Source organism: Neofelis nebulosa, chromosome 12, assembly GCF_028018385.1.
Source record: "Neofelis nebulosa isolate mNeoNeb1 chromosome 12, mNeoNeb1.pri, whole genome shotgun sequence".
NCBI classification, from domain to species: domain Eukaryota; kingdom Metazoa; phylum Chordata; class Mammalia; order Carnivora; family Felidae; genus Neofelis; species Neofelis nebulosa.
Window position 1 is genome coordinate 33295040 of NC_080793.1, and position 71159 is coordinate 33366198.

At 46.0% G+C, this 71159-nt stretch overlaps 2 protein-coding genes and 2 long non-coding RNA genes across 5 annotated transcripts; 1 reads left to right on the plus strand and 3 right to left on the minus strand.

Annotated features, from left to right (window-relative positions):
• Positions 1-18544: 18544 nt before the first annotated feature.
• SEC61B (SEC61 translocon subunit beta) lies at positions 18545-25801 on the minus strand. The gene is made up of 4 exons (XM_058694780.1): positions 25515-25801; positions 25224-25321; positions 22498-22599; positions 18545-18828 (listed from the first exon to the last, which is right to left on the minus strand). Exons 1-4 carry the CDS (start codon positions 25515-25517, stop codon positions 18741-18743), a joined length of 291 nt encoding a protein of 96 aa, XP_058550763.1. The 5' UTR covers positions 25518-25801; the 3' UTR covers positions 18545-18740.
• Positions 25802-25913: 112 nt separating this feature from the next.
• Positions 25914-32810, plus strand: ALG2 (ALG2 alpha-1,3/1,6-mannosyltransferase). The gene is made up of 2 exons (XM_058694779.1): positions 25914-26329; positions 30007-32810. The coding sequence occupies exons 1-2, from the start codon at positions 25982-25984 to the stop codon at positions 30907-30909; spliced, it is 1251 nt and encodes a 416-aa protein (XP_058550762.1). The 5' UTR covers positions 25914-25981; the 3' UTR covers positions 30910-32810.
• Positions 32811-39471: 6661 nt separating this feature from the next.
• On the minus strand, positions 39472-49070 carry LOC131491615 (uncharacterized). 2 transcript variants are annotated; one of them, XR_009251548.1, is made up of 3 exons: positions 47648-49070; positions 41105-41291; positions 39472-40455 (listed from the first exon to the last, which is right to left on the minus strand). It is a non-coding gene; the product is annotated as an uncharacterized LOC131491615 (long non-coding RNA). The 2 variants fall into 2 exon arrangements; XR_009251549.1 differs by lacking the exon at positions 41105-41291.
• Positions 49071-55911: 6841 nt separating this feature from the next.
• LOC131491616 (uncharacterized) lies at positions 55912-57717 on the minus strand. The gene is made up of 2 exons (XR_009251550.1): positions 57065-57717; positions 55912-56076 (listed from the first exon to the last, which is right to left on the minus strand). It is a non-coding gene; the product is annotated as an uncharacterized LOC131491616 (long non-coding RNA).
• Between the last annotated feature and the right edge of the window lie 13442 nt (positions 57718-71159).

Here is a 71159-nt window from a genome sequence, read left to right on the forward strand (position 1 = left end):
GACGGGATCTGGGACATGTATGAGGAGCAACCTCTAGATAGACGTTCAAAGGGAAACTTCTTTCTAGACAGTCCCAGCTCCTCAGCCCTGTGGTCACCCTCTGTGGTCACCTTCCCAGTGTTGCGGCGACAGTGACTCAAGGCATTTGCCCCATGAGGCCACCAGCTGATGGCAGGAAGGATTCCCCCGAAAGATGAAAGCAGGAGCAGACTAGGAGGCGGGGGGTGGGGGGGGGGGAATGCGAGAAGCTGCCTTCTGCCCTGTCACCACCCCTGCACTGTGCAATCCATCTGGGTGATGGCTGAAGGGTGATGGGGGGCTTGTCTCCCCACAGGCCCACTCTGTGGTTTCCACCAACTCACAGAGGCAGGTGAAGACACTCGAATGTGCATATTGGTGTGAGGAGTGGGAGGGGGCCTCTGTGAAGTCTTTGAGTCAAGAAATGTGGGAAAACCCAACTCTGCAACTTATAAATAGTGACCTTGGGCTGCCCCATGTCTCTGTGTGGGTCTCAGTTTGCCCACCTATGAAATGAAGTCAGACTCCATTGTTAGGCCCCCAACATGAGGAGGGGCAGGGCATTACCCGGCACGTGACAGTGATTAGGTCATCCAGTATGCACACACACGGTCCAAGGGATGGGGCAAAATTGATTAGCCCATGAGGGAGATACATGTCACCACCTCTCACCTTCCGGGGCCTGGGCCTAAGTCACATGTCTACCACGTCCCTGAGCAGGCATGCTCTCCCTGGTGACAACTCTCTGGGAGGCCTGCAGAGGAAGCTCTTAATCTTCAGCGGGGAGCCAAGCCATCTCTGTCACATAGGTGTTTCAGACACAAAGCTCTTCTCAAATGCTCAACATCCTACCCAGCTGTGTGTGGGCCTTTTCTTATATGTGGCTATTCCTCTGTTTGGCAAACTTGTATTCTGCCCTTGCCTTAGACGTGGGACGTGTAAATGAGTGGACTTTCCCTTAAACATGGCCCTCATGTAGTGTGTATTTGGCGCCAGCTTTGGTTTCTTCACCTGTATGGCCTCGGCCTCTGCCTCCAGCTCCTCTCTGCATCTGCCCTGGCATCTCCTTCAGCCCTGCCATTTCACAAATGGCTCCCTCTTCAACTCAGACTACGTCTTCACTCCTTAGTAAGACTTGTGCTGTCCACCTTGGAAGGTAAGGCTGGTAGAGCTCTAAGAACACCAACTGGGGGCGGAAAGCTTAGCTCTGGAGAGTGAGTAGTTCCACATTTTGAGTTCTCTGTGGTAACAAAAGAAGAGGGAGCCCTTGCACTTTGAAGCCAGGAGAGCTGTCCTGGTCCCTCTTTCCCCTCACCGCAGAAACCTCTATAAACAGACCAACAAAGTACATCTCATTTAAAGACAGGGCACAAAAAAGAATATGGAGATTTCTGCTCCCAGCCGAGAGAAGCAACAGGGACCCATTTACCTCCTACCTAAAACAAGAAAAGAAGGAAAAAAAGAAAGAAAGGAAGGAAGGAAGAAAGAGAAAGAAAAAATACATAAAATAATGGTTTTCAGAGCACGGGTGGTCACACAGCAGAAGACAAACATACCTGAGACCCAAAGCACAGGGGATGAGCCCTGTGGTTGCCCCAACTTAGTATCTTATGATTGTCCTCCGGCCATAGCACAGGAAGGGAACTGGGGCAGAATTGGCCGACTCTCTGGGTTGAGCGGATGGAGCTGAGTCCAGGGGGGAACCAAAGCAGCAAGAGCTTATAATACAGAGGTCACTCAGAGATAGAACCTCAGAAATCTGCACAGGGCCCTTGGTGCACCCGCCAATTACACATGCATGAGGAGAAACTCCCTAAGATGGAAGAAGGAACCACCCGAAAGGATTAGAGGCGATAAAACCTAAAGCCCCACACAAGGCTGGAAGCAGGGCCCACAGCCAGCCATCAGACTGAAAAACTCATAATTCACAGGGCATGGGGCAAAGCACTCAGGAGGGTCTTGCCTCAGCAGTGGGCAAGCAGTCCTGGACTGCACAGCTCCAGACCTGACTAGCCAATCATAACAACAAGAATAGAAGGAACCCCCAGTTTCCCAAGTACTTAACTGCATCCAGAACAATACTTGTAATTTGCAAGAATACAAAATATCTAACATCAACAGTAAAATGTACAATGCCGATATCCCATCAAAGCTTACCAGACATGCAAAAACTCAGGAAAACATGACCAATAAGGAAGCCAATCAATCAACCAAAACCAACTCAGAACTGACACGTATGTGAGAATCGCCAGAAAAGGACCTTAAACAGGTGTTCAAAGAGTCAAGTAAACAGGGAGAATATACAAGAGACCCAAATCTGTCTTCTAGAGATCAAAACTACAATGTCTAAGGTGAAAAACATGTGGATTGCGTGAAGTGATGGGTGAAGAAAAAAATCAGTGAACTTGAAAGTATAGAAATAGAACCTATTCCAAATGAAACACACAGAGAAAAAAGAACTTTTAAAAAATAAGAAGGATGTCAGTGAACTGTGGGGACAAGCCCAAGTGAGGATGTACCAGCTTCCAACCCTCCCCTTTCAGCCCCTCAAAGGCTGCTGGATTACAACTAAGGGTGGCTTTGTCCTCTCCGTGTTGCTCTTACTTGAAGTTTTTAGGGGGTCTGTATGTTTTTTATTAAAAGCATCTTGCAAAGAGAGTACAGAGGTTTATTGGATGCCTTCACCCAGGTTCCCCAGATGTTAACGTCTTACAGAACCGCAGTGCGTTTGTCAAAATTAACACTGGAACATTACTATTAATGAAACTACCAACTTTATTCAGATTTCACCTGTTTTTCCCATTAATGCCCTTATTCTGCATTGTATTTAGCACTTACAGTTTTCAAGTTGAAACAGCAAGTACGTATATCATCGGTGTGCAGCTCACTTATTTTGTTTAAATATATTTTAAAGCTTTTGGTCTTGGAGTAATTTTAGATTTGCAGAAAAATTGCAATGCACATATCCATCAAGATCAGCTGCCTACGTATCTTCATTCAAGCTAATGAAACAGCTGGTATCTGGACCACAGCTCGTCTTATGGGGAAGAGGAAAAAGAAAGAACATGGCGTATCATGTGCTGGCTCTTAAAGATTCTGCCTGGAGGTGATTGATGTCACTTTCATTAATTACCTAAAGCACGACCAATGCTAAAGTTGGTGGTGAGGGGAAGGACAACCTTTCCCCAGAGAGGGGCAGCTAATACTTGAGAATAATAGTCAAGCTTAGGAATTGACAAACTTTTTCTATAAAGGGTTAGACGAGCTATTTTAAGCTTTGCAGACCATAGTCTCTGTCACCAGTATTCACCTCTATTCCTGAGGCTAGGAAGCAGCCATAAAAATATGTAAATGAATGAACACGGCTGTGTTCTGATAAACCTTTATTTGCACAAACAGGCAGTGGCTGCATTAGGCTGACAGGTCACCCCCTGATCTAAGCTACCACAGTAGCCAATACTCACTTGAGAAAAAATGGAAAACTCAGCTCTTTTTGTAAGAAAGTAAGAACCTGAATGAAGAGTTTTTAAATTCCCCCCCCCCCAAAGAAAGGATCCTCTAAACTTTCATGACAAACTGTTAGATGTACATAGTGTGAAAAAACAAAATCCATGAGTTTGGATTATGACAAAGAAAGGAAGCCTTGAAACCATGGAAGCGTGAGTGGGACCCGGTGTGCCTTCTGGGTCATTCTGAAAAGCAAAATGTGTGCCTTGCTACCAGAGGAACGTAAATGCTTCCCCAACTCTGCCTGCTCTTCCCGCCTCCTCATAAACTCATTTTCCTCTTGACCACTCTGGGTCATCATGCTGTTTTCACTTGCTCCCCCTCCAACGACTATCACCACGGTACCCCAATTTGAACAGAAAACTGATGATGGACTTCCCCTTGGAAGAAGGCAATCATGGAATTCATATTAGACTGAGAAACAGAAACTGGCTTTTGTGACTTTCCTACTGTGTGACCTTGAAAATCTCACATTCTTCATTCTCCAGATAACTCCTTGGTACAACAGGGATTAAGATTACTTCGCTGGGTGGTGATTAGGACGTAATCATTCACCAGTGAGAACGTGCTTGTAAAGGTTCACTCCAGCAGATGCTCTGGCCATCACAGGATAAACAGAACCTTGACAGAAGGCTCAGGAGGGGCGATGGGGTCCATCTGCTACAGGCAGGATGAGGTCTAAATCATTATTTTTTAACTTGAATAATGCACTGAAGCCTTAAAAAAAAGTCTCAAACTGCAAGGACCAACTTCAGTGACTCTTATTATACTATTCCTGATACGTGAAGAAACGTGAAACTAGGTTTGGACTTCTGGTGCTTCCTTTATAACTCATAGTGAGAGCGTCTTTTGAAGAAGCCTGAGAACAATGGTGTTGAGGTGCTGTGAACCAGGTGGAGTAAAGGCCTGAGGAAGAGAGTGGAAATAGGGTCAGCGGCCCTTCGAAAGAGATCCTCCAACTTTGGCCTGCTTTCTCTTTCTGGCGTGGAGAACAGAACCAGCTGTCTTAAGATGAACACAACTGTCGTGGGCTGAAGTTGCTCCCCCCAATTCATATATCAAAGTCCTAGCCCCCAGTCCCATGAGGGAGAAGGTGACTGGATCTGGAAACGGGGCCTTTAAAGCAGTGTTTAAGGTAAAATGAGGCCACAGGCTCACAGTGTGGGCTCTAACTCACTCTGAACGGGGTCTTTATGAAGAAATCAGGACACAAAGTGGCACAGAGGGGAACAGTGAGGAAAAGGAGGGACAACCTTGTGAGGACAGAAGTCAGCCATCGGCAAGCCGAGGAGAGAAGCTGCTGGAGATCCCAAACTTGCCAACACTTTCATCTTAGACTTCCAGTCTCCAAAACTGAGAAAATACATTTCTGTTGTCTAACCGCCCCCCCCCCGCCCTGGTCTGTGGTATTTCGTTATAGTAGCCGGAGCTGACTGACACAATGACATGAAGTTCGTGGTTTCTTTTAAAAGACTTTCTGACTCCTGGATGGCTGTCAGTTAAGCACTGGACGTTTTACTTTTATTCAAAAAAAATTTTTTTTAATATTTATGTATTTTTAAGAGAGAGAGAGAGAGCAAGCATGGGAGGGGTAGAGAGAGAGGAAGACACAGAATCTGAATGAAGCAGTCTCCAGGCTCTGAGCTGTGAGCTCAGAGCCCATCGCGGGGCTCAAACTCATGGGAGTCAAACTCACGAACCTCGAGATCATGACCTGAGCTGAAGTCGGACTCTTGACTGACTGAGCCACCCAGGTGCCCCAAGTGTTGGGCTCTTGATTTTGGCTTGGGTCATAATCTCAGAATTGTGAAATCGAGCCCCACATGAGTGTGCTGGGTGTGGAGCCTGCTTAAGATTCTCTCCCTCTCTCTCTCTCTCTCTCTCTCTCTCTCTCCCTTTCTTTCTGCCTCTCTCCACTTCCTCACACTTTCTCTCCCTCTCGATGTCTCTTAAAAAAAAAAAAACAAAAAAAAGACTTTGTGCTTGCTTCTTTGGAAGAATACTCTGTCAGGCAGAAGCTATTGTTGTAAATAGTTACAATTTGCATATGTGAATATTTATGGTTAAGCTTCTCTGGACACAGGGTGGGGGTTGGGAGACTGGCAGCAGGATGGGGGACGTTTTGCTTGCTGCTGGATGACTGTCTGCTGACTGCCAGGCTTTGGTGCCAACATAAGGCCAAACTGATTACATTTAAAAGTTTTCTCGTTGGTGTGGGCCGGGCCCACAGTGCTGTATTCATACAACCGAATATTCCACAGCAACTCAAATGAGCAAACCACCTTGCACAACGGGGCTAATCTCACAAACAGAACGGGAGAAAATGCAAGTCACAGGAGATGTGCGGGATGATCTCATTCATACAAAATTCACAAACAGGTGACTCAACCCTGCCCTACTGGGACAGAGACTTAGGTCATAAAACCAAAATGAAAAGCAAGAAATTGACTTTCCCGAAAGTGAGGTTAGTGATGACCTGCAATGGGGAGGGAGGCGTAGCTGTCCGGAGGAGACACGGGGTGCAGGCCATGCTCCACTTCTTGACAGGGGTGGTGGTTACACAGCGGTTTGCTTTATAATTGTGCGTTAAAATGTACAAGTTTTAAAAACTTATCTCTTTGTATAAATGACATGACAAAAAAAAAAAAAAAGAAGGAAAGTTGAAGCAAATATGACTAAACATTAATTGTTCTCAATCCTGGAAGTTCTACGTCATATTATCAATTCTACTTCTCTGTAAGTTGGGTTTGTGGCTTTTTCTTTCTTATTATTATGCTGAGTGAAAGAAGCCAGGCAAAAAAGAGCACATGTGTGGCATGCATTTGCATGAAAGTTAAGAAAATGCAAAGTAATCTCTAGCGACAGAAAGCAGACCAGGGATTCCTGGTGGGGTGGCTGGTGGCCAGGCAGGGGCATGAGGGAAGGAGATGAGGGAAGTTTTGGGGGTGATGGATTTGTTATGCTGATCATAGTGATGGTTTCATGGGGGTATACCTATGTCAAAATGTATCAGATTATACACTTTAAATATGTACAGTTTCTGGAACGCCTGGGTGGCTCCGTCAGTTAAGGGTCTGGCTTCGGCTCAGGTCATGATCTCACAGTTCGTGAGTTCAAGCCCCACATCAGGATGCTGTCAGCGCAGAGCTTGCTTTGGATCCTCTGTCCCCTGCCCTCTCTCTGCCTCTCCCCTGCTCACTCATTCTCTCTAAAATAAAATAAATAGGGTAGATCTATTTTTAATTTTTTTAAGGAACCTGCACACTGTTTTCCAGAGCGGCTGCACCAGTTTGCATTCCCACCAACAGTGCAAGAGGGTTCCCGTTTCTCCACATCCTCTCCAGCATCTATAGTCTCCTGATTTGTTCATTTTGGCCACTCTGACTGGCGTGAGGTGATATCTGAGTGTGGTTTTGATTTGTATTTCCCTGATGAGGAGCGACGTAGAGCATCTTTTCATGTGCCTGTTGGCCATCCGGATGTCTTCTTTAGAGAAGTGTTTATTCATGTTTTCTGCCCATTTCTTCACTGGGTTATTTGTTTTTCGGGTGTGGAGTTTGGTGAGCTCTTTATAGATTTTGGGTACTAGCCCTTTGTCCGATATGTCATTTGCAAATATCCTTTCCCATTCCAGTTGCCTTTTAGAGGGGGAAGGAGGCAAGCCATAAGAGACTCTTAAAAACTGAGAATAAACCGAGGGTTGATGGAGGGTGGGAGGGAGGGGAAAGTGGGTGATGGGCATTGAGAAGGGCACCTGTTGGGATGAGCATTGGGTGTTGTATGGAAACCAATTTGACAATAAATTTCATATTAAAAAAATAAAAAATAAAAAAAATATAAGATTTTTCTCCCTCCTGAAAAAATAAATAAATATAAATTAGTTTTTAAAAATATGGACAGTTTCTGGTATGTTGATTATACATCAGTAAAACAGTTTTTAAAAACACTTGTGCCTTTTCATATTGTTTCACATGGTCTTCAATATACTTATATTGCTTTGAAATGAGGGAGATATTTTTATTTTTATTTTTTTAATATGAAATTTATTGTCAGCTTGGTTTCCATACAACACCCAGTGCTCATCCCAAAAGGTGCCCCCCTCAATACCCATCACCCACCCCCCATCAACCCTCAGTTTGTTCTCAGTTTTTAAGAGTCTCTTATGCTTTGGCTGGAGGGAGATATTTTTAAATAGTGAGAGACACTGGAATAAAGGCTGATGCCGGCTCCCAGGCCATCGTATGTACCTTTGGGTCACTCATGGACATCAATCTTATCAATACATATTTGTTCTGCCTTGGATGTTAAAAGAGCCTCTACTCTTCCCCCTTCCCTCTTCTCTCCCCTCTTCTCTCTCTCCCCACTGCCTCCGTCCTACCCCTTGGACTCCTTTGCACTTCGGCTCTGGCTCTTGCTCTCTCAGAAAACCCTTTTCTTCAGCTGAGCGGGCAGCTTTAGCAGACGTGGTGACACTCAGAATAACGATCAACCATCATTTCTGTCACTGAATTGAATCTACAGGAGGTAACATGCTTTCTCATAGCTGACTTCCGGTTGTCAGGAGAATCCCTGGGTGACGCAGCAGGAAAATAAAGGCAACTGTAACTTCCGTTCCAAGCAGGGTGGTCAGTTTCATAAGGGGGTAGGGAGCTGAATAAAGAAATAAATTAATCTCTTCACTGCTCCTATCACTTTCAGAGATGGTTAGTGAAGACAGCAGATGAAAGATCCAACCAGTTCTTTCACTCCAGCTCCCTCCCTTCGGCAGCGTGATGGTCTCTTAGCTTTGATGCAATGAGTCATTGGCTATGCAAAGGGAGGTCCAGAACTGAGTTGGGCCGACATTGCTGGTTTGCCTACCCAAAATTTATTCCTCTCTTCTTACTTACACAGGGCCCTGATTTTGTTGGAGGTAGCAATGCTCCTGGCTGAAAAATTAGATTTCCCAACCTCCCTTCCAGGTAAGAGTGGCCATATGACCAACTCTGGTCCATGGAATAAAGGAATAAACTACAGATAAGACTGCTGGAAAAGCTTCCTGAAAATGGGGCTAAGTTGACAGGTTACTTGCTGATCTTTCGTCTTCTTCTACCTGAAACATGGATGTAATGACTGGTGCTGCAGCAGCCATTCTGCGGTCCTAAGGTGATCTCGATTGAAGATGGTTGGCTTGTGCTAAGGATAGCACAATAGAAAGACAAGAAGTTAGGACATTGATGAGATTATTACACTACCACACCAGCCCTAGGATGCCTATCCCCAAAGTTCTTTTACACAGGAGAAAATTTTAAACCATATTTAAGACATTGTTTCACAAGTCTGTGTTGAAGCAAAACATAATTCCTAAATAATAGAGAATTGATGAGCTAAGTTATTCTGTGTTTTGAGGTGAGAGGGAATTTCTGGGATGAACCCTACAGAAAGAAGAGTGCTGGAAAAAGAGGGGGGAATAAGCAATACGATGATGCAAACCTCTCTGTTTCTTCAAGCCTTCTGTAGAGTCTGCGACTCATGTGTAGATGCCTTGTGCGCACAGGAGGGGAAAGGGGGTTGTGGTCCCTCATCAATGGGTGTGAGGAAGGGGCAGCACCTGTGAGATGGCAAGCTGATCCACCTGCCAGATTAATTCAACATAAACAGGATCTCAGAGCCAGAGGACAAGGAGGCAGTAGTATCGCCCTTTTATACCAGAGACTGCTAAAGAGGCTCATCTCACTACACATGGGGTGAGTTTTAGACCAATACTGCTTGCATCCCGTGTGACAGATACTGCAGTTAGCATGGGGGCATGGGGGTCACAGGAGGAAGTAGCTCCATTTTCCACATGAAGGCCAGAGAGGTGAAGTGACAGCTGGCTCGAAGGCCAGCTGTTCTAATTCAGGGTTTGTCCACTTTTTTTATTCCACCGCAGCTATGCCTGGGATTCAAGAGGCGCAGGGAGCGGGGCAAGAGGACAGCCACGGAAACACTGGGTGGCCATGTGTATCCTGGCAGTCAGTGCTGACACACAGTGCAGCCAGATGCCCTGGTCGTAAACATCCTGATGGGTACACGTCACCTCCCTCCCGTGTGGGTATGTACGTGAGAGTCAGATAATATCCATACAGTAAGGGGTTCGTGTCAATGTAGAAAGAACACTCCATTTGAATGTTTGAAATCTAGGCTTCCTACCAGTGTGATTGCAGGCAAATCCTTTAACCTCTCTGGGCCTCAGTTTTTTCATCTGTAACAGCAAGGATCGGCCAAATTAAATTCTAAGGCCCAATCCAAACCTTCTAGGAGCCTATACAAACTATATCATTAAAATAAGATTAAATCTATTAAGTGTTCAAGGAGAAGAAATTCAGCTTTATAGAAACATATGCTACAGGGGCACCTGAGTGGTTCAGTCAGTTAAGCGTCTGGCTTCGGCTCAGGTCACGATCTCCGGGTGCGTGAGTTCAAGCCCCGCATCGGGCTCTGCGATGAGAGTGCGGAGCCTGCTTGGGATTCTCTTTCTCCCTCTCTCTCTCTCTCAAAATAAATAAATAAACTTGAAAAAATATATATGCTACATAACAATGCAAATCCACTGTTGCAGAAATCCTAAGTCTTAGGAGAACAGTATGGATCTACAATTAAACGAGCCGTGAATGCGTTGTGGCTCCTTCCTTCCTATATTGTGCTCCTCTTAAATCATCTCCTGGGTGTCTTGATGCATAGGTATACAGGTATATTTACATGAGAAAACCCGCCTTACACTGCGAAAATCATTTCCTTTAAATAAAAATTAAATAGACACAATGGGAATTTAAAATACATTCTGGTCTGTCCCAATAGCACAAGAGTGTGTGACATGAAGCTGGTAACATCAGACGTGGGAGGATTTTATTAGACAAATCGGGTAGCTTATATTAAACACCCCTGAGCCTTCTCGTCATAAATGCAGCCAAGCGGTCCGGAGTAATAGGTATGGGGCCCCTTGTGGGCTCTATGCTCTTTATTCTGACATTTAATGAGCATGAATAACCAGGAATAGATCGTATCATTTATGAGCGCTTGTGAACCCAAGGAAAGGGTGATTTCTAAGATTCCTTGGGGATCTTTAAGACCTTGTCTATAAAATGTGTCTGGACAAGCTGTGCTCCTCCTTCAGTCCCAAACCTCTTCTTCAGCTGGACAAGAGTCCCAGGAACCAGCTAAGGGGAGAGCCTGGAGTCTGGAACCATCACCTGTGAGGATATGATTGAGTTATTTGCTAAATTATCCTCCAAGCAATCATTTGGTCCTGTCCTCTGGCCGCCTGCGTTATTGTTGGATAGGGAAGAGCATCTCGTTCCCTACAAGTGGAAAGCAGTTGAAACACATCAGACCTGTAAATACAGCTCCTACTTGGCATCTGCAGAATGGCCCGAAGAAGGCAGGGATTCTCAAAGAGCAGCGAGCTCCCCATCGCAGGAGGTATCCAAGCAGAGTCAGAGACTGAAGACAGGACTTTAGATTCAGATTGGAGATTTGAACTGGAATTCAAACTTTCTTTCCAGTTCTAAAAGTTGGGAATCCTACAACATATGACCAAATGCTCCTCACTGTGAACGTTACTACTTGTTATTGGAGGCTTATTACGTGCCAGGTGCCGTACTGAATGCTTTGCTTGAATTCTTTCATTTAACCCTGCCCTAAAAGATAAGGCAGGCCTAGGCCCCTTTTACATGGTGTGATGTCCAAATATCTGTAGACAAGGGACCCAAGGCTCGGGGTAGCTAAGCACCGAGATCACACAGTGGCTAGGTGCCAGGCTGGGTGAGGCTCAGACGCTGGTCTGACCCCCCAGAGCCAGCACTTTCTACCTCTCAGGGGGCTCTACCCACAGGGGCAGGAGTTGTAGCGACTGGATCCACTGGAAGTCACCCCACCTGGAATAGTCCAGTCTCCTCTGGCAACTGTTTTTCAAGATTTGCACACAAAGACAGAGGAGATTCAGGGGTAACAGAGCGGGCAAAAATAGAGTTTGAGGGCTGGGGGTGTCTCTGCAAGGTCAATGGGCTGCTGTACTGAGAACCTAAGGAAACAGTGAGAGACACAGGGCACCAGGGCCTTGGTGTCCTGAGAGGGACAGTCCAGAGAAGGGAAATTCTAGCCCATGGTGTTTCTGTTCCTTTGAGCTACATGACATTCCTCTGAGAGACTCTAGCTGGGCAGGCTGTTCGAGGCCAGAGTCGGCCCCCATTCCCCTTCCTCACCCTCCCAAACCCCTCCTGGCAGAGGGCCATCATTTCTTAAGTCTGGGCTGCCTCCCCCCGGAACCCCCGAACTGTTCATGGCCAGAGCCATGGGGCCTGGGGTTCTCTGCTTTCCGATCCTGAGATTAGAGTCAGTAGAAGGTGGAAGAAAAATGTAAGAGACTTCACTTTCTCTCTCTCTCTCAAAAGGCAGCCCCCAGCAGTGTTTGTTCTCAGAGAAGCCCTGAGAAGAAGAGTGACCACTTTCCTTTCTCCAGGAGATAATTGAAGAGAAATAAGAAAGTGCCTGTGTTTGAGGGTGAAATGATGACAATTAATCTCTGAGCGGAGGCCCTCGCCTTTAAATTCTTTGGAGAAACAACGCCAGGAGTTTCATGACAATCAAGAGAATGAAATTGAATTAAGAGAAATAGTAATTAAATCAGGAAAGAAGTTTTTGCAAAGGGGATTGTAAAGGAAATTAAAACCAGTAATGCTGAAAAATGTGGTGAGCAGAGCAGGGGCGAGGGGTGGAGGGAGGCTTGGTGGGGAAGAGGAAGGAGCAGACACAGCAAAGCAGGTTGTGAGGGCCCGTGTTTGGCACTAGGGAAAGGAATTTGGAAATTGTTCTCGAGAGGCCACGTGTCTGCTCTTCCAATTCAGGGCTAAGTATGCCCACCTCCTTTAGGAAAATAGAAGTCTCCAGTCAGATAAAGATAAAACAGCGGTAGACTTGAAGCAGGGTGACCACCTGTCCTGGTTTGCCCTGGACCACCCCAACTTTAGTTCTCAAAGTGCCATGTCCCAGGAAACCCCTCGGTGGTAGGGATACTAGGACAGTTCATCACCCTAACGCAGAGGCAGCCGCCTGGCTTCCCAGCTCTGCTACATGGTCGGTCACTCCGTGATTTTGGGTGAGGCACGCCATCTCTGTGGGCCTCGGTTTCCTCACCTGTAAGATGAATCATCGTGGGTACCTCCAAAGATCAAAGAAGTTGCTGTCTGCCAGTGTGTCTAGAATAGTGTGTGTGAAGGAAAAGCTTGACAAATGAGAGCTGAACTGAAGACTATTGATATTAGCAAACATAGTCCAACAGCGCATTAAAAAATAATACATCAGACTGTTTCAGGGGTCCCCAAGACCACCCACATGTTTGCAGAGTTTCTAGAATGACTTGCAGGATTCAGCATATAGTTGTACTCATGGCTAAGGTTTATTACGGTGAAAGGATACACTATAGGGTCATCAGAGGAAAAAGACACAGGTGTAGTCTAGAGAAATCCATGCACAGGCTTCCTATACTCTGTCCCTCCTGCAAAGGTCACGTCTAGCACGTTCCTTTCTCTAGCAGTGAAGGATGCAGGAATGTGTGCAATGCTTCTGTTCGGGAGACCCATTAAAAACTCAGTGCCAAGGACTTTATTGGCAGGGGTTTCATAGGCATCTTCTGCCTGGCAACTACCAAAAATTCTAGACTCTGGGAAGGAAAGCTGGTGTCCAGGCTAAACCACATTGTCAGCCTTACGAGTTAGGGAACGGCTCAAATGCCAAGTTTCCAGACCCCCGGTCAAGGGCCAACTTTGCAAACAGACCTTTCTGAAAATAGCAGGGTCTGGCCTGCTGTGCTAAGTCTTCTCATCCCAATGACCAAGTGGAACTCATTGCAGGAATGCAAGGAGACTATGCATAAGTGAAAACTTGAATCTAGATCCCGAGCTGGCTTGCATATCACCAAATCCCAGCTGGCAGTGCTAAGGCCTCCACTGGTCCAGGCTTTATGGCTGGTTGTAGGAATGTCATCCACTCACCTAAACAAGATCTGCTCACTACCGAATTCCCTCCCAAGAACTTGTCACCAACCAAGTTTTCCTACTTGGTCTCTTGAGTCAGAACACTAGGTTTTTCTCAGTTCATCATGAGATGAGCAAGTCTCCAGACTGAACAAGCTGGATGGAAATAGTGCTCGCCTTGTGCATAAACAGAGGCCAGGTTTTTGTTGACAGGGGACATCATCACTGCTGGTGACCCAAAACGGTTGTGCTCCAGGTTTGGGGCACCACCTTCCTCCCTCATGGGTGGGGAGGGGGGCTCCCTAGCTGCTGCAGGTGTCACAGGACTAGGAAGACAAGAAGGGGGGTGTTTAAAAGCATGGCTGAGCTATGGATTGGCTGCCCCTTCAGTGTCCTTGTGTATTAGTTTGCTAGCACTGCCATGCAAAATAGCACAAGGTAGGGAGGCTTAAACAACAGAAACGGAGCGTCTCGAAGTCCTAGAGGCTGGAAGTGCAAAATCCAGGTGCTGACAGGTTTGCTTCTTCTAAAGGCTTCGACGGAAAGAGCTGGTCCAGGCCTGCCTTTGGCTTGTTCCTGTTGATGGATGTCTTCAAGTTCGCACAGCATTCCTCCTGCATGGCTGTGAGTGTCCAAATCTCCCTGTCTTAAAAGAACTAAGTCATATGGGATTAGGGCCTATGCTGATGGCCTCAGTTGAACTTGACTACCTCTGTAAAGACCTTGTTTCCATATAAGGTCACATTCTGAGGTGCTAAGGGCAAGGACTTCAACATATACATTGAGGGGACACAATTCAACTCACAACTTGCAAAAGGATAGGTGAAAATCAGAATTATTTTTTAATAACTTCCACTGGAGGATTGTTGTTTCTTTGCATGCGATAGCCCAGGAATCTGAGTTGTGTAGAACAGAAGAGAGCAAGGGGAGGAGGATCGGGGAGGAAAAGGAGAAAGAAGAAAAGGAAAAGAAGGAGGAGGGGGAGGGGGAGGAGGAAGAGGAGGAGGAGGAGCAGTGAGCTGGGTCAGACTACCAAGCCTGAGGCAGGGTCAGAGGTTGGTGAGAATTAACTCCCCACTTACCAAAATTTGTGGTTTCCTACAAAGCCCACCAACAAGCAGTGCCAAATGCACCAACAAGCAGTACAAATGTAAGGCTGACAATGTGGTCATGGCATGAACACAAATGTTTCACGGCTCCCTGGCGTGTGCCACACAGGTGTACCCCAGGGGGAGATTCGGCAGCTCTCCCACAGCCAGGCAGGTGCGGGCCGAGGAGCACAGCGCCGAGGCTCCCTGCCGATCACACCTCGGGGCTGGGAGAGCGGGATGCCACGCTGGTATCCGATGGCCCACCCAGCAGGAAATCCTCGCCCAGTGAGATCATCACGTTTCAGTGGTACTGCCTCCTGGAGCCGGCTGCAGGTTCCAGTGCAGTGAGCCTCCTGCAAAAGGAAGTCTGACAAGGGCCTGTTCTGTGCATTCGTGCAGCACGTCTGTAAAAAGAGGTGCTGCTATGAGAGAGAGTGAGGGAACTGAAGAAGGGGCAATCGGGACTCTGGGCCTTGCAGGGGCTCGCGGCAGCCAGCTGACCACGCACACCGCCCCGCGGCAAACATACAAAATGCAAAATCCCACAAGGCAGGGTGAATTTCCCAGCACAGTGCAGACCGCAAAGCAAGTGGTACCGTGGCTGAAGCTTCAAAGACAAGAAAGGGGAACAAAAATAGCACTCCTGTGTCGGTGACAGGCCTGGGCCCACCCTGAGCCCACACCGGGACTCCCAGGCTGCTGCCAGCCAGGTCTGCCACGCGGCAGGAGCAGACTCCTGCCAGGCGATTCTGACACATGCCAACATTTGAGAACCACTTCAGTTCTACCACCCACACCAGTTTAGAGGGGTTCTAGAACAAGCTGCCCTACAGGATCTATTGTCCACTCTGCCTCCGGCCAGAGTCAATGCGAAGAAAGACAAGCCTGTTTGCAGGACCAATTTAACCCACTCGTGTGTAATCAAGTTCTTCCCCTCATGTCCTTTGTTTTGAGATACAGAATTCTAGACCTTGCCCCAAAACGGAGCCATATAGACTGTGTATAACTAGTCTCAGACTATTCAGTTAATTTGCACATTTTACTTTATTGTAATGTGTCTGGCACGAGAAAGAGGGCTAGTTGCTAGGAATCGGATTTGGGCAGCGCAGCCTTTACCTGAGCCCTCTTCGGTCAGTCTCGCTGTGTGCTTGGCTCACCTACCACCTGTGGTCCCGAGAATGCAAACATGCCCTTCGGCTGGCCGCTTCTCCCGATTGTCTCCCCATGAAGTCTTATGAACCTGCTGACTTTCTCCCAAATTTAGTGACTTATTCATTTTATTTCTACTGGCTAACCTTGCTGGCTTCACTCCTCCCCCTTTGACCAACACTGCCCAGTAACTCCAAAGCCCACCGCTGTTTATCTAGTCCCAGAGCCTAGCCTCTAGAAAGAGGTCGCTGACTTATGCACAGGCCCAAAATAGGGTCACAATGCGGTTCTGAGGAGGAGCCCTGGTCTGGAATCGGGAAGCCTGGTCTCTGGCCTCTGCTCTATGAACTCGCGGTACAATCTTGCCTCCAGGCCCCAGGCTCTTCTATTAAACACTGGGAGGACGCAGTGAATTCTTAGTCTCTCCAGCTAGGGGATCCCGGCTCTCTGGTTTTCTTCTGTTGGACAAGTGACCATACAGTATGGATTTCCTGAAAGGCAGTGACAATTTTTCAATCCCTGGCACCACTGCCCATACACCACGAGCGTACTAATTCCGTGCTGGCTTCTGTCCACTTGGAAGTGGCTAGAATTATAGCCAATAGTGAAGGGGGTTTGAGAATTCCTGGGGTCAAGGTAAGCGTAACGCAGAAAAAGATCTGATTTGTTACTTTCAGAACTATGAATAGCTTACAGTCCCCTAGGGCTCAAGAAACAGCCTAGAAATCTCTATTTTGAAAGAAAGGAACACAAAAGGTGGTACATACATTCAAATGGGAGTATCATCCAGCCTTAAAAAGGCTGACAAAGGCAATTCTGAGTACGCAATTCTGCTACAACACTGATGAATCTTGAAGACCTTATGCTGAGTTGAATAGGCCATCACAAAAGGACAAAATGCTATATGATCCCACTCCTGTGAGGTACTTAGAGAATGAAATTCAGAGACAGAAAGTAGAATGGTGGTTGCCAAGGGCTGACGGGAGAAGAGGAGAGGGGAGTTTTTATTTGTAGGTTTAGAGTTTCAGTTTTGCAAGATGAAAAAGAATCCTATAGACGGACGGTGGCAATGGCTGCGTGTGAATGTGCCTAACACCACTGACCTACACTCTGAAAAATGGTGAAGATAGTACATTTTACAGTATGTGTACTTTACCCTAGTTTTTAAAAATGAAAAAGAAAAGAGAAAGGAACAGCTTGAACACTGAAATTCTCAGCTATGGTATTAGCATTGTATCATCAGAGCCAAAAGTAGCTACATAACATAATAGATGTCGTACATTTTTATGCCCAACCACCAATTTTCCTTCTGCTGAAAGAAACATCTCCCTGCTCTGCCACTGACAACTAGTATTTTCTTACAAATCACTAGCTCAGAAAATTCCGTGACTTTCAGCCACCAGTCCACTGGAGATCACTGAGGCAGGCAGGGCTAGCGGGCAGCATCTTGCAGGAAGAGAACGTGCCCCCCACAGCCAAACAGCTCCTCCAAGTGACTTCAGCTTCTCCCCCAGAGAAAAAGAGACCCTCTGGAGAGAGGAACAGATTTCTTTTGCAAATGAAATGCATAACTTTTAGCTGTTACTGGAACCATCAACCTGAATATCAGGGAAAAAAATCCATTACGGATAACATAATCTTTCGTTTCTTCCAAATGAAAATTGACTTTGTCTCCTGAATTTCAACATGAAGATAGCTATGCATTTTCATGCAATAAGCAGCGGCCAGGATGCAAAGGAACCAGTTTTTCCTCCTTTTCCCCCAATAATTGGCCATTTGTTTGCATTTACAAGAGCTCGCTCACCCATCTATTGCCTTAGGAAATCTTTTTACAAGATACATACTTTTTCCTTCCTTTAAACTTGATACTCTGGACCTAAATTACTTTATAGCCAGGACTTAAGAAAGGAACTCGGGAAACTGCTTAAATGTTCTAAGAAGTTTTTCTTAAACAGACTAAGAGGTTTTTAAAATCAGCTATTTTTTAAACTAATACACCACCTCTCCATTTTCTGATTGTACAGAACAACTAGGGCATTTCATATGGATCTCTCACTCTTTAGAAATTCTGGCTTAGAGTCCTAGACTCCTGGAATATGCACTGTGAGCTATTCTTGATATTTCCTAGGGTCTACGAGAGACTGAATGCTTTTCCTAGAAAGACAACATAAGCTAAGTGAAACTTCAAACTTTTTTATTTTGAGTTGGAATTGTACCAGCTCAGTTTAGAAATGCTGGTATCTCACTGATTATTAAGGTCTTTAATTTTCAAAATGAAACAAATTTTGTTTTGATAAATCTAATGTACCAAATAAATTCTTTCAAAACAGATTTAGCAACCAGTGATAAATAAATGGACATCTCGGGTCTACACTCACAGAATTAAGAACTGAGAGAGAGAAGAGGCAAAAATATTATCTACAGTTTTAGAGACAAAGAACAGAATGAGGAACCATTTTATCCAAGATATCTGGTTTATGATCCCTATGGCTGTTCCCTTGGGTACCAGCTGCCTCTGAACACAGATCTGCCTGATGGGAGTCACAGACACACTCGTTAACAATCACAGCACACACAAAATGACAATCACCAGGACAGAAATACTTGGAAGAAAACAAGCCAAGGCCAGTTACAGTATCTTGGATTTGAGTGACTACATGGTCATATAAGGAACTGTGAATCCAACAAAGAAAACAATCTCCCCAAGATATGTTTTCTGCATATTCACCTGTAAATCTGGAGAGACTAAGGGCCCTAGTAGTCAGGGATCAGCAACGAGACTTGGTATAAATTAATTAAAAAGTTTATTAGCCATAGAAAAAAATTGATTCCTTAAAACCAATTCTTGTTAAGTTCCCTGTAAAACAATAAGCTTACAGTATATTTCTTTCTCACAAACAGAAAATCACTATGCTTTTGGTCCAAGATATGTTGGGTTTCTTTCCTTCTTCTTCAGATGACAGACAGATGGATGTAGCCGAATCTATGAACGAGTGTACTTGCCCCAAATGTGCAACATAAATACAGAAGCGATGAACAGAAGACTCATAACCAATACTGGAACAGGGCCACTGGAAATAAGAAGAGAAGGCAGGCTTACTTTTAGTACTAATACATTATTTTATCTGTAACACTAAAGATTGCCTAGGGGAAAAGCAGGGGGCGTACCTGAGATTCATGCAAGAATATCATTACAACATTTAGTAATATTCCCCCAAATTATTATTATGGATATTTTGAGGGTGTGGAAATGGCATGATGCTTACTTAGAAAAGGAAAAATCCTTATCTTTTAGTAGACATACTAAAATATACATAAATAAAATGATTTGATGTCTTGGAGACACAAGTCTCTGTAATTTCACGTACTTGATATTTTCCATAATAAAAAGTAGGAAGAAAAATTTCCCAAACTCTCTATGTGCAAATAACCCAATTACCAAACTGTTATTTCAAGTTAATATTTATTTAAAGACAACCTTCATTGTCTAACTAGAATGTATCAGGCATAAAAAGACACATATCACATTCTAAGTTACAAGGTGTTTTCAAATGTGTAATTCCACTTGATCAACAAAACTCATGACCCAGAACAAATATTAATCTCATTTTATAAATAAGGAAAGCTGATGTTCAGAGACTAATTATTACTTGCATAACAGCACACAGCCAGAACAGGAAGGAAGAGATTTGAGCTCAGGTTTCCTAATTCCATACATAGTGCTCATCTTACTCTTTAAGGTTCCCATCTAGTTCAGTTTAGGAGTTTGTTATAAGAAGGAAACAGACTGGGGCACCTGGGTGGCTCAGTCGGTTAAGTATCCGACTTCAGCTCAGGTCACGATCTCGCGGTCCGTGAGTTCGAGCCCCGCATCGGGCTCTGGGCTGATGGCTCAGAGCCTGGAGCCTGCTTTGGATTCTGTGTCTCCCTCTCTCTCTGCCCCTCCCCCATTCATGCTCTGTCTCTCTCTGTCTCAAAAATAAATAAATGTTAAAAAAAAAATTTTTTTTTTTTTAAATAAGAGGGAAACAGATTCTACCCATCAACGCTTCCCTAATCAAATGAGTTTTTCAAGTTGAGAATTAGTACATGGGTTTCTTAAAGAGAGAACCCTTTGATCTCACACAACCTGTGAATGCTGGCTGGTGAAATGAGCCCCCTCCCCACCCCGTTAAGATGCTGCTTCACCTCCCAGATACAACTGGGGAGTGGATATTGGAAAAGACCCCAGAAATCTTTATCGTGAAGGCAGTGAGTGGAGTAACCCAGTGGAGCAGCGGAGTAAGAGTCCATCAGTGGCCGATAAACAACACAGATCAAAGTCCTTGCTACACTATTCCGTTCTTCCAAAATCTGTACAATTACTGAAATAAACAAATTTAAAAATACATGGGAAGCAATCTTCATCGAGTTACACTTGCTCATACCCTCTACTTTGGTGCAATGTTAGAGCGACACCAGACACAGAGCATAAAGCTGAGAGCGCAGCTCCCAGAGAGCTGGAGTCTGGGACCCAACTCTGTCACTCATGAGCTGTGACCATGGCCCTGTTACTTACCTTCTCCGAGCCTCGTTTTCCTCATCTGTAAAATGGGGATAATCCCGGCGCCTCTCCCATAGGGTTGTTGAGGTGTTAAATAAATAATACAAACACAATGCAGGCTTACACTAAGCTCCAGGAAATGCAATTATTATCAGCCTGAAAACAATTCTGAACTCCTAAGAAGAACCAGCAACAAGACCCAAGATGTGAATCTGTGGATATAAATTCCCAACTGCATCCTTTCATCAAAAATATCGCTCTCCTCCTGAGGATGAAACTGTGGTTTACGACACTTCAAGGAACAGCTTCTATCCTGGGAGGACTCAAGCACTAAGCAGCAGCAAGCAAGCCTGGCGGTTCAACACAAAGCCCAGAGCAAGCACAAGCCAGACGCCTACGAAGAGGTTTTACCACCTTCTTGACGAGAGTATACAATTAAGTCCTCTGGATACCATGAAGAGCAAGAGGCTTCAAAATTTCTCTCTGAAATACTCATGAAGATTACCTCGAACAAAGACCAAAAGGTTTTTAATACCAACTCACACATCCCAACCCCAAGAATTATTTCCTAAATATGTTCTCACCTTATAAATCTTCACAACAGTAAAAAATCAAGTAAAACCAAATCTCAAGAATTCCAAGGAACTCTTAGGAAGTCTTCCTCAACTACATTTGCAATCCGAGTCAAGCTACTGGTCAAGTTAATTAAGCTAATCCAAGTAAATGTAATTTTGTCTTTTTCTAGCAGACAAGCCATGTGGAAAGAGCATGGGACTGCACAGTCAGAAGGTGTATTCCAGCTCCTGCCCGGCTGCTGGGAGTGCAAACTGGTGCAGACGCTCCGGAACACAGTGTGGAGGCTCCTCAAAACATTAAAAATAGAACTACCCTATGACCAGCAATAGCACTACTGGGAATTTATCCAAAGGATGCAGGAATGCTGATGCATAGGGGCACATGTACCCCAATGTTTATAGCAGCGCTTTCAACAGTAGCCAAATTATGGAAAAAGCCTACATGTCCATCAGCAGATGAATGGATAAAGAAAATGTGGTTTATATATCCAATGGAATACTACTTGGCAATGAGAAAGAATGAAATCTGGCCATTTGCAGCAACGTGGATGGAACTGGGGGGTATTATGCTAAGTGAAATAAGTTAAGGACAGACACCGTATGTTCTCACTCATATGTAGATCTTGAGAAACTTACCAGAAGACGATGGGGAGGGGAAGGGGGAAAAAAAAAGTTACAAACAGGGAGGGAGGGAGGCAAAGCATAAGAGACTCTTAAATAGTGAGAACAAACTGAGAGTTTATGGGGGTGGGGGAGAGCGAAAAGCAGGTGATGAGCACTGGGCGTTGTATGGAAGCCAATGTAACAATAAATTGTAATAAAAATAAATAAATAAGTAAGTGAGGGGGAAAAAAAAAAGATGTAGTTCCAGCTCCTGCTGTCTTTGCCTTGTAAGTGCCTCTGTGAGCAAACGAGCGCATCAGTATTCCAGTTCCTCAGCTGCCGGGTGTAAGCAGGAAACAGCTGTAAGCAGTGGTGTTCTGGAGCCTCACACGCAGAGACCTGCGGATCAGGTCTGGCACACAGTACCAGAAACTGCAAGGTGAGCGAGGCCTAGGGACCCTGGACGCCCACTTCCCATCACCTAATGAGCACTGCCAGACCTACGAACTCAGAAAGTGACATGTTCACCTTCCAGGGTCTACTCACCACCCAGCAAACGCAAGGAGGCCAAAGAACGTCTGGTAACACAGCCTGACGGAGAAACTCCCATTAGGCTGTAACAGTATCAGCCTGTTCCTCCAGGAGAGCTTTGCAAACTCACCCGACGCCAATTCAAGCGGTCACTCCTATTACTCAGGGTGGGACAAAAACACCAAATGAAGAGCAATTTCACCTCATTAAGCAGCTTTCCCTCCAGCTCTCTCTGTTCCCATTCATTTCTTCTGACACAGCCACGTGAAGATTCTCCCTTGCTGCCACTCAATCCAAGGAGAGATGTTATTCCAGGCCCTAAGCTGACTGACTGATACACAGACAAACCAAACCCAGCCCGCCTAGCACGAATGCAGCCGTTGTGCACTGTAAATCTCATCAAAGCAAACCCCGCTGGTGGCAGAGACAGCGCTGCCGACGGCCATGCGACATTGGACAGAAATGCAAGGTCGGCTCCCAAAACTTACACCTTGAGCCCAGGGGAGTCTTCGGTGTAGAATCGCCACATGCCCCCTGTGCCTGCTGAGGTTGTGCGACCCGCACTCCTTGTTCCACAGCTAGCATTTTTTCTGGAAAGAAAAGAAATATTACAAACGGCTACTTCTCTGATACCCTTACACCAGCATTATAGCATTTGCGACCACTACGTTGTTAAAGACCAAACAAACAACAAAAAAAAAAACCCCACAAAAAAACCAAAAAACTTCTCTTCCCTTGAACCCCCCAAATTCTTGCTTTTACTCCATTATCAGGATAACCACTAAGGACTGCCATATCCCAAGGAATACAACAACCCCAGTAAGTAGTCACCATTTCCATTTTATAAATGAGGGAAACAGGCTCATAAAAGGTTAAGTAAAGGGCCTAGGACCACACAGCCAGCAAGCAGCCAACCTAGGCAGTGGACCCAGTTCTGACTCGAGCCCATCCACTTGCCCACATACCATGGGTGCCTCATTTGGACAATGCACTTCAGTTTCTCTTCAAACGTGTTTTTGTGAAGTCAAGTAATAAACCCCTGCTTAAAAGCCCTGCATCCATTTAATCAGATTTTAAAATGACTACTTTAAAATGTTTTTAAGTTACTGTACTTGCTACCAAAAAAAACCAAAACAATTAAGCTCTTACTGTAATCCAGGTCCTAAAATGGAGTATAGAGTTTAGAAAAAATTATTTTGTAATCCGTTTTCTCTATTTGGATATACTATCTATAGATCTTGGGCAGAGAGGCAAGATATGAAAACCGCAGACAACATCCAGCCAGAACGTCCCTCACAAGGGGATCAAGGGTTGGCAAACGAGCTGTGTGGTACAGGCAGCCCTAGAACACAGAAGTAGCCAAATAGCACTTTGCCACCGACCAGGGTACACAGGGAAAAGCCAGAAGTGAAAACCCTGCTGCCCCTATCTCTTCTCACTGCCCTTCCAGCTCTGCTCCTAATCCCCTTGCCATGGGGCCTTTACCCCAGACTCTCACCTTGCCATGGCCTTTACCCCAGACTCTAGTGCAGACACATTGATTATAGGCTATACGGTAGCCTGGGGACTTAGAAGTCCATGTATATGGCTGTTTTTATGAGAAAGCTGATTGTAAATAGCAAACATAATCATACAGGGATTGGAACAGCCTTTACACACAAGGATATACATCGTTTAAGCTGTGGGGTAGGTACCTGAAATTTTCCTCCTTGTTCATAAAAAGGAACTTGAACTAGATAGTAAATCCAGTATGGACAGGATAAGTCACCAGTTGAGCCAGGACTAGGACCCACGCACTTCCCACTATTCCCACAACCTCCCAACTGCAGTGCTTATTCTCAAAGTCTCCCGGAATTACAGGAGATCCAAAGAAATCAGTCTAGGCTCTTTACAGATTTTTTATATCTACTGGCACATGGGACAATGCAGAGGACTTGATAATCAGGGTACCTGGAAATACCAAATGTACTCAAAACACTACCCATCTCTCCACTGGAAAGCCAGGTAGAAGTTGACAGAGCCCATTTTAATCCCTTAAATTTCTATTAGGGGTCTATTTTACCCTTCCTTTCTGGTCACAGAGTAACTGCCTCCCACTTCCTATGCCCTATGGTTCCTTCAAAAATCCCAAGACTACAGCATGGCTATATTCCTTCATTCATTCATCATTTATTATGCCAGGTCTTATAGTAGGACAGAGATGATGGGCCATTTCTGAAAAAGCGTAACAAAACAGATGAATACAAAAATATAAATGCTACTATAACCACATGAACAAAATGCTTTGGGAGCAAAAGAGAAGACTCATAGCTACTGCTGCTTTCCAAGTCAGGAAAGGCCTCAAGAGGAAATAACCCCTGAACTTGGTCTTGCAGAATAAATATAAATGGGTGAAGGGGCTGCCTAGTGAGTCCTGTTGGACTAAGCTCACTGCTGCTAGATCACAAAAGAGGAGAAGAGGCAAGTAGGCTGAAAAAAAACACCAAAAGCATTGGTATCCACCCCCACCCATTTTCCTTTAAAAGTTCAGCAAAAAGAAGTGAGACAGAAACTAAGAAGATGTGTGACAGAATCAGAGGGCAGTACAGATTGGAGTGGAAGTGATCTGGAGACAAGACTTTGGTAGAAAACGCAAACGTCTAGAGGAGAGAAGTTGGGCTAAACTAGAACAGTGAAAAGAAAAAAGAAAAGGACGGATGAGAAGCTTTCTGTGTCCCATTCGGTCTCACAAATGACTAAATAGAGACAGAGCATAAGAAAAATCCAACACCACCCTGAAGTTTTGGCTTTGGGAAACAAGTGTTTAGTAACAGTGCCATATGGAAGTAAAGGGAAATATAACTGGGGCAGAAGCTAGGATGAAAGGAGACTGAGTTTTGTTATCAGACAAGTCCTGTTAGACTGAGTGTGATGGGACCTCCAAATAAAAATGAGACGGGAAAGCTCAGGACCAAAGACCAGTTTAATAACATCAGTTTTCTCAAAGTTGTCTCTGATCCAACTCGTGTGTTAACTTTACTCTTTTAACAGCGGTGTCCCAAACTGAACAATTGGAAGAAAACATTGCCTCCCTCTCGAGACACAAAAGACGTACAGCCACGTCGCCTGAGGCTCATTTTGCCCTGGTGATTCATTCCGGGGTCTCCTCCGGACCAGCGAATTCTTGGGCCCCATCTCTCTGACACCACAGCCAGAGGGTCGCGGGAATCCTTACCTCTGCCGGACCGTGGATCCGGCCGCCCGGGCAGCCACCGCTTTGCTGGGAGAGCGCCCTGACGAGCCCACATTAGTACCACTGGGAGTCGGACCAGGCTACAGAGAGACGAAACGAGAGTGTGAGCGCCGCCGGCACGCCCCCAGACCCCAGGCCCTGGCGGCCAAGACCAGCACCCGCACGGCAGGCTGGGGACAGCGAGGCTGCCACAAGAGGAGGGCAAGGCAGAAAGCAAGAGACGGGGCGCCAGGGAGAGGAGGAGTCAAACGGGGAAGACCGGGGCCGCCATACCATGCTGGAGACTGGAAGGAGTTGGAGGCAGAAACTGACGGCCAAGGATCCGTGAAGACCTCAAAGGCCCAGCGGCAGGAGAGGCTGGCTCAGACCCCGCCCCCAGGCCCCTGGCAGGGTCCTCGGTGGCTCCAGGGACGCCTGGGTTGTCCCACCATATGCCTGCATAAATTTTGTTACAGGAGACTTGATCAGTCGCTGCGTGGGAAGTGCAGACCTTCCGCCTGTTTCCTTTGGATCGCAGCGTCCTCCACAGAGTCCATTCCCTACCAAAGGGAGGATACAGACACGGTCAGACGAGAAATTCCCTCTGGCAGACACGGGGCGCCCGCAGATTTGCGCTGATGTGGCCTAACCGACGCAGGCGCCGCGAGGCGTGGTCGGCCCCGCAGAGGCCCGCTGGGAGCCGGAGAGGAGCATGCGCGGAACCCCGCAGGGGCGCGGGGCGCTGGCGCGACATCCCGGCCATGGCAGAGGAGCGGGGCCGAGACGAAGACCCTGGTCCCAACCCGTCGGTGCTGTTCCTGCACCCGGACCTGGGCGTGGGCGGCGCCGAGCGGCTGGTACTGGACGCGGCGCTGGCGCTGCAGGCGCGCGGATGTAGCGTGAAGGTCTGGACCGCGCACTACGATCCGGGCCACAGCTTCGCGGATAGTCGCGAGCTGCAGGTGCGCTGCGCGGGCGACTGGCTCCCGCGCAGCCTGGGCTGGGGCGGCCGCGGTGCGGCCGTCTGCGCCTACGTGCGCATGATCTTCCTGGCGCTGTACGTGCTGTTTCTCGGCGACGAGGAGTTCGACGTGGTCGTGTGCGACCAGGTGAGGCGGCCGTGAGTTCGGCCACGCCTGACCCCGCCTCGCCTCCTTTTCCCAGTAGGGAGGGCGCACTGCATGGCATCTGCTGAGCTCTCCCGGTCTGCGGTTCGGAAAGATCCGAACTGATCTGGAGAGATGAGAATTGGGAGTGAGACTAGTTCTCGAACTTTAGTGTGGACACATTAAAGTTGCACGTTGTCACAGGGCCCCATTCTCAGAAGCTTTCATCCTGGAGCCCTGAGGTGGGGCCCAGAAAGCTGCATTTTCGCAGGATCATCGGCGATTCTGAAATAGATGGGCCTTGGGGCTTGCTTTAAGAAGCAGAAGCGTTAGTGGCGCCTGGGTGGCGCAGTCGGTTAAGCGTCCGACTTCAGCCAGGTCACGATCTCGCGGTCCGTGAGTTCGAGCCCCGCGTCGGGCTCTGGGCTGATGGCCCAGAGCCTGGAGCCTGCTTCCGATTCTGTGTCTCCCTCTCTCTCTGCTCCTCCCCCGTTCATGCTCTGTCTCTCTCTCTGTCTCAAAAATAAATAAACGTTAAAAAAAAAAAAAAGAAGCAGAAGCGTTAGAAGTCAGCCTTCAGCCACCTTTCACTTCTGAGTAACTTGCACGTCTTCTCTCTTTGCATTATTTTTGTTGACACTTCCAGGCCACATGCATCCCACTGCCTGTAGCTTTTGAGGCCAAGCCACCCCATTCGTCCTCAGTGTAGTGTTAAAAACACCAAGCTAAGCATGTCATGCCCCTGTTAAAACTTTAACATGGCTCCCTATTAGGCTTGGGAGAAGTCAGAGTTCTTTATAAATAATGTCTACTTGGATCTGGGCTCTAGCTGTTTTGGACTCTACGCCTTCTTCTTTTCTTCTTCTTTTTTTTCCCCCCTCAATTTATTTTAGAAAGTAACGTTTATTCAGAACAAAAATTCAAATAGTATAAACGTCCCATCCCAGTTCCACTCCATAAAAGTAGCCACTGTTAGCAGTTTCTCCTGGATTCTTCTCGAAATTGCCTGTGGCTGCTCTAACATATGTGTCTGTTCTCAGATGCATCTTAATTGTAATAATGAGGATTGTGGCACACCTACTATATGATAACTTAACCTTTTTTTCACCCCAAATTTCTGTTTGAGACATCCGTATATATCAATATTAGAGATTCACTTCATGCTTCATAATGGTTGCTGGAAAATCTGCTTTTGTTTGAAAGTACTATAATTTATACATTATTCTGTTAAAGGATGCTCATTGTGACCAGTTTTTTGCAAATAGATCAGTGTTGTAGTGGGCATCCTTGTATCCTTTTTCTTTGTACTTCTGTCCGCATGTCCTTTGAGTAAATTCCTAGAAACAAAGTTGGTGTCCAAGAGGGGTTTTTTTAAATTATTTTTTAAATATTTATTTATTTTTGAGAGACAGAACACGAGCAGGGGATGGGAAGAGAGAGAGGGAGACCCAGAACCTGAAGCGGGCTCCAGGCTCTGAGCTGTCCACACAGAGCCCAACGTGGGGCTTGAACCCACAGACTGTGAGGTCATGACCTGAACCGAAGTTCCAAAGTCGGGTGATTAGACTCAGCCACCCAAGGGCCCCTCCAAGAGTTTATTTTATTTTATTTAAAAAAAAAAAAATTTAATGTTTATTTATTTTCAAGAGAGAGAATGGGGGAGGGACAGAGAGAGAGAGACAGAATCCCAAGCAGGCTCCAGGGTCTGAGTTGTCAGCACAGAGCCTGACATGGGGCTTGAACCCATGAACCTCGAGATCATGACCTGAGATGAAGTCAGACACTTAACCGATTGAGCCACCCAGGTACCCCCAAAGAGTTTATTTTAAATATCAATAGCTATTGCCAAATTAAGCTTTCAAAGAGGTCGTGTCACTTTGCTCTCCCACAGTGTTATTCCTTTTATTCCATGTTCTTCCTGTTCATGTTATTCCTGTTATTCCATGCTCTTGTGCACATTGGGTGTTATCAACCATTTTAATCTTTGCCAAACTGATAAGTGGAAAAGGTTTCACATTTGTAATTGTGTGTTCCTTTAATTATTATTCCTGAATTACTTTGGTCATCCTTGCTTGTATAGAAGCTGTTTCTTTTTAAGAAATGTGGACATTTCCAAATATCCTGCATGTGTAACTAGTCATTAAGCATGAGGCAGCTGAGGGGCGCCTGGGTGGCTCAGTCGGTTGAGCATCCGACTTCGGCTCAAGGCATGATCTTGCAGTCTGTGAGCTCGAGCCCTGCGTCGGGCTCTGTGCTGACAGCTCAGAGCCTGGAGCTGTTTCGGATTCTGTGTCTGCCTCTCTCTCTGCCCCTCCCTCGCTCATGCTCTCTCTCTCTCTCTCTCTCTCTCTGTCTCTCTCTCTGTCAAAAATAAATAAACATTAAAAAAAAATTTTTAAGTAACTGAAGAGTCATCCCAAGATCATCTGTTTCGTCCTAAAATTTAATAAAAAAAAAAAAAAAAAAAAAAAAAAAAAAACAGGAGGCAGCTGAGACTAGTGAATAGGGGAAAAAAACAGCTTGGAAGTAGGAGACCTGGATTTGGTTCCATATCTGCTACTTTCTAACTAAGAAGCTTTGGATAAATCTCGCAGTATTCTTCAGGTGATAAGTGAGCTAGAGATCAAGTAACTTATACAGATTACCCAACAGGAAGGTCTCTAGGAATGCCAGCATATAGTTCATGCTTAGTAATGATTATGGTTAACATTTATTGAGCACATACTGTGTGCTAAATTCTTAAGCATTTTACACACACCTGTGTGTTTAATCACAAAAACCATACAAGGGTTTTTGGAACTGCAGCTGTTGCCTTGTTACAGAAGAGAAAACTGAGGCACAAAGAGAGGTAGATTACTTGCTCGTGATCACACAGCTGGCAATCTTGATTCCAGAGCCTCTACTATAAACTACTATAGTTCATCTAGTTCCTTAGGAGGAGAAACACTAGATAGAGCTGCTGTGTCCATTGTGGTAGCCACTAGACACATGTGGCTCTTAAGCACTTGAAGTGTGGCTAGTCTGAACTGAGATGTGGTGTAAGTGTAAAATATACATCTGATTTTAAAGGTTTAATAAAAATCAAATGTAAAGTGTCTTTTATGATAATTGATTACATTTTGGAATAATAAGAATTTGATATTCTTTAAATTTCACCCTTAAGGGGCGCCTGGGTGGCGCAGTCGGTTAAGCGTCCGACTTCAGCCAGGTCACGATCTCGCGGTCCGTGAGTTCGAGCCCCGCGTCAGGCTCTGGGCTGATGGCTCGGAGCCTGGAGCCTGTTTCCGGTTCTGTGTCTCCCTCTCTCTCTGCCCCTCCCCCGTTCATGCTATGTCTCTCTCTGTCCCAAAAATAAATAAAAAAACGTTGAAAAAAAAAAAAATTTCACCCTTAAAAAATTTGTAGTATGGTTGCTAGATTTTTACTTCTGTTGAACAGCGCTGTTCTAGAGGAAACATTTGGATCTGCAGCTTAAGTACTTAGCACACAGCCAGCAGGTGTCTGTGAGCCTTCTATACGCCAGCCATTGTACTGGATGAGAGTCTAGGGGAACACAAGCAGAGTCAGACATTGCCCACAATGAGCCCACAGACTAGCAGGCAGGGTGGATGGGTATGCTTTTGACTGGTTGAAGTTGAGTTGACCAGTCTATATCTGCTGTTGATTTTTGCTTTGCCTAGGTGTCTGCCTGTATCCCAGTGCTCAAGCTGGCCAGACGGCGTAAGAAGATCCTGTTTTATTGTCATTTCCCAGATCTGCTGCTCACCAGGAGAGATTCGTTGCTTAAACGCTTATACAGGGCTCCGATCGACTGGATAGAGGAATATACCACAGGCATGGCAGACTGCATCTTGGTCAACAGCCGGTTTACAGCTGCCATTTTCAAGGAAACATTCAAGTCCCTATCTCACGTAGACCCTGATATCCTCTACCCATCTCTGAATGTCACCAGCTTTGACTCAGCTGTTTCTGAAAAGCTTGATGACCTCATCCCCAAGGGGAAGAAATTCCTGTTCCTCTCCATCAACAGATACGAAAGGAAGAAAAATCTGACTTTGGCGCTGGAAGCCCTCATAAAACTGCGTGGAAGATTGACATCCCAAGATTGGGACAAGGTTCACCTAATCATGGCAGGTGGGTATGACGAAAGAGTCCTGGAGAATGTGGAACACTATCAGGAATTGAAGAAAATGGTCCAGCAGTCCGACCTTGCACAGTATGTGACCTTCCTGCGGTCTTTCTCAGACAAACAGAAAATCTCACTCCTCTGCGGCTGTACCTGCGTGCTTTACACACCAAGCAATGAACACTTTGGCATCGTCCCTTTGGAGGCCATGTACATGCAGTGCCCAGTCATTGCTGTTAATTCAGGTGGGCCCTTGGAGTCCATCGTCCACGGTGTCACAGGGTTTCTGTGTGAGCCTGACCCTGTGCACTTCTCAGAAGCAATGGAAAAGTTCATCCATGAACCTTCCTTAAAAGCCACAATGGGACTGGCCGGGAGAGCCAGGGTGAAGGAAAAGTTTTCCTCTGAAGCTTTTACGGAACAGCTCTACCAGTATGTCGCCAAACTGCTGGTATAATCAGAATTTTTTAAAGGCCTTTATGCTGTATTCATAATTTCATTTTCTGTAGCTTGTAGACTCACTTTTGAAACCAAGAAAGAAACCTAGAATCTATTGCAGACAAGATTAAAAGAAAAATATACTTGAATCTTGAATCTGAGCCACTTTCCTATACACCACACCTTCCCATCTACTTTTTCAGAAAAAGAAGGTATGTTTTATGCTATGATTATGCCACGTCTTACCAGTATTGATTAAGATATAAAAATGATACAATTCTACATTCAGCAGAGTATTTTAATTATATTTTCTCTGGATTTTTGTTGCTCTGCCTATGAATTTTGAGTCATAGTGTGCCTTACTTGGTTTTGATAGTCTAAGTACGTCATCATTAAAGTCGATTAATTTGGGTTCATAGCATAATGAAAACAGGGTCACCGTAGTTCCCAAAATCAATGCACCTAAGCCTTCACTGTCCTCCGTTAGGAAATTTTTGTTAGTCATACCTTTTGCCTGGATCCATAGCAAGAATGTTCTGTACTTTTTTACAAAGATGATTTATTATGTTTTTGCACACTGAGACATTACATTAATAGATGTTTATCATAGGAAAAGAAAATAACATTAGATTTGGACCTCTTGATCTGTGTGGTATTGTTAGGAACGTAGACAACCAGGTCTGAAGTCCAAAACTAGAGTAAACTAGATGTTGAAGTGAGGGGACAGTGTCACTCATGAGTGTGCCTCTTCCGTATGGTTGGCATCTTCATGTCCTCAGAGTCCTCAGCTTTGTTAATGTTGGTGTTTTGTTAAGTGAGCTCCTACCAAGTGTAAGGCACAATTGCTTTGTATCCTTCAAGGCCTGCCTTAGGTGCCATGGCTGTGAGGCTTAACCCTCCTCCCTCCTCCCTCCTCCCAGCCTGCACGTGGTGTTTGCCTTCCATGTACCCTAGCCCTTTCGGGGCACTGACCAGTCTTACAGTTCCTTACTTAGCTGTTGGTCTAAGGACAAATAAACATTAAAGCACTTTTCAACGTATCTTTACAGATAAACTTATTTATTTTTTTATTCCCTCCCAGCGTGGGGCCTGAACTCACAACCCTAAGATCAAGAGTCCCATGTTCTACCAACTGATCCAGTCAAGCACCCCAAAGGCTAAATTCAATTTTTTTTTAGTTTATTTATTTTGAGAGAGAGCGCACGTGCGCATGTGAGCCATGGAGGGGCAGAGAGAGAGGGAGAGAGAGAATCCCAAGCAGGCTCCGCATCGTCAGCACAGAGCCCAACACAGGGCTCAATCCCACAAACCGTGAGATCATGACCTGAGCCGAAATCTAGAGTCAGACAGACACTCAACTGACTGAGACACCCAGATACCCCAAATTCATTTTTAAAAAAGAGCAGTGATCGCTAGCCAAAGGCCCCACGTTCATCAATTCTCAGAGCACAGACCTGAGAGCCTAACAGCCTGTGTCAGTGACTTTGGGCAAATTACTTAATTTTTGTGCCTCAACTTCTTCATCAGCTGTAATATTCTATGTTCTTCACAGAATAGTTATGATAGATTACCATACTATATGTAAAGTACTTAAAACAGTACTTGGCACGTGGGATGGGCTACATAAATGTTAGCTATTTTGTAATGTGGGGATATTGAAAACTGCAGAAGTTCCATGTGGGTTCATGCTGTGCTTTGGGGGTTCTTTACAGAATGAACTTTCAGGTTGTGATTTATCACCTTAGTCTGTATCACAGGAATATTTTAATATTTAATATGCAATAAAATGACTGTACCAAAAAAGGAGTTCTCTAAAATGAGAGTCAAATATATGAAGTCTTTTGTGGAATGAAAAGTTGAGTTTGCTTTTCTTTGTCATTGTGAAAGCTTACAGTCCAATAAAGTTGGTCATCCCCATTTTGTGGGTTTTGTGTTTTGTGGCCTGGTGCACGTGTTCCTCCAAGGAACCACAGGCTTTGCAGAAAGGCCTGGTGGCTCAGACCACTGAGTTTAGGACAGAGTCATGCATGCTCTGATCCATAACTGGTGTTTACCCCTTCAGAGCACTACAACTTTTGCCTATTTGGCCATTTTTACGCAGATCCTAACAAAATGGACTACAGGACTTCACGGGCCTTAAGTTTAATTTCCCTTCCTTGTCTACCCCGGCAGGTGACAATAAGACCAAAGATGGGGGGTGAAGGATGCAGAACTCTGCGTGCCGTGAGCGTCTAGCCCCTGATGGATTCGCTCCTGGCTCCTAGACCTAGGATGGAGCTTTGCCCATAAGACGTACTCACAGCTTCCAAAACTAAGCTGGAGCTAGGGAAAATAGAAGCATGGCACACTGAAGTGAGTTGTCCAGGACCCTATCAATAGTAATTCTTCTAGCAATCACTGTGTGCTGGGCATGACAATTCATAGCAGACAACTGATCTATCCTAACGGTTCTATGAGGCGTGTGGGTTCTTGCCTTTATAGATGAGTGTGGTTAAGCAGCTTGCCTGTGTCACACAGCCCGGAGGGATGAACAGTCTCTAGGCTCTCCGGTTCCACAGTCCAACCACTCTACCATTCCGTTTGCCTTCCCCCTAACCAAACTCATTGTGTGGCCCTTCTTCCGTGAAACCCTCTACAGCACTGCAGGCGGGCCTGTTGAGGTCCTCAGGGTTAGAAAGGTTTTGCCAGTCATTTTCCCTTTTCAGCCTCAGCCATCTCGTGAGATGCCTCTGGTTATCCCCCATTTTATCCCCCAGGGAGCTCAGGGAGATGAAAGGCTTGCTCAAGGGCACACAGCTAAAAAGGGAATGAGCCAGGATTCACCACAGCTACCCAATCCATCCAGGACTGCACATACCAGGAAATCTTAGCCCGTCCCCCCTCGGTAAATACCGCAAACTTCAGTTGCAAAGGTCTTTCCAGGTTGGCTCATTTGCTCTTCACAGAATCGCTCCAGATAGTTCTTGTAGCTGTGTTGACAGTGGAAAAGCTGCAGCTTGCAGCTAGGAAGCCCTGGGGCTGTAACGAACCCAGCTGTCTGATGCCAGATCAGCAAGGTCCAACAGATGCCTCTCCAGTAAATGCTTTGCCACCTCTACCCTGCCCAGTCCCCAGCCCCACGTGTGCTACCTGGTTCCACCTTTCCTAACGTAAGGAGAATGAGGCACCTACGTGCACGCTTCACCGACCTGCTGTCTGTTCGCCTCTGTCAGTGGCGCCAACTGCCCTGTGACCGCCTTTCTTTGCGTTTCCAACTCCCACTATCAAATCCACTCAGCTGAATAGGACCCCAGAGGTCACCCAGCCTAATTTGTTCTTGCACAGGTGGGAAAACTGAGGCCTCAAAAGAAAAAAGGACCTGCCTGAGGTCACACAGTGTCATCGTAACTCTCCTCTAACTTCTTAATGAAGCCCCTCACATCCCCTCCACTTTTATCAAAAACCTCATCTCCTGCCACTTCCTTTGAACCCCTCAGTTTTTTATCCCTAACCTGAGCCTCTGCAACTCCATCCCCAGCAGCCTATGAGAATGCCACGATCCAGACACCAGTGCCATGCCTACTAGCTGGGGGATGGGAGCTTTCCAAATGCCAGACTCCGTTTCCGACCTGTCCTCTGATCAAACAGTAACCCTTGGGAGGGAGGAAAGAGAGGGATTTTACCATACTGATTCCTGAGCCAAGGGGCTGCTGGAGCCAGCACTCTGGCCTTGTCAGAAGGATCGGAGGATTGCGTGGGGCTCACAATAAGGGTGAATTGTTGTGACCCAGAGATGTGAACATGAGCAAAACTATCACTAGGCCAGCTACTGATGTCATTTCAGACAAATATAGAAGACTGAGTGTGTGTGTGTGTGTGTGTGTGTGTGTTGGGGGCGGAGGGGTACAGGCGTAGATGGGGCTTACCTTTGTGACCTGCCACTCACCCAAGATGTTGGCAGGCACAATTAGAACAGACTGCTAAAACGATTAAATCAGATTGGCCTTTGTTTTTCTGGATTACTTCTAGAATTCCAGGGTTCCACAACTATTGAGAAGGTGTCTTGATGCCAATAATCCTGAAGTCTACGTTTCCTTATCCATAAAGTGGTATGATCAGAACTAAGTAGCCTGCCCCACGGGGCGGTTGTGGAGAAGGACAGATAAGAGCGAGTTGGAGGGGCTGAATCAGTATGTAAATGAGTGAGCCAGAGGATGTGAAGCTGATTTGTAAACAGCGTGTCATGAGCTTGTTAGGGATGAAGGCAGTGTTTCACAGGCTGGATGAATTGCCCTTAAGAGTAGCATTGGGAGTCTGCCTGTGCCAGGGCAAGTCACACCATGGGGCAATGGACAGGTGGTTTAAACCACCCCAAAAGGAGTAGTTCCCTGTCAATTTGTGCACTGCTTAACTCAACATTGGGAGGTTTCCCAACAGTCAAGACAGTGTGGTACCAAAGTGAGGACAGACGACGAATAGATCAATCCAACAGAACTGAGTCCTAAAATACATCTGCACATATGCAGTCAATTGATTTTTGCCAAAGGTGCTGAGAAACTCAACGGGGAAAAGATTTGTCTATTCAAGAAATGGCGTGGAACAATTGGATACCTGTATGGGGGAGAAAAAAACCTCAACCTTTACCACACACGATACACAAAAATGAACTTGAAGGGGATTCTAGGCCTAAATATAAAAGCTAAGACTGCAGAACTTAGAAAAGAAAACAGAAGAAAATCTCCATAACCTTGGGGTAGGGAAAGATGTCCTAGATAGGACACAAAAAGCACAAAGCCTAAAGGGAAAGATTGATAAGTCAAGTCTCATCAAAATTAAAAACTGCTGCTCTTCAAAGGACACTGTGTTTTAAAAAAATGAAAAGGCAAGACACAGACTGAGAGAAAATATTCATAGTTAATTTATCTGATAAAGACCTGCAGCCAGGATATGTAAAGAATTCTTAACAACTCAAAAGGACAAATAACCCACATTTTTTAAAGAGCAGAAGATTCGAAAGGCCACTTTGCAGAAAGTATGCACATAGACCATAAGCACATGAGAAGATGCTCAACATCATTAGGTCATCAAGAAAATGCAAATTTAAACCACAACGAGACACCAGTACATGCCCATAGAATGAAAGACTCTCGGTAAGAATGTTGACAAACATATGGAACACCTAGACTCTCACCCATTGCTGGTGGAAATATTAAAAAGTACGCTTTGGAAAGCATTTTGACAGTTTCTTACAAAGTTAAACATGACACCAGCCGTCCAAACCAACAATTCCCCTTCTAGGTATTTTGCTTAAAATAAGTGAACACATATATCTGAACAAAGACTTATTCACATATTCATAGCAGTTTAATGTATTAATAGTCAAAAGCGGAAAACAATCCAAGTGCCCATCAATAGGTGAATGATAATAGATCAACAAAATGTGGTTGTATTATACAATGGAACACTTCTGGCAATAAAAAGGAGTGAACTAGCAGTAAACACAATGACACGGATGAATCTCAAAAGCCTGCTGCTGAGTGAAAGAGGCCAGGCACAAAAGAATTCATACTGTTAGTAGGAAACTTCAGAGAAAAAAATCCTATCTACAGTGACAGAAAGCGGGTCACTATTTTCTTGCAGCCCAGGGTGAGGCCGAGACCAGCTGGGTAAGGGCATAAAGAAACTTTGTGAGGATGAAAGTGTTTTATGTATTTATTATGATGCTGGTTATAAAGATGTATGAATTTATCAGAACTAATAAAATATGGGCTTAAAATAAAGGTATGTTATTGTATGGAAATTAAGCCTCAAAGTTGTTTTAAAGCACATGTGCTGCAGTTTCATTTTTATGGGAAATGAAAGATGTTGTAAGTGAATAAATGTGAAAGGACAGGAGCATAGGTAATTATAAAAGTTTCTACTAGAATATACACCAATGTGATGACTTTGGTTGCCCCCAGGTAAGTGTGACTACCAAAATGCATTAAATTCTTCTTCTGTGTGTATTTTCTGATGTGGCATAAGTTGCCTTTCTCATAAGAAAATAAAAGAAAATTGAACATAAAAGTATAAAAGAATCTTAATGGTCAGTTATGTTTTTACAACATATTTTTAGATATTTGTGTTTCTGACGATGGCCCTACTGGGGATGTACAGTTTGTTCTATATTAATCTGTATTATTATGTATCAAAATTAGTCCAACTTTTTACAGTTATGAGCAGCCTCAAGGAGAAATAACTTGAATTTCTAAAAGCAAATATTTAAACTTTTAAGAAGGAAATTTCAAAAGGAGAAGCATAAAAAAATAGACACATGAGAAGGTTGCCAAACTGCCTACCAATACACACACACAAAAATAGCAATTGTCAAAAACAAAAATCACTAACTGGTAATGTTTCTTTTCAACCCAAATCACCATGTTGACCAGCTTGCTTTCAGCCAAATGTGAGGCCTCTGTTGTGTTGTGGGACCAGGAAACCTAACTCAACACTCCAGTTCACTAGAGCAGTACAATATCCTGTGTCAGGACGTATGTACCACTCTTTAACATTCTTCACAATTAGGACTCTCGGTTGCAAGTGACAGAAACCCAATACTAGCTTAGGCAGGCAAGGGAATTTTGGGGAATCTGCAGGGATGGATCATGTTATCACAAGGAAAAGTTGCACACCGGAACCAGGAGAAGTGCAGGGGTGTGTCTGGCTTGAGGATCAAATAAAACTAGAAATTCAGATGCCACCAGAATACCATTTCTGTGTAGCAGACTTCGTTGTCATTCATTGTAGACCAGTTTCTTCCTCGTGGCAGGAAACACAGTCACCAATAGCAGCAGAGACCTCCCTCTTACTCCCTCTTGCATCGTCCAGGTGGATCAGGTCCTCTTTTTCAGAGTTTGGAGAAATATCAGTGAAGGATGGAGACAGACCCTTCTCTTAATGCAAGTCAGGGGCAAGTTTCTACGGTTTGCTAGGCGCAGGTTGACTCCCACAGACTGTGGCCAGGATCCAGAATCCAGGATCCCACAGCAGCAGGACTCATACAGCTAGGAGAAGGAAGCCCAGGGCAGAGGAAGGAGGCAGAGGTCAGTAAGTCAGGCAGACAAAGCAGGTGTCCTCTCCAGTACTTAAAATGGAGATCCTTTAAAATAGTCCACTCAATGGCCCTGGCAAACAAACCATCCCTTCCCACATACATTTTGCCAATTGCTTCCACTTTTACAATAAACCTACTATCTGTTTAGGACCCACCTTGTGCAAGGGACTGGAATAAAGAAATGAAATTGCTAACATGTAATACTCTCTAACTAGAATTCTGCCTTGTTTGATATTAATATTCCCAAACCTGATTTTCTTGATCACATTTGAGTAATCATATTTTACCCATATTTTAACTTAGAATATTTTATTTTTTGGTTTGTTTAATAAGAGGAGCAACCTTGGATTTAGGGGTTTTTTCCCCCCTTCATATCTAAGAGTATTGGCCTTTGATTTTTTTTAAATTGTTTTAATGTTTACTTATTTTTGAAAGAGTGTGAATGGCGGAGGGTCAGAGAGAGGGAGACAAAATCTGAAGCAGGCTCCACGCTCTGTCAGCACAGAGCCTGACATGGGGCTTGAAATCATGGACTGTGAGATCATGAGCTGAGCCGAAGTCAGACACTTAAGTGACTGAGCCATCCAGGTGCCCCAGCCTTTGATGTTTAATGAACAATTACCAGAATTGCTTTTATTACACCTTTAGATAGGTAGGAAGGTAGGTAGGTAGATAGATGATAGATGATAATCTGTTCTACCTTCTTTTTTTTTTTTCTTAAAAAAAATTACCTGCTTTCTGGGGCGTCTGGGTAGCTCAGTCGGTTAAGAGTCCGACTCTTAGTTTCAGCTTGCGTCATGATCTCACAGTGTGTGAGTTCAAACCTCTCGTCAGGCTCTGTGCTGACGGCACAGGGCCTGCTTGGGATTCTCTCTCTCTCCCTCTCTCTGGCCCTCCCCCACTCCCTCTCTCTCCCTCTCTCTCTCTCTCTCTCTCTCTCTCTCTCAAAAATAAATAAATAAAACTTAAAAAATTTTTTTAAAATCACCTGCTTTCTCTTTCCCATTCTTCATTCTTTTGATCTGCATTGTTATATGCTGTTATCCCATTATTTTAATATACATAATTTCTTTCAAGGTATTTTAATCTTTTGATGTCTATTTAACAAGATATTCGCTATGATTGCTTAGACTTATTTCAGTGCAATCCACTGGTCTCACTGCGTTCCTACAAGCTCTTAGCTGCCATCCTTGTGTTCCCTCCGTGTGGAATACTACCTTTGAATGACATATTTTTCAGAGAGAATATATGCATTTGCATAATTAATTCCTACTGCTTTCACATATAAGTAGCTTGATTATATATACACTCTTGAATCCCATGTTTTTCTTTGAAAGCTTTGCAAATGTGTTATATTCTAGGCAGCTTTTCCTATAGTATGTTCTGGGGGAATAAGCTGTAAGAGATGCTTCAGGTAAAAGGACTCTGTGATCATATAAATACGGGAAATGTCCCATACACCTGGAGTTGTGCCAGATAAAGCAGCATAGTGAAGGCCAGGAGACATCCTGACGTAATGAACATGGTTTAACTTTATTTTCGGTGTATCCAATCTACTTGACCACAGTAACATTGAGAAAAAGCAAATGACCAATAATGGGGTAATTGTTAACATTTGTTGAGCACATGCTTAAGCCAGGCGCTGTTCTAGGACTTATTCTATGTACATCAACTCATTGGATTCTCATAGCAGCTCTATATGGCTGATAGAATTTTTCAGCCATATTTTAACAGGCAAAATGAGCTTAAACAAATAAGCTAGAAAACGGTGAATTCAAACCCAACCAGTCAGCTCTGCATTACTCACAGCCTCAAGTGTTGGTAGGTGAGGGCACGATAAAGGCAACTTCTATACATTTTCCAAGTCTGAAACACATAACAAAACATCTCATTGCACCAAAAAGGAAAGGGAACTTTCCACCAACCAGTCTCTAACAGAATTTGCTGCTAAAGTACCGCAAAGGTACTTTGCAGGGTAATCTGATTATCGTCAGCACAAGTTCTCAAACTCTGCTGTTGGCCAACGTCCAGGACCCATCACTGAATACTCATCACCTCATCCATTCAGCCTCTTCGACTGACGGGCAAAACAACATCCAAATATTCATTGCACATCTGTGCCGGGCAGATTATACATTAGCAATTCAAATCTGGCCAGCACACCGGCCATCCCTGCACATGCGTCTGTTTGGGTGAGATGCCTTGTTGTCTGGGACGGATAATAAGGCAACTCGGTCTAATCTTGAAGAACAATCAACCCATCTTGCGAAGGTGACTGGCTGTGTGTGTTCTTGCCCCGGCAGCGTTGGAACAATGGCCCCATAATGCACTCGACTCAGCTGGCGATGAAGTCCCATCCTGATTAGTAGCCGTGGCTGGTGTCAATCACCACGGGATGCACCATTGTCCTCTGGTCCCAACACCGTTTATTTACAGGAAAACAAAGGCTTTGGGGGCTATGGCTGCTTCCCAGAGATTGCAAAATAGATTGAGCTGTCAAACGCACAAAGTAGATGAAGATTAATGAGTCGTGTGGACAATAAATGTGAAGAGATGACCATGAATATGCTAATGGGCATTATCCAGATACACCGTAATTGCTACCAAAATTAAAAGGTGGCATGAAGAAGATGGGTCACAAGGTGACAGGGAGATAATCTTGGATGCTTGAGACACTCACCCCAGATAAGACCCTCTACAGGTTTCCTTTCCCCGATTAAACCATCCCGAAGCATCATTGTTCTCAAGCTGTCTGAATAGCCTCCTTTTAAACAGGGACAGAAGGGGTGGGGTGAGGGGTAAAGCTGGAAAAGTTACTTCAGGGGAAGGTGCAATTCGTATTAGGAAGGTGCTTATCAAAGGCAAGAAACGACGGGCTGTCAGGCTCCCTCTGCACCCCCGGGGACAGAATGAGGGACGCCACTTCAAACTTGGGGACCCCCAGGCCAGAGCCGCAGAGATTATGACAGGCACCAGACTGTTATTAGATCACCTTTCAGCCAGGAGTGGGTGAGTTTCAAAGTATTCCAATACACTGGTGATTTTTTTAAAATAGACATAACAGAGAAATTTGAAGAACATAATGTTTAAAAGCAAATGAAATTTTGTTTCCATGAACGATTTGATTGGGGAGAATCCTTACCCTGTGGAACTGTGGCCTGACTGACTCTCACCCAACCCTGCAGCCAGTCCACACAGTCTTCCACGTGGCGGGACACTGTTCCCTGTTCCCATTCACCCCTGTCTTCCTTTCCATCCTCATGTCTGTGGATGGTGGCTAAGTTCGAAAAACAATATACTGGAAGTAACTCTCCGAGAGACCATGAACCCTAAGAAGAGAAAATGGTTCTTGTTTTATAGTTTCTATCCTCTGGGGGATCTGGGACCTTGGACCTCATCCCCCGGAGGTCTATGGAGCATCATCACTCCTTGATGGGAAGAACTCTCCTCTGCTCCTTCAGGTTCGAGACCGAGCTCATATTCCCTGGCCCACCCCAGGGAAAGGGCTAGCAGGTTTCAGGAAGACGACAGAGGATAGAAAAGAGGAAGGATGGTCAGGAGAAAGATGGGGTCCTAGGGACTGTCTGAGGCTGACTCCGTCTGGGCTGAGATCTGCATAACAGGAGAAAAAAGGGATTTTGCACAAAAGTCAAACAGCCTTACTGAAAGGGGTGGAGCAGAAGGTGCTGCCTGAGGTAACTTTGCGAGTTAGTGGTGTCTGCAAAACTAAAGGCAAAAGCGGGGCCCCTGGGTGGCTCAGTCGGTTACGCGCTGGACTTCGGCTCAGGTCGTGATCTCACAGTTCGTGGGTTTGAGCCCACGTCGGGCTCTGTGCTGACAGCTCGGAGCCTGGAGCCTGCTTTGGATTCTGTCTCCTTCTCTCTCTCCCCTCCCCACTTGTGCTCTGTCTCTCTGTCTCTCAAAAATAAATAAATGTAAAAAAAAAAAAAAATTAAAAAAAAAACAACTAAAGGCAAAAGGAATGACACATAAACCTCTTCTACTGTAGTTGACAAAGTTGTTTCCCATTGGGGTGAGGGTTAATTCTGAGCCTACTTTGTGAGTACACTGGAATTGGACACTGATGTAAATGGATGGCAGATGGGGAAGAGGTTTCTCATTGTGGGCGTGGGAGGTTCGCAGGTGCCGAGTGCGCAATGGATGGGAGCTGGGGATAAGACTATGAGTTCCTACGCAACTTAATATAAACACAGACGGTCGCACATAGAGTACGTATAGGCGTGCGTATACACACAGGTTAGTGTACCCATGTACATCTTGTCTTCTCAGCTGAGAGGCTTAGGAAATGGCCAGAACCGTTCAGTAGCTACAAGCATACCTAGCACCCAAACCGTGGTTTCAAATACCATTCTCCAGTGAAAGGAATTGACACTCCTTAGAGAAACGGCCAACCCCAGCATGGTGCGGGAAATAGGCAAGATGAGCCTTGAACACCTTACAATGCCAAAGGAAGAAAGTGCTAACAAAACAGATTTTAAAGCCCACATTGATGGAGGGTATGCTAATGGGATATGGAAGCAACAAAATAAATAAAATAGTGCTGGATTATAATCCAAAATATAAAATAAATACCCATGAGCCCATACTGATCTGAATAAGTACTAAATACCTACATACAGAAGGAAGGGAGGGAGGAAGGAAGGAAGGAAAAGAAATTTTTGTGCAGAAGCTATCCCACCCACAAGGAAGTGAATCATAACTTCCTCTGTTAGTTGGGGAGCTATGCATGGCTCCTTCCTTCCAAAGACTACACAATGGAAAGAAAGAACAAAAGTAACTTGATAGAGGGGCCTGTGTGGCTCGGTCGGTTGAGTGTCCAGCTCTTGATTTTGGCTCAGATCATGATGTCATGCGTTCATGGGATCAAGCCCCACATTGGGTTCTGCACTGAGTGTGAAACCTGCTTGAGATTCTCTCTCTCTCTCTCTCTCTCTCTCTCTCTCTCTCCCTGTGCCCCTCTTTCCCCACTCATGCTGTCTCTCTCTAAAAAAAAAAAAAAAAAAAAGAGTCACTTGATAGTCGGGAAATATAACAAATACAACCTGGGCCAGCTGACCAAAGTCAACATCAACAGTGATCAGTCATGTTGATGGGATGTATCCTTGATATGAGATGATGAGAAGGGCAACTTACCTCTGTGGTCTTCCTACCCCCAAACCCATAACCCCAGTCTAATCATGAGAAAAATATCGGAAAAGTCCCAATAGAAAGACATTCTATGAAACGTCCAATGAGTACTCCTCAGAACTAATCATCAAACACGAGGGAAGTCTGAGAAACTGTCATGGCCAAGAGGAGACTAAGGAGACATGACAACTAAATCCGGGATGGGGTCCTGGTACAGAAAATGGACATTGAGTATAATAGGTAAAAACAAAGAAATCTAAATAATGTTTGGACTTTAGTTAACAATAATGTATCAGTAACAGTTTATTAACTGTGACAACTGTAACATACTAAAGTAAGATATTAATAATAGAGGAAACTAGGGCACCTGGGTGGCTCAGTTGGTTGAGCGTCCGACTCTTGATTTTGGCTCAGGTCACGATCTCACAGTCATGAGATCAAGCCCCATGTGGGGTTCTTCATTGAGTATGGAGCCTGTTTAAGATTCTCTCTCCCTCCCCTTCTGCCCCTCCCCCATCCTCTCTCTCTCCAAAAAAAAAAAAAAATAATAGAGGAAACTGGTTGTAAAGTATATGAGAATACTCTGTACCACCTTTGCAATTTTTCTGTATGTTTAAAATTATTCCAAGAGAAAGAGTATATTTGGAAAGAAAAGGAAGTTTGCAGCATCCCTTGTGCTTAGCTAATAGATAAGACGATTCCTTTTAGTAATGGATCATGCCTGCACGGCTTTCAGAGTTGGTGAGGTAGCAGCCAGAGTTCTTCATTGCAAGTGGCAGAAATCTACTCAGTAATTCACACCAACAAGGACTTTGCCGTAGGACGCTGAGTAGCACACAGAGCATACGAGAGGGCCTCAGAAGCCATGCAGCTGGGACAGTGTTGGAAACCATGTTCATCACTGGCCCAGTGGAGACCCCACTGCTGCTGCCCCACTGAGGCAGCCACCAGATCTGCCACCTCGGGAAACTGGCTGCCGTTGCTCCCGACGCCTTGCTGGAGGGGCTTCTGCAGGATCCCTCCTCCGCTTCAGCAGGCCACACTTCAAATCACGGGCACGAGTCTGATTTGGCCAAGCCCTGGTCATGGTCCTGCTTGGTGCAAAGGAGACAGGGCAGTGAATATTTGGGATTTTCAGTTTCTACAGTGGGAGTGTGCGAGGAGAAGACTATAGGAAGAAACTGAGGGCTGAGCTGGGTTTTTCTCCAGAATGTGATCAGTTGGCATTTCCTTTTGCTGGGTCAATGGGTAAAGCCAGGGGAACCTCGCTTAAGCAGGGGGAATGGTCAGGATTGAAAAGAAGCATCTAGGCTAGGCAGACCACCATCTACACTGTGCTAAACCCAACTTAGATGCAACCAAAATATTTGCTTTTCAGTAAAAACACTGAACGGGCGTGATGGATTGCATTGTGTTTCCCAAAATCCACATGCCAAAGCCCTAAGCTATAACTATATTTGGAGACAGGGCCTTGAAGGAAGAAACTGAGGTTAAATGAGATCATAACAGTCGGGCCCTAATCCAATAAGGACTGTGTCCTTATAAGAGACACAAGAAAGCTCCGTCTGTCTCTTTGAGTGCGCACAGAGGAAAGGGCACGTGAGGACACGGCAAGAGGCAGGTGTCTATAAGCCAGAAAGAAAGGCCTCACAGAAACCAACATTGATGACACCTTGACCTTGGACTTGTAGCCACCAGAACTGTGAGAAGGTAGAGAGCTGCTGTCTGAGCCTCCCTGGTCTTCAGCATCTTGTTATGGCAGCCTGAGCTAAGTCAGCAGGTTGTCAGGGGAGTCATTCTGGAGAAGGCAATGCTCTTGTTTCCTTGAAGCTCTTGCCATGGTTTCTGTGGCATACTGTGAGGGGAATCACCATTGGACAGTAATTGCCTCCACTGAGCTGGGTCCGTTTCCTACTTAGGTGTCAGAGTTATCCACTCCAGTGGTTCCTGCACGTGGGAGAAGGGGAGGCAGGGGGGATGGGGGGGACGAGCAGAGCTCCATCTTTGTTTTCTTTTTTAAAAATTTTTTAATATTCATTTATTTTTGAGGCAGGGTAGGGGCAGAGAGAGAGGGAGACACAGAATCCAAAGCAGGCTCCAGGCTCTGAGCTGCCAGCACAGGGCCCCATGCGGGGCTCCAACCCATGAACTGTGAGATCATGACCTGAGCCGGTGGGACGCTCAACCGACCGAACCAGCTGGGAGCGCCTAGAGCTCTAGCTTTGTAATTACATAACTCAGTTCAGAGTCTCTCTGCTCTGCCACTTTCTAGGTGGTGACATCAGGCAAGGTGTGTATCTGAGCCTTTGCTCTGGGATGAGAGCGTAAGCTCTTCCTGGGTAGCGTTGGAAAGGGGAGTCAAAAGGGACCAGTTTCTCTTATGAGACATGATATTTGTTGTCACACAAGGGGAAGGTGCAAGGCAGCCCTGCTGAGCCCATGACTTTCTTTCCAACAGGACTCTGCTGTGCAAGCGGGTGCTAGGGGATGAACACAGTGCCATTGGCTACACGGAGCAAAGGTCATTTTTACCCCAGCCAATTCAAAACACAGCATCGGTGTCGATGACAACAAAACAGCTGAAAAGAGAGAGTGCGAGAGAGTCGTTTGAATATAGACTTAGATATTACAGAATTTGTAATGATTTTTCTTAGTAATAATAGCATATGGTGATACAGGACTATGTTCTTATCTTTAAGAGGTTTATGCTGAAATCCATGGGGGGTAAAGAGTCACGTTGTCTGGAAATTACTTTCAAATGGCTTTGCAAAATAATTTTAAAAGAAATAGCAAAATAAAGCAAATATGGGGAAATGTTAAAGTAGGTAATAAAGCTCATGGAAATTGGAGCCCTTGATTTATCCATTTTTCCTCATCCACTCGCCCAAATCCACTCTCCAGTCTACCCGGCATATGGTGGACACTCGATATGTTTGGTGAATTAAAATTAGAAATAAAATTCGTTTTACCTGCTAACATTTGCATAGCTAAGCAAAGATGCGGTTTCAAGCCATTTGCAAAGAAATACCCACAACTAATGACTTTCTTAAGTAAACATAATCTCCTTACAACCACAATTGAACATTGATTTTTTTTTTTTCCTCCCGGAGTCCAGTATCAAGCAACAGCCCGCTTGCCCCCTGTCCCAAGATGCTCCCACCCAACCCTGCATCCTCAGAAGACCCGGCTTCCTGCACCCCACGCACTTCTCCCAGGGCCGCGTGCCCCGCTAGGGTCCCTTCCCCCGCAAGGTCTTGGGAACAAACCACGTGAGCAAAAGCAGTCTGTTGTGCTTTTTTAAAAAATGGTTTAAAAGAACTGGCATTGGAAAGCATTTATTTGCAACTAGCTTGTAAAAATTAAAGTAAATGGGAACATTACCCAAGAGGCAACAAACTCCATCTAGCTCATTGTTTGAGAACAAATCAGACATATAAAAAGCTCTAAACATTTTCAGATTCTTTCGTTGTTTCAATTCACCCGGTATTGTTTTTTCTCGTATTCCCAAGGAAATTTTGTCCAGATAGAAAAATCAGAAAACGAGGACAAAAATAAAGTCATCCTCACCCCAAGATGACTGTCACATTGCTGTAGGTCCTTTTGTATAATATAATAATAATAATAATAATAGATATTTCTGTTTAGTGGGTGCTCACTGTATAGCAGGCACATTTCAGTTCCCACAACAACAATATGAGATTTACCGATGCAGGAATTGAGGCTGGGAGAGGGTAAGTCACTTGCCCAGGATCACACAGCTGGGAAGCGTGGAACCAGAGGAAGACCTCCAGATCTGTTTACCTCCAAAGGCCGAACTTGTAACCACAGCTCTATACTCTCTCCCATAAATCTCTGTCATTTTTTTCTTTACAAAAACAAGATCATATCAGACAATCCCCTGCTGCTGGAGAGTAGCAACAGGCTTCCAGCTTGCAGTCATTCTCTGTTGCTGCCGTGGCTTAAAACAACATGTATCTATTCTCTACTGCTATGTGTTCATACTATAAGGGCAGCCTGTGCTGGGGTCTTCCCTGGGGACCCCCAGTGGCTGGTCCTTGTCTGATCTGGGCATGTCAGGCTGATAACTGGAGACCTTGTGCAACCTGAGATCCCAAGGGCCTGTGCTTTGTGGTGCCCCTGTGCTAATCTCTCATCTATATAAACCAGAGAGCTCCCCCCAAACATTCGTCACCCCCTACCGGACATGTGGGAATTCCTGGATCTCTGTCCCAGCATCGAATATGAAGCCAGGGCACTACCTCTGCCCATTTCTGGAAGGTGCTGCCTCCCCACGCACCACTATCAGACATGGCATCGCACCGAAGGTGGATTCCTCTGAGAGGCTTAGAGCACCAGCCCCAATATTTTTTAACTCCTCCGAAATTAGCAGATGGTTTCCTCTACTGCACTTCCTCTCTGAGCTCCGGCCCCAAGGTGAAATGGTGCATCAGTCGGCTGTTGACACAGTATTGCTGCATAACAAACCACTTCAAAACTCAGTGGCGTCCGACGATAAGCATCTATTTTTTTCACTCACGTGTCTGTGCTTTGGTGAAGGCAGCTCTGCTCCAGGCTGAGGGCAGCTGGGGTTGGCTCCAGACAAGGGCTGGATTGCAGATTGGCTCCAGGTGACTCCATATTCTCCTTGGGAGAGCAGCTGTCAGAGACACATTCTTCCCACGGAAAATCAAAGAAGCACTAGAGAACACGAAAACACATGGCCTCTTAAGGCCTTGGCTCTTCTGTTCACATCGCACTGGTTTAATCAAGCCCCTTGGCCAAGTCCAAGACCAGTAAGGCAGGGAAGTAGGTTCTGTCATTCTGTGTACAGGGAGGTCGCAAGACAGAGGGAGAGCGCGATGTTCAGGGTTTACCAGAAACTCAAAGGAAGGAAAACTACCTCTCCCCAGGAGCCATTGAGAAGGCTTGAGAGACAAGAAGACCGTCGTGCTGTTTTTAAAAAATAGCAATTTGTGTACCAAATGGCTCAAAGAGGAAGGACATTCTGGGAAGAAGCTGCAGGTTAAGGGACCAAGAAGTGGAGAGTACGTACTGAGTCCCGAAAGCCTGGTGTGATGGGAAATGATCCTGGAGAAGGGGGCAGAGTCAAGTCACAGGGGATTTTATGACCCAGGCTAGAGCTTCTGAGGGTTCGACTTTGTTCGAGAAGCTATGAGGAGTCCGTGATGGATTGTAAACAAAGAAGAGGCCTGCCTAACCTCCCAGAGAGCTACTGAGTGAGGGGGCACACGTGGGTCTCCTCACCCCCAAAGCAATTCTCTTCCCAGGAGGACCCTCTACTGCCAGTCACCCGAGGCCGCAGACGCTGACACAGCTTCCTCTCCAACACCCCAACGTTGAGCATCTCACAGCGGGGGCCTCACCTGAGTGATGGTGCAACAGGGCTGAGGGGGGATCTTTCAATGACCCTAGGAACAAGAACCTCCCTGTTTCACATGACCTACTTACAAAACTTGGATGGCTGTAGACCGTTGATATAAATTCTTAGTCTCTATCGTATTTATTTTAGTGGGTGGCTAGGAATGTTTGAACAGCATACAAATTTACGGTCAGAAAATATTAGCTCCTAAACACTGCAACCCTGCACCCCAAATCACCTCTTTAAATTCAGATTGTTTCCCCATTTCCATCATCTGCAATCAGAGTTTTCATCTTGGACAGATTTTTACAGGTCAGCCCTACACCAGGGATTTATTTGTGCCCATAAACAAAACCCCGATATTAATCGCAAACTATTTCTGATTCTCAGTTAACGTTCTTAAACATCTTGTGTCCCAGGGGACTCTTTGCCCTGTCCTATGAAGATGATGTTTCAAGATTTATATTTCCCCAAGGAAGCGAGTAGATCATAAAACCTAATGTATTCCGTGGTTTGGAATGATAATTTCGCAAAGAGGTGAGGGAATATTTCACTGTGGATCATTACAACATCCATGTAAGTTGTTAATATAGTACTTACTACTTCCCTTTAAATATTCATCCAGCTCCTGTTTATGGAATAGCTCCTGTGCCCGTGGTGTTGGCTGTGGGTGGGTCATGCACTGGGGACAGGGACTAGAAAGGACAAAGCTGTGGACAGCTCCCTCACTTGGGAGGATGGAGGGCTGTGGATGGAGACAGAAGAAGCCCCTGAAGACAAAATGACCCGTCGTAGACAGCACACTGGAGACCCAGAGGGGAGAGAGCGTTGGCAAGGAGAAAGAAGGGCGGGGAGCTCAGGATCCAGAACTGACACTTGTATGTGCCCCAGAGTGTCTGTCCCTGGAGACCTGGCCAGGTTGGGCAGAGGCATGTTTGTTTGTTTAATGGAATCAGAATCAGGAAATTTTAGCACCAATATGAACTCTGTGTGTATTTACTGAGACAGGGTGAAGAGACAATGGTTAGAGATCACCTAGTCTAACCTGCCCATTCCACAGATAAGAAAATAGAGGCTCAAAGGAAGAGGGAAACTCCCATCTCCAGGTGCATGGGGGCTATTCTTCAGCCCCTCCCTCCAACTCCCACAGCAGTGATCTTTCTCTCTCAAAACAGCTCAGAGGACCGCAGGCTGGGAGATACTGCAATGGCAGAGCTGGGAGGGCGCTGGGAGGTCCAGAGGCACAGATGGCCAGGCACACGTGAGGTCACACTGTGAGGCGGTGTCAGAACCAGGGCCAGAACCGTCACCCTGTGAACTACCACCTACCCTGTCCCAGCTTCCCTGCCTCCCTCCTGCCCTCGGAAGTAGGGACACAGTCACCTTCCGGGACACCCGAGGTCATGGTGGGTGGGCTCCTTGGCCTCCCCATCCTTCTCCGTGACCAGCAGGATACTGGCACTGACACCAGGAGGAGAAACAGCTTTGATCAAAACTTCTTCGTCATGCATCGTGTCCTTCAGAGCCCCTTCACTTCCCTCCTGTCATGGAAACCATCCCATTTTACAGAGGAGACAGTTCAGGCTGGGGAGGGTCAGAGCCCCAGTCTGAACCAGTCGTCTAGACTCCCCGGATCTGGTATCCTGGTACCTAAGGTGTTATCCCTAAACTAGGCTGCTCCCTGGGATTGGAATACGCCGCTTTGAAGGCGTTTAAAAGCTGGGGGGGGGGGGGGGGGGGGGGAAGAAGTCCCCACGAAATTTCAGTGACAAAGTCCTCTTCCACAGCCTCCCAGATGTCCCAGGCGGATGCCCCAGGGTGCAGCAGTAGCCGATGTGTGGGCGACTGTCGCCCTCTGGTGGCCAAAGGACGAAGTGCTTCATAGCCAACTGAGAGAACAAAGACGCGTGTCTCCAGGTCTCCTCCACCCGCCACGGCAAAGTGTCCGTCTGGGGACAGCTTTTTATCCCGGGGGCCCTGTCCTTGGCTGCCGTGGCTCTACTGATGGAGGAGATGGGCGTCAGTTCAGGAGGGAGCTGCCGGGGCCTGGTTGACGGGCTGAGTCTGAGGACTGAGGTGAGGATGGGGCTTGCCTGTTGCCAGGCAGGCACTTGCCTATGGGTGCTCGCTGCTCGCCAGGCGTCGGTCGCCCTCAGAAGCCCCCAGAAGCCAACCGCCTGCCCCTCGGCTGCCGCTGAAACCCGACCTCAAGGCCCAGCTCTCGCCCCCTGCAGGAAGCCTGGCTGGCTCCCACCGGCTCTCCCAGAGCTGGTGACAGCTGGGTGACACCTCCGCTTCCTCCTCCGCCCCCCGGGGTCAGGGTGAGTGGGGACTGTTGGCTGATGTCTGCTCCACTTTCAAATCTCCGAAGGCAGGGCCTGGTCTCGTTCAGCTGCTGGAATGAGGCCAGGCCCAGCCTGGAGTGAGTGAGCGTGTTTGTTCAACGGGAGAAAATTTCAGCCCAGCCCCACTTTGCTGCAGGTTTGCGGAGGAGGCCACAGAAGGAATTTCTGGGTAGTGGGGAGGGTGGGGAGGACTGAACACGTGACCTGTGGTGCTAGTCTCTCCACCCCAGCTGCCCTGGGGAGTCCTCAGGGCCCCGGCTGTTTGGCAGGTGTCCTCCAGGCCAGCCTGGGGACGGAGTCAGCAGGAGCTGGGGTGGAATTGGGGGGGGGGGGGGGAGAGGGAATATCTGTGCCTCTATCTTGTCATCTGTACAACAGGTGCAGCTAATCCCGATTGACAGCTCCCAAACATTCAGTAAGACAACTGATAAAAACCCGTTAACACCACGCACAGTCTTGCTGGTAATTTCTGGGTTCTGAGCCCTGGATAGGCCTTTCCGACCAAATTGCTCACTCCGTCACAGCTGTAGCCACACAGGGTGGTGGTCCAGAGTCCAGTGAGGGAACCAGGCAGGTTGCCTGAGTTTGAGTGTCTGCTCTGACTTTTTTCAGCGCTGGCACCTCGCGCAGGCTATCCAATTTCTCTGTGTCTCTGACAGCCCGTCCAGAAGAGGGCGCTGAAGCAGCCAGCGCTCACGTCATGGGAGAGTTCTAAGCATCCCAAGAGTGAACGCCTCTAAAGAGGTAAGAACAGTAGCTAGCACTCAGGAAAGGTTCAGAAAAGCGAGCTCTCACCGCATTACTACGTACAAGCTGATTGTTGTGAGCCTGGCTCAGCCCAGAATGGTGTGGCTCAAAGATGGAGCTGAGCTGCCTTTTACAGAAAAATTGATCTTTCTAACGCACGCACTTGGGATAAGCTTCTTCACCCTGTGGCCCACACGCCATTGGAGTGAGAGGAAAATCATAGCATGCCTTGAAGACGTTTTGTTGCTCTAATGTTTATTGAATTGATTCATTAGGTAGTTCTATTTTCCTCTACCTAGATTTACCCTGTACGTGTGGACTTGTAAAGGAGGCAAAAACCTTCAACCGAAACGCTGGCTGCGATGTCCAACCTATGACGGCACCGAGAAGAGACCAGTGGCAGTTATAGGAGCCATACATCTGCAGAGAGGCCTGAAGACCGTTGTGTTAACCCAGCACCATTTAATATTTTCATTAATGACTTGAAGGATGGAATCGAGACCCAGCTAATCAGATGTCGGCATGATACAAAGCTGGAAGGGATCTTAGCTACTCGGGAGGACAAGATTAAAATACAATCCAAGCTTGACGAATTGCAGAGGTGGACCTAAATCAATAAAGAGAACGGCAATAAAGATAAATGCAGGCTGCCGTGCACAGCACCTAGGAAATTATCCGGGTACCAAATGGCGATGAGCGAAATGAGTTTTGAGGGGGCCAGCAGGAGCTCACCTGGAGGTGAATTCATCAAGTCATAGTATTTGTAAAGTGGAGGCTCGGCTCTGTCGTCTAGCGGACCTCAAACGCCAGTGAGTTTTGAGAATTACCAAGAGAGCTTGGGAAAATGCAGATTTTCAGGCCATGGACCCAACATTACATTTAGTAGGCCCTCAGTGAGGCTAGGATGATTTTGATGCGGGCAGTGCTCTGAGAAAGCTAGAGCCTGGCAGGTAAGGAGGCAGCCTCTGACCACTTCGCTGTGTCCCAAATGTTTACTCTAGAACCCTCGTCCCACGGCGTGCTCTGCAAGAAGTGATTTCCATGATCAAATAAGCTTGGAAATGCTCCCTTTTAGAAAGGAAAACAAAAAATCATAAGGTATGTGAGCATGTTTATGACTCCAATTTTTTTTTTTTTTTTAAATAAACAGCACTTAACTTGTTTTAGTCCAGAGTTTCCCAGCCTTTTGGCCAAGGAGCCATTTCTTCGTGTAACACAGAGTGACGTCTTGTGGAACGCACTTCAGAAAATGGGATTCCTGTTCGAGTTCCTCCCTCATCACGTTCTCTGGATTTCTGAGTCCTTTTCAGCACCCTGCACTGAAACTTATCTGGGGAGCTGGAACTTGAAATCATTTTAAATGCTGCTCTGTCACACTTCGCTGGGTCTGAACTTCCCTTTAACGTTTAAAGAGAGGGTGGAAGAAAATTTGCTAGAGGCTTTTATTGCCTGTTAATAGTGCACCACGTACTCCAGACTAAGAAGGGGAGGGAGGGAACTTTCCCTTCTTTGTTCACTGTCTTCCTTGAGCTTGTGTCCAAAACTGCTAGTTGCCTCCCCATGGCCCATTCTCTTCGCTCTCTTAGTAATCAGAATCTCCAGAGTGTTGAATGCGGCCATGTGTCTCGCTTTAAAACCACATTTCTCAGCCTCCTTTGCAAATGAGGTGGTCAGTCAGATGTATGCAGAAGTCGCTGGGGAGATTTCTGGGGAATTACTTTAAAAGGAACTTACACATTCAGAAGGCACCCTTTTTGCTCTCCCTCACTTCCTTCTTCCTGCCTGGAACACCAATATAGTAGGAGCGCTGGCAGCCCTCTTGGGCCATGAGGTAAACTTGCAAATGGAAGCCCCTCACTAAGGATGGTAGAGTAGCAAGCAGATTTTGATGGCATATGGTGAAGCCCCCAGAGCGACCCTGTGCTAAGAGAGAGAAAAAAATGCAGCCCTGTTTGGTTTAAACCATTGTTTTTCAGGTCCTTGAAAATGCAGTTAAATGCAACTTTGAATTCACAGAGAGTAGAACCATCAAAACCTTTCTGTCATTTTCCACACATCTTAGTCATGCTGGGCTACTATCCTGACCCTATCCCTACGTGTCCTTGCTGTGTGTGTGTGTGTGTGTGTGTGTGTGTGTTCTCGTCCCATCTTTGGCACAAGGCAGTTATGTTGCTTGGATCCAGCAGTTTCCAGTGTGGCCATGCCTGTGTCTTTGGCTCCTCTCTCTTTTCTCCTTTATGGGAATTAAGCGCAGAATGGAATCCACTTAGAATGACATTTTTGAGAGCTTCACATCATTCTAGAATGAACTTCCCTTTTGGGATCCCTGTCCCTACAACACTTTTTTCTGAAGTTTTGTAACCTGCATTCCTGTGTGAAACCAGTGAGTGGCTCCTGAGACAAGGGAGGCTGAAGAGAAACTCTATCGCAAGCCTTCCTTTGTATCACCAATGAGATTTGCTGAAAAGGAGAGTCATGCAATTGCAAAGAAAAACTAGAAATGAGCATAATCCTTTTTTTTTAATGTTTATTATTTTTCAGAGGGGGAGAGAGAGAGAGAGACAGAGCACAAGCTGGGGAACAGGAGAGAGAGAGGGAGACACAGAATCCGAAGCAGGCTCCAGGCTCTGAACGGTCAGCGTAGAGCCAGACACTGGGCTTGAACTCTCGAACCACGAGATCATGACCCGAGCCCAAGTCGGGCACTTAACCGACCGAGTCACCCAGGTGCCCCGTGCATAATCAAGAGTCAAGATACACGTGCTTCATTCCAGGAATGGATGAGACAGCAGAAGGGTCCCCTCCGCAGCCTATGTCCTCTGTCTCACTTGGCTGCCTCCCAGGGCCAGGGGGCACCAGATCTGCTGGTCTGGGCTGCTCAGCTTTATAAGAGGCCCTCCCCTGCTTCCCTCTACACCCCCCCCCCACCAGCTTCCCCCCTCTCCCCCCAGAGCAAGGCTGTGTTTTGCTGTGTAGGTGCCTCTGCCAAAAGGAAAAGGGAGATCCCCGGGAGTTCCCCTTTGCTTCTGGCCATGTGGCCTCCAGAGCAACACGAAAGTCTTTGAGCTTTTCCCGTCCGTCCCTTGACTGGGACATCCATTTGGAAGGGGCTGTTTTCCAGGATCGGGCCTAGTGAGGCTGTTGCATTTTCTGAGAGACTCACATGGGAGACTCCTGCGAGAAGGGACTCACATCCAGTGAATGCCTGGTGGCCCACCGGTGCACGTGTCACCTGTCACCTTCACTCCAGCCTTGTTCTCATCCTCTTATTGATCCCCGGAACCAGCCTCACTAACTTTGCCACAAGGCCTCTTAGATTTTCACATTGCAACCCCGATGTACATACCAAACCCACACACGGTCTATTATTTTCTCCCAACATACAGGCAACCTGTCAGCACCTTGAGATGTGCAGGAGCCTTGCGTCGTGGATCCTACGTCCCCAGTGCCTCTGGGTGATTGAATAAAGGAACGGACGAATGAGTGAATGCTGAATAAATACCGAACACATTAAATATTTATAAACATGCATAAACTGTGTCCCTGCCATAAGGGAAAAAGGTGAAAGTGAGTCTCACAAGGTTTTACTCAAGGATAATCAGACTCTCATCCCTGATAGTCAACACAAAAGCCACCCTGCTCTTTCCTACCCTGGGTCCAGATTATGGCTTCTCCTTGTAAATAAAACTGTTCCCCCTACAAAGTCATGAAACACAAGAGGTAAGCATCTAATATATCAAGTCATTTTTTCCAACCTACTCCCTGGATTGCGTATCAGATGTCCTGGGTTTTGTTTTCGGCATCCTTTGGCCAAATAAACCAGTCAGGGCTCAATTCTCCAATTGACTGGATGTCTCAAGGAACAAACCCTCAAATCTGATTACAGGAAAATTCATTACTTTAAGTCTTCCCTCAGGGTTCAGAGCTCATAAAAGAAACCTCCAGAGGCCCCGGCTTAAGGGAAGAGAGGTCCCTGTGCTGTGAATCTACAGATCGGCAATAATTAACCTGAACTAATTATGGTCAAGCCCCCGGTCAGTCCCCCCCGATCAAGGCCGTCCCCTGACACGCTGGTGTCCAGAGCAAGAACTTTTCCCTCAAACACAAAAGGAACATTCAGTAGATCTTGGTATAAAAGAGCATGACCTGAATAGGATCCTCTACCAGGCAAAGCTGGGGCCCTGGAGGCTCCCCAGCAGAGCCACAGTTCCAGCCCCTGGAAGGGAACCGGGAAGGATGCTTCCCTGGACTCTACTGCCAGATCCGGAAGGGTTTTACCACAAACACAACCACAGATATCAACACAGAAAGACAGACAGCAAGCCGGGATAGATGTGCACATTTTATTTAATATGTTAAAAGATGAAATGAAAAAAAAAAAAAAAAAAAAGGAATGCTCCAAAAGAAAAAAATAGTTATAAGGAAAGATAGTTTGCCAAGAAACAACAGCCAGTCAACACAATCAACGTGGTTTTTTAAAGGTCCAACCTCACCCTAGAAATAAACACACGAAAAAAAAAATCAAACAAACACGGAAAGAACGTTTTCTTTTGAGATCAGTAAAGTGGTTTTTTATGTTAAGGCGAATATTCACAAGGGGGATGAATGGGGCACCGCCCTCCACTGTTGGTGGGAATAAGATCCTGTACCTTTTGGAAGGCAATTTGGCAACAGGTAACAGAAGTCTTCAAATATGCGTATCCTTTACCCTTGTCACTTAACAACTTTATCCTGGAGGCAGTGGTCCTCAAGCAGGGGCAATTTTGCCACCCAGGGGACACTTGGCGATCAACAGATATTGATCGTCAGGATATCGGCGGGGGGGGGGGGGGGGGGAGGGGGCGGGGAGCAGTCTGCTAGTGGCATCTAGTGAGTAGAGGCTGAGGATGCTTTAAGCATTCTACAAGGCACAGGTCAGCGCCCAGAACAAGAATTATCGGTCCGAACATCAGAAGTGTCACTGTAAAGAAGCCTCCTTGCCTTAGCGGAGAAACTCAGGGGAGTCCACAGGGATATATATATATATATATAATACTAAAATACTAAAATACTAAAAACAGTCCACGTCAGTAGAAGACTAGTTAAATAAATCATACTTCGTGCATATGCTAGAATACCATAAAGCCACTAAAAATTAAATAAATCTGTGTTTACTGACATGGAAATACATTCATCCTATGGTGCCAAATGAGGATATCTGGTTTCAAAATCAATGCCTGGTGTGATAATACTTTTTCTGTACGTATATGTATAGAAAAAAAATCAGAATGCTTTTAACCACCATGTCCCATGTTCGATGGTGATTTTCTCTAGGTGGAAACACGATACGTGATTTTAATTGTTTCTTGTAGCCTATCGGTGTTTCCTATTTTTCTTACAAGAGCACAGCCAGCGGGGACCTTGTAATACAATGCTCGAGACCAAGGGTTTTAGAGTCAGACACTGACAGTGTGGCTGGGTCCTTTCTCAGCCATACGCAAACCTGAAAGATCCGGTGCCAGTGAGCTTGTATTCCCAATTGCCAACAAGCAATTGGGCTGCTCCCCGTAGACAGATGCACCCCAGTCCCCATAAAGTCATCTCAGGGCAGGTCCATATTTTCCTTTTCTTTTCCTGGAAATCACCCAAAGCACCAAGTTTTTATTAAGCATGGAGACATTTAAGATTCCAGAAGCAACCTTGTAGGTACGGGCAGCCCAGAGCAGGGACATAAAGCAGGAGGCTGAACAGGAGAAACATGAGGAAGCGGAGAGAAAGCCACCAAACACAATTCTGAAAACGCGAGACAGCCCGACATGCAAGACTGGAGGAGCGTATTTAGAGCGATGGGAAAGCAGGGGTTATCAGCTAGCCAAAGGATGCTTTATGGACACTGTTTGGTTTGAAGAAACAGAGGAGGCAGGCTAAATGAGAGGTCACCCAGACTGAAACAGTTGAGGAGAATGCATCTGCGTGGCAAGAACAAACACTGCTTCCCTCCACGAAAGAAAAACAAATAAAAACCAGCTTCTTACCTCCATTGGCTTCAGAACAATAAAGCCTAAACAAACTCATGTACGATACCTCGCATTATTTTTTATAAAAAAAATCATTGCCCTGGGGACATAGTGGTGAAGCAATGAGACGTGCTTCCTACCTCTGCAGACCTCCCAGTCTGGTGGGGGAGCGAGAGGTTAGTCAAATAATTCCACAAACTCCAAATACAATACAGGGGGTAAGAGCTTGGGCTTTAGAGGTAGACAAACCCAGAATCTACCCCCTACTCCTCCATGAAATCTCTGAGACTCTTTGCTTACATGCCAAATGGGGAAATACAACAGCACCTCCCTCATAGGATCGTTGTGGGGTTTACCAAAGGTAATGCATATAGGTCAGCAGAGAGTCCAGCACATGGCGGGTGCTTGCCACTGTCAGTGTTAACACAACTGACAATATCAGTAGCCGCAATAAGCAGCAGCAGCAGTAAGAGTACTATGAAGGGAAAACAGAAGTTGTAAGAGCTTCACAGCAGAGTGGGAGCAGGTCTCTTTTAGATGGTAAGTCCCGAAAGCCAGAGGAAGCAAAAAGAACATGAGTCCCCGGGAATTTACAAAAATCTGGGGGATGATTTGGATTCCGCCAGTGCACGGCACCAGCATTCTAGCTGAGCTTAGCTGGATCTCAGGGGCCAGGAGACCCAGGCTGACATCTGTGCCTATTATAAAGCAGAGGGCCCCGACCCCCGCCCCCACCCCATTCTGCCTCTCCTGTCAGCAGGTGCGAGCAGCCTGGCAGGGGCTAATGAAATGTTTACTGAAAAGATTAGCTTGTCAGTGGAGCCTGGACAGATGGCTATTGATCCTCTGCTCGTCTGTCATCCCTATCCCATCTGAGACTAGGTGTGGGAGCAGGTTCTCTGTGACCCAGAACTCAGGGTGGGGGCTCAGGTCCCAGGTACAGTGGCACACGGGAAAAGGTGTTTGCAATGTGAGAAGGTCTCTTAGATCTATGGCATGGTCAGAGTGGTCTCTGAGTCCCTGGCAGCCTCCTCCTCTTGGGTCATGGAAAGAACATAAGAAATAACAGACGGGTGTTCAAACTGATTATTTTGTGACCTCGGACTCTGTGAGACTCGATTATTCTCATCCATAAAACGAGAGAAATAGCACCTACCTCATGGAGGTGTTTCAAGACCTAAATCAGGAGGTAGCTATCAAAGTCCTAAGAACTGACATTGTTGAAAGGATGTTTGATTTTTAGAAATGAGAAAAAGGAGCCCACAGTGAGAACTCTTGCCTTAGTCCATGAATTTCTCCAATGTGGAACGCCATCTGGTGGTCTTGAGGAGTCTGGCTTGTAGGATGTTCTAAAGAGCTTGCCCAGTGACCCGAGGGTGGTGCTGAGCCACTGAGGGGAGTGGCTTGATACACTATGGGTTTAGGAAGATCACTGTGGCTGTAGGGGGACAAGACTGGAATTTGTCACAGCTAAAGAAATGGCAGTAGGAACACAGAGGCCCCTTGGAGACTGAATGTATAGGCCTTGACGATTAACTGGCTGATTGGACATGAGAGATGGAGGCATGGATGACCCTCAAGTGCACGGTGACCCTGTCACCCTGTCACCCTGTCAACGAGTGGAGTCGGGAGGCCCCAGGGAGAAGCAGGCAAGGGGAAGACAATGAGCTTGTTTTGAACACAAGGAGCATGAGATGCCTGTAAAACTCCCAAGTAAGATGTCTCCAGGGTGGTTGGCTATGAGCCTGAGGCTCAGGAGTCAGATCTGGATTCCATACAATTCAGGAGTCCTCCTCCTTCTCATGGTCATCATCACCATCATTTGGTTGGTAATGGAAGCCACCATCAAGGAAGATGCTCCCAGGAGGATGCCTGATGGGGAGAGAAGGGGCCTGAGGGGACAGGCAGGAAGAGATGCTTGTAAAGGCAAGAGAGGTTTCATGGAAGCCAGGAAAGAGTGAGTTTCAGGAAGTGGGGGGGGGGGGGCGGGGGGGGGGTAGGCAGTGATCAACTAGAAAATTCTACAGAAAGGTCATATTTTTTTTTAAACTCTAAAATATGTCTTCTGAATTTAGGAACAAGGAGGTCGTTTTCAACTTAGGAAAGAACGTTTCTGTGGGGCAAGTGAGAGTGGATGGGAGGTGAGACTATGCAATGAGGGGTAGATGGCTCGACAGCCAAGGAGAGGAGAGAGAGGGGCTGCTGGCTACAGGGCGCTCAAGAGAGCAGGCTACTCCAGGACTAGGACCGGGTCACTGGGGACTATTGCAAAGTGAGGGAAGAATCCAGGACAGAGAGAGGGTTGAGACAGGGGAAAGGAACAAGACCCCAGAGGGGCACAGACTCAGGGCTCCCAAAGGGGCCTCAGGGAGCCTCTACAACTAAAAAGCAGCCCCAGGACAGCTGAGCCCCACCATAGAGGAAAGGACCCTAAGCAGAACCCCACCCTCACCTCCCTTCCCCTCCTCATCCTCCCTTCCCCTCAAACACCCTATCTTCTTGGAGCAGGAGGTGAGTCTCTCTGACAAGGACATGGAGGGATGAGGTAGGGACTTAAAGCGAGTAAGGAACTTGTAAACAGTCTCTATGGGGCTGGAAGAGGGAGTGCGGACTGGGGCTCAGGAAAGGGAGGAGGGGCCAGTGGAGGCCCCCTGGGATGGAGGCTTCAGAGGAGAGCAGGAAAAGAAGAGCTAGGCTGAGCAAAGATTCAGAGCAATGATTCCTGGCGGGACCTGAGACCAGACAGCGGGAATTGAGGGAAGGAGGGTCTGCGAGGACCCCCAGATTGCCCGGCTGGAGGAGGAGGGTGCCAGTGCACCCAAAGGTGCACACGGGGACAGGCAGTGAGAGCAGGCTGCCTGGGGACACCGCTGCCACTGTCTACAGCAGCCTCTTGCTCTGCAGCGACATGAACGGTGACACGCCCTGGCACCCAGAAGCAGAGGGGACTCTGCTCAGCATTTCAAGGCGGAGCGGAGGGAGGAGCAGGCGGGGGAGCAGCCCGCCGCTGACGGGGGGACTCCAGGCAGTGCTCTTCCTTTTCCTCAGCCTCAGTTTCCCCGTCTAGACAATAAGAAGAGCGCTTCCAGGAACCTCTTCGGACCCCCCTCCCCCACCCCGGTCAGTGGGGACATTCTGCAGAGGGGAAGTTTTATTCCAGTGTGTGTTTTACAGCCTGGGGCGCTGGCGCGGCTGGGCGGGCGCAGAGCAGAGCCGGGACTCGACCAGATCTGAATGTGCGATGTGTCCCATTCATTAATGGCTCCTTTCAAGGTTATTAAGTTAGACTAGGTGGGTGTGTGGCCTTTCTTTCTATTGCCTTTCCAATTAACTGGCACTTTGCTTGGGAAATGTTAATTTGGAGGGTGAAGGAAGCCAGGCCAGGGTAACAATGCTCCTCTAACACAGGTTAATTGCTGGTAAGCTTTACAACGTTACAAGGGCAGCTCTGGTTCCCAATGATTAATGGCTGAAAACCTGGAGGGTCAGCAGAAGCTTAACCCCTCGGTGACCTAGATAAGGGCAGAGAAAAATCCCAGTGGGTCGTCCTAGGTTTGTGAGTAAGTCTGGAGGTGTGTCCCTCGTGGGTGAGACGAGCCATTTGGACCCCTTCCATTGGTTGGTCCTGAGAGTCAGGCATCCATCAAGAGAATGTTGGCAAAAATGCTTCCTGCCACCATAGCCTCCGCTAGCACCTCTAGTCCCTCACAATTACCGTTTCTTTTGTGCTGTAAGAACAGTTAAGATTTACTCTCATAGTAACCTTCAAGTATGTAGTACAGTATTACTAGCTATAAGCACCTTGCTCTACATTAGAGCCTCCAAACTTGTTAACCTCATAATCAGAAGTTATAAGACCAATATCTTCCTTTGACCAGTATCTTCCCATCCCCACCCCCCCCCCACTACCATTCTTTGTTTCTATGAATTTGGCTTTTTAAAATTCCACATATACATGATTTACATATGAAACACATATGCAGAATCAGTCTTTCTCTGTCCAGCTTATTTCACTTAGCATAATGCCCTCGAGTTTCATCCAAGTTGTTGTGGATGGCAGGATTTCCTCACGTCTCATAGCTAAATGATATATCTCATTTATCTTATATACATGTACTATAGAAAAAAATGATATAGTAAATAAATAATATATATAGTAAAATAAATAAATTAGATATATCATTTGCCGTGTGTGTGTGTGTGTGTGTGTGTGTGTATCACATCTTCTTTATCCATTCCTCTGTTGAAGGACATTGGTTGTCACAACATTCAGTTGTGTCCACATCTTGGCCACTGTTAATAATGTTGCAGTGAATATGGGAGTGCAGGTATCTCTTTTTAGATGCTGTTTTCATTTCCTTCTGATATAGATCCAGAAGCGGGATTGCTGGATCATATGGCAATTCTAGTTTTAATTTTCTGAGGAAACTCCATGCCATTTTCCATAATGGCTGTACCATTTGTGGATTCTTTCAGTGCATTACCTATCAAAAAATAAGATTTTTCAAAGGATATCGGTTCCACAAGCAGCTCTTCCACACCCTTGTGAGTGGAGCGTGTAGTTTTGAGCTGGGCAGGGTTCAGACAGGCAGGAGGGGTGAGAAAAGTCAGGAAGACACAGGTGTGACAATACGGTGCTGGCCCAGGCTGCACAGGAAGCGGCCCTAATAGATTGTCTCTCTGTTCTGAGACTGATCCCACCCACCTCTCCCTCCAACACACAGACCTTTTCCGTTTCCCACCAAGCTTGGTAGATTCCTGGCTTCTCCCTTCTTTTCAGAAAGGGTAGAAATAGAAAGTTCAGGATAGATGCCGTCCCGTTTCCAGTGCTTTCTCTCACAAGATCAATTCAGGGCACTGGAACCCAGCACGGGAGTGGCAGTGGGCGGGGGGAAGATGGGCAGAGAGAACAGACCTTACAAGGAGGCCTTGAAGAGTCAGCTCATTGTTGAGCTGAAACGTCTGCGTTTGGAGCTTGTGGAAGGAGCACCAGGGCTGAGATAACAGGGTGCCCGCTGGGCATCCCCCAGAGCACAGCTTCTATCATGCAGACCCGTGGAGATGCAGGATGGAGGGGGAAATGAATTTGCTGGAACTTCTCACAATGATTATTCTGTGTGGTTACAACATTTCAATAAATGTCCTTTTTTAGAAGGGGGAGGAGTAATGAGTCATCTGGGGGACGTATTTGGGTAAGAAGCTGTCTCAGAGTAGAGGGGGTTTGGTTTCACTAGGGGGGCAGTGTGCACCTTTGGAGGCAGAGATCAGTCTGTCAGCACAGAAGAGAAGCTGGAACAATCCTCCTTTTCAGAGCTCAGTCTCTTCAAAAAATAGCTGCTTGGTTTAATATCATTTATGTGAAAAGGGACAGGGGGCTATATATATGTCTGTGTGTATGTGTATGCATATACGCATGCATGTGTGGATATATATGTTAGTCCCTGCATGAAAGGTTCCTGGAAGGATCCAGCGGTATGTTCACACTGGTTGCCTCCAGGGAGGACCGAGTAGCCCAGAAATTCTTCCAGCTAGGAGATAGGATAGGCTGCTGTAAGAAGTGACCCCAGGATACAAGGCTGAAACAAGAGAGCGTCTCATTTCTCTCCCACATACGAGGCTGGCATAATGGCAATGAAGTGTCAGGAACTCCCAGGCCCCTTCCATTCTGTTGTTCTTCCATTCCTACGGCGTTGCCCTCCTCTGCATGGACAAGGATGGCTCCCCACCAAATCTGCATTCCGGCCAATAGGAAAGGGGGAAGCAAGGAATTGGCAGGCACATCCATGTCCTTCAGAGGAGCCCAGGAATGTTCAGCACACAGCTTCTGCTCCCCTACCGTTGTCCAGAACCCAATCACTTGGCCACACCTAGGAGGTACCCTCCTTAGTTGAGTAGTCATGAGATGAGCCCCGCTAAAATCTGGGGCTTTATTTCAAGTGGAAGAAGGAAAGAACAGGCAGAAGGGGGCAACTAGTGGTCTTTATCTGCAACAGGATGAAAAGGGTATTTTCACTTTATATATCCATCTTATACCTTTGGGACCATGTGCATCAAGACAAAATTTGAAGTTTGAACAATACATTGCATTGGAAGTCACAAACTGAGCACATGTGTCCACCTCTCCACTAAGCCATGGGCTCATTAGAATAAGTATAGGGTAGTTTTTCAAGAATTAAGTCATATTGCTGCTAGAAAACAAGAGAGGGTGGCAGCAGATCGGAAAGTCTGAGAAAATGCAAGAAGCTGGAAGTAAATGGGAACGGAGTCACTGAGAGAGAGCAAAGATAATCCATAGCGCCAAACTCCAGGACCAAGAACTTTCTTTCTCAAGTGAGTTCCAGAGAAACTCTCAACTCAGACCCAAGAACTCCAAAACAGAAACACAGGACATCACCAGAATAACGGAGCAAAGGACTACATTCAGTACGTGGGCCGGTAGGGACCCCCCACCTTTCCCCCTCCCCTACTCCCAACCCATAAGGAGAAATTGTGTCTCTTGGGTCCCTAGGACTCAAAAATTACTCTTCAAAAACTGTGGGTGATCAATCTGGGAAGGGATCCTAATATGGGTGTCAAAACTCAGCAGAAAAGTAGAATAGAGCTTAAAGTCTCCCTAGACATTCACAAGGGACATTTATGTCAGGGGAGGAGGGTTTTGCTCTACCCAAGAGGAAAACATAGTGAACTGCTCATTACTGAAAACTCTTCTTACGGTGGAAAGTGTGGGCATCCCCAGCTTGCAATCTAGAGGTAAGCACATGGACAACACAGCCCAATCACTCTAGGCGCCTGCAGCCAGGCCTCTCAAGCCTGGGAAATGGGCCTTACCAGCCACTTAGGCAGATTAGTCTAGTCCTTCATTTACGAAAGTGAATGAACAGCCAGGGGTCACCAACTTGAGGAAAACCAATAGCAGGAAAGCTAAACAAAGATGAATAAACAAAAGGAACCACCACAGACAAAACAAGATGCAGTAGGGAATGTTCAAAAGGAAACTCGAAGTATCTTTGGAGAGATTTGAGAGAATGTTAAATCTCTGAAATAAGAGCTAGCTGCCATTAAGAAGGGAGCCATCAGAAGAACAAGAAATCATTTCTGTACATTTAAAAAGGTCATCAAGGGGTGCCTGTGTGGCTCAGTCAGTTAAGCGTCAGACTTTGGCTCAGGTCATGATCTCACGGTTCAGTTAGGTAGTTGGAGCCCTGCGTCAGGCTCTGCACTGACCACTCAGAGCCTGGAACCTGCTTCGGATCCTCTGTTTCCCTCTCTCTCTGCTCCTGCCCCCCATCCACGGCCCTTAAAAATAAAAATAAACGTTACAAAAAATAAAAATAAATGAAAGGATTGTCAAAATTTTAAAATACAGAAAACTGAAGGAATAATGTGGCCAAGACTGAAAACGAGGCTGGTTATCTGGAAGTCAATGAAATCTACAACGCAGGAAAAAGCACAAAGCATTGAAAAATGAAAGAATAGTGCATACAGAGGGAAGATCCAGGAAGTCCACATTCATTCATTCAATAGGAGTTTGAACAGAAGAGAAAGGAAGGGAGGAAGGGAGAAAAGAGAAAAAGGAAGGGGGGAAATCAAAGACATAACAGAAAAGTTTTCTTAGCTAGGGGAAAACATAAATCTTCAGATTGAAAGGGCTCACCAGGTACCAAACAGGATAAATAAAAATAGATACTTATAGAAATTTCAGAACCCCAAGAACAGCGATAAAGTCTCAAAGGCGTCCAGAAAGAAAGAAAAAAAAAAAAAAATAGGTCAGTCACAGAGGAGTGTGAGTCTAACATCAGACTTCCCATCAGAAATACTTTTAAACTATGCCTTTAGGGGCGCCTGGTGGCTCAGTCGATTAAGCACCCGACTTCAGCTCAGGTCACGATTTCATGGTTTGTGGGTTCAAGCCCCACATAAGGCTCTCTATGCTGACAGCTCAGAGCCTGGAAACTGCTTCAGATTCTGTGTCTCCCTCGCTCTCTGCCCCTCCCCCACTTGTGCTCGCTCGTGCTCACACTCTCTCTGTCTCAAAAATAAGTAAACATAAAACAAAATTTAAACTATGCCTTTAAAATTCGTGGACTATGAATTTAAAGCTAAATTATATTTCCGGCCGAACCAGCAATCAGCTGTGCTGGGAAACCTTATGATGGCAGCACTCAAATGCACACACTACTCAAGGAGATACTGGAGCAGAGCAAAAGGAATGCAAGAATGAGATTTAAGAAACATGAGATGAAAACAAACTAATAAAGAAGAGTGGTAGCTGAGTAAAAGTGAGGAAAGGAAAAATGAAATTAAAAGGCAGCTTTGACACAGGGAATATAATCAATGACATTGTAAACAACTCTGTATGGTGATGGTAAATTGCACTGATCACTTCATCGTGTATACAGATATTGAATCACTGTGGCGGATAACTGAAATGAACAGGGTATTGCATGTCAATTACAATTTGATTACATTCATTTTTAAAATAAAAAAATAAAGGGGGAAATTCCACTAAAAAAGAAGAGACAGCTTTGAACCTTAACAATTTCATGGTAGGGGATAAACTCATGGGTTTTCTTTATTTTGCTGTAGATCTGATTTCATTTTGTTCTGCTGTGATTAATATTTACATAACCACAGTATGGTAAATGCTATTTTTATTGGGTTTAAGTATTCAGAAGTTCAGGCCTGGAAGACTTGACTACAGTTCCGGAACAGAATGTAAATGTTATAAGCCACGAGAGTGGGAAGAACGTAGATTGTATGTACTGACGTGGAGGAATGCATACGCTGTGAGGAAGCTAATGTAAGGTGCAGAGTAATATAAATAGTATGGCCCCATTTATATATACATATATTGTCGTATACATACTTTGCATGCCCAGTAAAACACCTGGAAAACCTTCACTCACTTTTGCTTCCTACACTTCTGTATTTTTTGAATTTTTACAAGCATGCATAACTTTTGCAATTAAAATTTTTTTTAAATAGGATACTAGTTTGAGGACTTACTTAATTCTTAACCTGCCTAGGGGACTTATGGTTTTTGGTAAGGCCCAAACAAAAAAGACACTGAGTAAAAAGAACTACATTTTGTGGAACCTGAAATCTAAATAAAGCAAGGCAGAAACGTTGACTGTTCTAAATTTGTGAAAACCAGACCAAAAAAAACACCCTCCACAGACCAAAAACTAACCCCCCCAAAAACCCACAAAAAACAACAACAACAAAAAAAACAAAACAAAACAAAACAAATGAAAGATCAACACTGCCATCTGCTGAGGACTCTTTGGAGGAGTGGGGAAGGCTCTGAGTGGGAGAGGCTTTCTGGTTTGTTTTTATAAATAACTACCTTCTGAGACTAGCAGAGACCTGAAATCTGGTTTATCTTCTACCGGGGGCATGGATTCCTAGCAATATAAGTAAGAAGTCAGAATCATACAGAGAGATGTGTGGGAAGGCCTGGGCAACAGTTTAAGAAATAGGGTTTGTTCAACCCAGCAAAGAGCCGGCCCAAGGGAGAACATGGTCTCGAATTTCTGACACGGCTGCCCTGGGGCAAAGGCTTGGTGTGTGGGACCAATGAAGAGGAATGAGAGCATACCAGAAGGGACCTTTTAATAGGTATTCCTTCCAAAAATAACTTATACTGTCCTGTGAAACAGTGAATGCCTCTCTGGTCACTAAAAACGAGTAAATGGAGAGGCAGGGGTAACCCTCTATCCTACAGTCACAGAAAGAAGGGCTGCCTGCATTTCTGAGACGTTACATTACCTGACCTGGCGTGCAGGCATTCAACAAATACCTATTGGGTACCTACTCTATGTCAAGCACTGTGCAAGTCCCCTTACACCCAGAGACACAGATCCACAGACTGGCTTTTGGAATAACTCCAACATAGCCAAGGCACCAAAGAGTCCAGGAGGAATCAAATTATATCTGGTCAGCCATGCTGCCAGACCCAACCTGTGTTTAGCAAGCACGGGATTTCCAGATCACACTCATCCACGCTCAGGATACATTCCTTAAAAGCTCAGGCCCTACAATCTAATGAACCAAACTCTTGTTCCTAAGTTCAAAAATATCGAGCTCCCAATAAGATCAAAGCAGATTTCATTCACTTCTTACTTTAAAAAAGAAACATAAGGGAAAAACTATATTAGGATCAGAAAATATTAGAACTGGAAAGACTTCCAAAATCATCTGGTTCACCAAGCTTACAAGCTGGGCTGAGGTCTGGAATGCTGTAAGAATTCTGATAGTGATTTAATCTGAAAGAACAGTGCAAGAAAATAGACGTGAATGATAATGTATAGAATTTGTTATATCGTCAATGCTCAATAAACAGTTATTGAGAATGTAAAAATATTCTTTCATTTTAAATAATTTAAATCAAAAAGCCCCAAACTTACTCTTACCAAAAAGGTGCTGGGGGGCACCTGGCTGGCTCAGTTGAGTGTCTGACTTCAGCTCAGGTCGTGATCTCACAGTTCGTGGGTTCAAGCCCGTGTGGGGCTCTGTGCTGACAGTTTGGAGACTTAAGCCTGCTTCTGATTCTGTGTCTCCCTCTCTCTCTGCCCACCCCCCCCCCACCCCCGCTCATGCTCTGTGTGTGTCTCTCTCTCAAAAATAAACATTTTAAAAAAGAGGTGCTGGGTTCTAAGGAGAGCCCACTGGTTTAGAAAAAAAAAATCAAGTGTGAGAAAACTACAGAGAGAAGGACAATGGAAGTAGCTGATGGAAGAAGTAAACAGAACAGCAAGAGGGAAGCCAGGGATGGGTGGGGCCATGAGGAAGGACAAAGAAAAAAGTCTTCTCTAAGAAAGCCTGAAGGGAAGCTGGAGGCTGGAATGCCTGTATAAAAAGCTTGCAGGCCCTCCATTTGGGGAGCCCGTGGGTGAAAGACTTTGCTTCTATAAAGTAAGTATCCAGCTCCATAGTTACATTCTGTCACATCAAAACCATTCAGGATTCCTTAAAACGGGATGCTCATTCATCCACAAGCTCTTTGTGGGGTCTGCTCCGAGCCAAACCCTGGCTAGGCAACAGGGTTACAGTGAACCCCCCCTGGCCCCTGTTGTGGGGATGCTCATTTCTAACTGCAGAGGCCAGCCTTGGAGCCAGTCAAGGACAAGGGCTTAGAAGGAAGCGTGTGCACGCTGTGACGTGGGCTTCAGAAACAGCGTGGTGGGGAGCGCTGCAGAGAAGACAGCCTGAAGAAGTGGAGGTGTGCTTCTGACAGGACACCCCCATCACGCCATGCTCCCTGAGAGGTCAAGGGCCCCGCAGAGTTAGCATCCGAATAATCCGGATCCAATTTTGTTAGTCCTCAGGCACTAGACAAGGGAAAGGTAGGAAAGCCCTCTTCTTCCTTCAAGGCGAGGAGGGAGACGAAGTCCTGAAAATCCTACTGGGGCTAAAATGGGAATGAGGGGCAATTAGAGGCTGTACCAAGTGATTTGGAAATGCTGCAGGGGATCAGTGATGTACCACCAGGCAGGATGAGCAAAGGTGGAGGAAGTGACATTTGAGCAGAGGCTAGGGGAAGACCTGGCAGGCCAGAGAAGGAAAGCCACACCAAGAGGCTTTGAGGAGCAGGGTGTGCAGGGCATTGAGAGGGTGATTCAGTAGGACTAGCGATAAAGCGTGTGGTGGCAAGACTGGCAGAAGTTCTTTAACAGATTAACGAGGTATGATTTACACCCGCCACATTGTGTGCATGGGTACAATGAATGATGCGTAGCGGCTTTTAGGGTTGTATATCCATCACCAAAATCCAGTTTTATAACATTTCTATCATCCAAAAAGTTCCCTCATGCCCGTTACAGGTTTGTCATCGTACTTATTAAACTTGGCCAATGGTTTTGACATTCATCCATGTTGCAGTATGTACCAGTAGTCCATTCCTTTTTTTTTTCAACATTTGTTTAGTTTTGAGAGAGGGGGAGGAGCCAAGATGGTGGAACAGCATGGAAGTTTTTTGTGCATCTCGGGTCCATGAAATACAGTCAGACCAATACTAAACCACCCTGCACACCTAGAAAACTGATCTGAGGATTGACACAACAATCTGCACAACCTGAACCACAGAATTCAGCAGGTACACAGCACGGAGAGGTGAACTGGGGGAGAGAGAAGCTGCGGAGGCTAGGGAACTGCTTTTGCGTGTGGAGAGAGGACAGAGATGGGGTGGGGGATGGAATTCGGGAAAAGCACTCCCCCCAAAAGCAGCTGGAAAGAAAGTGGAAAAGTGGAAACAGCCACAGGGGCTGACCTAAAAAGGGAGAAAGGAGAAAGGAGGGGGTTTAAATTCCATTAAGACTGTAAACAGGGGGAGTGCAGAGTCTGAAACTCCGCAACTCAATACCTGGTGGTGCTCTGGTGGGAAGGGCGAATCCCCAGGAGCAGAGTGGAGTCTGGGGTTCTTCAGGCCACACCGGGAGAGGCAGTTCCTCTGCTGGGAGGACACCTGGTAGAGGCTGTGTGGGTCCCCCAAAGGCCAGGCCCCAGTGGACCCAGGAGAACAACCACATTCGCTGGTGCTGGAACAAGGTCGTTAAGGGTGAAACCTGGTGCTAGATGTGTGTTGTGATTTGCCATAATTCCTGAAATGCTGCTGCTACACTATCTCACGAACTTTTGCTGGGGTGGGCTGGCACCTGGCTGCAGTCTCTGGGCATCAGCAGCAGCACAGTCCTGTGAACGTTCCTGGGTGTGGCTGGCACCTGGCCATTACTCGGTGAGACCCTCCTGCAGAAGGGCAGAACGGGTCAAAGCCACAGACCTTCAGAAGTAAGGGGTCGGGAAAAACAGCTGCACCTGAGACAAAACTCAGGAGGGAGGTGCTGCCTGGAGCTTTGGTCACAGACTGTGTAAAAGCGGGGAGTGGATGGAAGCCGAAGACAAAGGACAGGTGTGCGATTGCTGATCTGGGAGAACAGAGTCCTGATACTAGAGACTGGGTAGCTGGGTGACGCCATTTTCACCGCTCCCGCGCATGTGCATTCGCACCTACAAGCACCACAACAAGCCACCCCAGTAGGCTAGTAGCGCCATCTAGTGGAGAACGGAGTTGTTACACTAAGCCCCGCCCAACTGGGCCAACCTCCCTCTTCAAGAACAGAAGTCTCACCGCCTGCTTAGTTTATGGACTATAAAGCACTTCGTAGTTTGATTTCTAGGGGAAAGTGAAGTAATTTCAGTCGTATTTCAGTCTGTTTGCCAGTCCATCTATTCAATTTTCTTTTCTTTTTTTTTCCTTTTTCCTTTTTTCTCTTTTTTGTTTCTCTTTCTTGAATACAGAAAGAGAAAAAAATTCATTGCTATTTTCAATTTTTATTAAAAATATTTTTATTTAATTTTTTTCTACTATATTTTTTACTTTTGTATAAATTTTTTCAAATTACAGTTTGCTTCCATCATTTCATTTTAGTCTACTTCAGTGTATTCATCTTTTCAAATTTTCAAATGATTTCCTTTTTTTTTTCCTTTTTTCCCCCTTTTTTCTCTAATCTATCAAGCCCCTTTCAACACTCAGACCAAAACACACTTAGGACCTAGCATCATTTATTCGAGTGTGTGTGTGTG

Bases quoted from the DNA above. Each gene is read 5' to 3' on its own strand.
- SEC61B (XM_058694780.1), bottom strand. The intron at 22,600-25,223 runs GTAAGGATTCCC...TTTTCTTTCCAG, and splicing joins GGATCCACGGTCCGGCAGAG to AAAAAATGCTAGCTGTGGAA. The intron at 18,829-22,497 runs GTAAGTTTTGGG...TCTTATTTCCAG, and splicing joins GACTCCCCTGGGCTCAAGGT to TGGCCCTGTTCCAGTATTGG.
- ALG2 (XM_058694779.1), top strand. From the start codon at position 25,982: ATGGCAGAGGAGCGGGGCCGAGACGAAGACCCTGGTCCCAACCCGTCG. The intron at 26,330-30,006 runs GTGAGGCGGCCG...TGCTTTGCCTAG, and splicing joins ACGTGGTCGTGTGCGACCAG to GTGTCTGCCTGTATCCCAGT.